This window comes from Citrus sinensis, chromosome 9, assembly GCF_022201045.2.
Source record: "Citrus sinensis cultivar Valencia sweet orange chromosome 9, DVS_A1.0, whole genome shotgun sequence".
NCBI classification, from domain to species: domain Eukaryota; kingdom Viridiplantae; phylum Streptophyta; class Magnoliopsida; order Sapindales; family Rutaceae; genus Citrus; species Citrus sinensis.
Genome location: NC_068564.1, coordinates 24,629,463 through 24,692,800, shown reverse-complemented (window position 1 = coordinate 24,692,800; position 63,338 = coordinate 24,629,463). Strand labels below are relative to the sequence as shown.

Sequence of the window (63,338 nt, the reverse complement as noted above, 5' to 3'; positions counted from 1 at the left end):
GATAAGTGATTGCGTAACCACAAGTTTAAATATGTAGTAAAACTTTTAATATTACATAGGATTTTTTTTTTATAATATTCAGGTAACTATTACCATGTGGAGTTAATTTTTAACACGAGATCCAAAAAATTTATAAATTAATTATTATAATAAGGAGTTTATTTTTTTTTATAATTGGCCCAACTTATGACTAAACCTTTTTTATGACTACATGAAAGTTATTCTTATATAAAATATCACTATACAAAAAATTTGCTATAAAGTTATCTACATTTGTATTTATATGTGGGATAAAACTGTGGTGCAACTGGTACCGTGCCACAATTACACCAAACCGTTGGAATTTCACCCATTCAAGTGGACTCCACTCATTTAAGTGGATCTAACGGCTGGTGCAACTGTGGCACGGTACCACAGTTGCATTGTAGCCTGATCCTTATATGTGACTAATATTCCAATAAATATACACAATTGGGTACTCAAACTTATTGAAACGAACATATTTTGACGCATTTATTATTTTAACTTAATAACTTAATTGACTTAATTTCAATAAGTTAAGTTATTAAGTTTGTTTTTTTTTCAACTTAATGAAAATTTTTAGTCATTAAGTATTAAGCTAATTTTTTAACTTTTTATCTTAGGTGGCATTTGTTTTTTTTTTGTTTTTGTCTAAAAAGTCTAGATGACATCATTTAAAGGAATTCTCCAAAATATTTATATCTAATTAATTTATTTTCATCCTTACCTAAATAAAAATTACTAATTGGCATTATTACTTATCTCCCTAACTTGTGATAACATAATAGTAGATCATTATTATTATTTTTATCTTTTTATATTGTTCAAATTAACATTATTTATATTTAAACTTTTTTTATGAAATATGAACATTTTCATAATATGCATCATAAGTTACAATAAAATTGATTAAAATGTTCTAGTTTGGAATATTAGAAGGTTGTATTTACTTGAAAATAATTTATGTTATGATAAAATATTATCTTATTTATATTCCTTGAAATATTTATTATTTATTTAACATTTAAAATTTGTAAGGGTGAAAATGTAAAAGTACTAGTCTTCTCTTTTTAATTTGAAGAAAACAGACAAACTTAATACTTATTAGCAGAGATTCAAAAAGAAAAAAAAAATTATTCAAAATGGGAATGAGAATGTGGTGGAATGCCATTGATGTGTTTACTTGACAAAATAAATGGGAATGAGGAATGTGAATAAGAATCAATTTACCAAAATATTCATAGTATTAAATAATGTAATTTTCATTAACTAGATACATCATACATGTATAAATATTATTATAGAAATGATATTAATTAAAAAATAAAATTAATAATAATAATAAATGTTAATAATGATAATATTAATAAAAATAATAATAACAATAATTAATAATAACTAAAATAATAAAGTTAATAAAATTTAATAATAATAATAATAATAATAATAATATATGACATTTAAAATAATAAAATTAATTGTGATTTGAACGAGAGTAATTTAGGAAATATGAAAAAATTAGAGGGATACAAAAGTAAACATGGGTTTCATTCTCATTCCCAATCCCCCATGAGAATGAGATTGTCATTCCTTATTCCCAAATTATGTGGGACCCACATATTTTATTTTCATTCTCAAATTATATTTTACCAAATAAACATGGGTTTTATTTTCATTCATTCATTTACATTTCCTGAACCCTCAAGTAAACACATCATCAGACTATTTAGCTTCAAGTTTATTTAGATTTCATTTAAAAAACCAAATACCACTCTTGTGTTAAGATTAAAATCTTAGTTTTAAAATATACTTTCACGCACAAGAATCTAGTAAAGTTTATATTTGTGAAGAATGGCGTTGAAACTACAAGGATTGTCAATTATAAATTGGAAAAACTAAATCAAACCTATATCAACTTAATTTTAATATAGTTAACGAAGATTGTTTTAAGGATGGAAATAATATTTAACTTAGATAGCATTTGTCTTTTTTTCTAAAATTTGAATGGGTTTAAATTTGGCTAAAGCCTGGATATGTCTGAATACATATATTTAAATGACATTTTCTTTTCTATTATCTGAACACAAGTGTTCGGTTGTTTGTTTTAAAAAAGAAAACATATAAAATATGATGTTTTCGCATTTATAGCCTCATAAATATTAACAATATTTATATTCATTGGTTAAACACATGACAAGTTATAAATAAATTATTTGATTAATAAAAAATTTGATAATGTTTACCTTAATAAAGCATGAAAAATGAAATATATATCTAACACATGTATTTTTTTCTATTAATATATGATGCTTAATGTTATTTTTAGTATATTATATTGATATTTTTTCTTATTAATTGCATAAACTAATCAAGAATTGTTAATTGTTTGAATTAAAATTAATGTATGAAATAAAATGCAAAATCTATTATAAAAATAGTAAATATTAATATGAAGAGATGGATCTATTATAAAACACACTCACTTATATTTAGATTATGTTTAAAATTCTCATTCACAAAAAAAAAAAGTTGAATGCACATATATAACAAAAAAAGGGGGAATAAATGAAAAAAAAAAGATAATTTATATAATAGGAAATAAATTTATTTAATAAGAGTATTAGTGAGAGAGAATATTAAAGTTCCATTTAGAAAGTTCTATTCAAATGATTTACTATTAAGATAAAAATAAGAATATTTTTTTTTTTTTCATTCAGACCTAAATATCTCATAATCGGACGTAAGTGACAGAAAATAAACAAAACAAAAACTCTAAATATTTGAAAATAATTAAAGTTTAGACTTTAGACAAAAAATAAACAATCTTTAGTAAGAAAATAAATGAAAGTGAGGTGAAAATTCAATAGTGATAAAATACCAAGGCTTTGAAAGCCATCAGTATTAATTTTATAGATCCAATTATTTATTCATTAAATCCCCTAAATTAGGATAACTAAGGTTAGACGTTCGGTTTGGTTTTTTTGAACCAAACCAGATTAAACTGATAGTGCGTTTACTTCATGGAATGAGAATGAGCTGTGGGAATGAGATTTTAATATTTACTTGGCAAAAATAAATGGGAATGAGAATGTGCTGGAATGTCATTGATATGTTTACTTGGCAAAATAAATGGGAATGAGGAATAAGAATGAGAATCAATTTACCAAAATACCCATAGTATTAATAATTAATAAAAATAATTAATTTATCATTATTAACAATATTATCATTATTGTTGTTATTATTACTATTATTGTTGTTATTATTACTATTATTGTTATTATTATTATTATTATTGATATTATCATTATTAACATTTATTATTATTATTATTATTATATTTTATTATTTTAGTTATTATTAATTTCTGTTAATGTTAGTTTTATTAATATTATCATTATTAACATTTATTATTATTATTAGTAAATTTTATTAACTTTATTATTTTAGTTATTATTACTTATTGTTAATATTATTTTTATTAATATTATCCTTATTAACATTTATTATTATTATTATTAAATTTTATTAACTTTGTTATTTTAGTTATTATTAATTACTGTTAATGTTATTTTTATTAATATTATCATTATTATCATTTATTATTATTATTATTATTATTATTAAATTTTATTATTTTAGTTACCATTAATTATTGTTATTATTATTTTTATTAATATTATCATTATTAACATTTATTATTATTATTATTAATTTTTATTAACTTTATTATTTTAGTTATTATTAATTATTGTTAATATTATTTTTATTAATATTAACATTATTAGCATTTATTATTATTATTAAATTTAATAAAATTTAATAATAATAATAATAAAGGTTAATAATGATAATATTAATAAAAATAATTAATAATAACTAAAATAATAAAGTTGATAAAATTTCATAATAACAATATTAATAATGATAATAATAATAATTATTATTATTAATGACATTTAAAATAATAAAATTAATTATGATTTGAATTAGGGTAATTTAAAAAATATGAAAAAATTAGAGGGATATAAAAGTAAACGTATATTCCATTCTTATTCCCTTATTTTCATTCACAACCCCCATGGGAATGAGATTCTCATTCCTTATTCCCAAATTGTGTGAGACCCACATATTTTATCCTCATTCCCAAATTATATTTTGTCAAATAAACATAAATTGTATTCTCATTTCTTCATTCTCATTCCTTATTTCATGAAGTAAACACGCCATGAAATTATTTGATTCGGTTCAATTTGGTTTAATACGAAAACACCGAACGATTTGGATTTGTATAAAGGGTAATTTTTGGATACCTCCCCTGAGGTTTGCCCTTGCTACACTTAGAGAGAATTAATGAATATATTGACATATAGCACCCCTGAACGTGTATAAGGGTTAGACTGCTGTTTGGTAGTTAAGGGTAGAAAAGTAATTACAAATATTTAAATTTTTCAAACGGTAAAGACTCTATTAATTGATTAAAGAAATCATTTGCACCTAGAATGCATAGTGACTGACTGAGCAAATCACTATGCACATTTCCAAGTCACTGAGCAAATCACCATATGCACATTTCCAAGTAATTGCATCAACTTTCTCTCAAGCTCAGTAAGTCACAACACAAGCCTAAGCCAGTCAGCATTAAAAACATTCCCTCTCGAGTCAACAATAGTGATATGTGCTGAACGTAGCAGACCAAGTCAAGAGTATCTGTTAGTGGATAAACTTTGAATAAGTTGGTAGCTGATATTTAGTTGCTATGCTTCCTTATTTTCTGCTTGTTAGTTCCCATTTCTTAGCCATAAATTGTGTAACTCAGTTGTACTGCAAGGTCTATAAATGGCCAAGGTTTTCATTAATAAAGGCAGCAAGTTATACAAGCAAATACTTTCTCCTCTAAACTACTTCTATCTGTTCCTGGTTGTATTAACTGGTATCAGAGACGGTTTCGATTATGGACACCCGTAGCAAAACCAATGCTGAATTTCGCAGTGAAGTTAACGAGATTCTAGCCCGTCACGAGTCTAGCTTCGATCAAGTTAATGCCATTTTACAAACCTTATTGACAGAGCTTCAATCTCTGCGAGTTTCTCGTAATTCAAACCATCCCAACACTGAAATCAATCCATTTGCTTCTGGAGAATCATCACACCAGCCAGCTCGTCCAGATACCCAACGTCCCAGCTCTTCCCTTGACCACAACCACCATAATCTCAAGCTCTCCTTCCCCAAGTTTGGCAGAGACGACCCCACAGGCTGGATTTACAAAGCGGAACAATATTTTGAGTTTAAGAACATTGCTTCAGATCAACAAGTGCAGCTTGCCTCTTTCCATCTTGAAGGCATTGCTTTACAATGGCACCGATGGCTATCCAAATTAAAAGGACCATTAGATTGGGAAGAATTCACACGAGCCTTGCTTCAACGATTTGGCCCAACAGATTATGAAGACCCTTCTGAAGCTCTAACTCGTTTAAAACAAACTTCAATTGTAGAGGCTTATCAAGAAGCTTTTGAACAATTGTCTCACCGTGTTGACGGGATACCTGACAAATTTTTAATGGGTTGTTTCATTGCAGGCCTAAAAGATAAAATTCGCTTGGATGTTAAAATCAAGCGCCCACGAACCTTGACAGACGCTATTGGTGTCGCTCGGCTGATCGAAGAACGAAATAACCTGCAAAAGAAAGCAAGCAGTTCATTCCGTCCTTCAACAACAACAGGAGTACAAAGGGCTGTACCGAACACTTCTACTGGTTTATTGGGTCCATTCCCCACTTCAAAAATAAACCAAAGTTCCAGCAACTCATCAATTCGCTTTCGACGCATCACGAACCAAGAAGCCCGTGAACGACGTGAGAAGAGACTTTGTTATTATTGCGATGAAAAATTCCTACCTGGTCACCGTTGCCAAAGTCCTCAATTATTCATGATTGAAGATTCCCCACAGCACGACTGTCTCGAGACTATAGAAGAAGTTAAACAAGACATCGGCGAGTCGATACCAGAGATCTCTTACCATGCAATTGCAGGCACTGAGCATCCGCAAACCATTCGCGTCTTGGGGAAATTGAAGAACAAAGATATCATGGTATTAGTTGATGGCAGAAGCACCCACAATTTCATAGATCAATATGTTATTTCCAAATTTGGATTACCAATGGTGCGAGACAAGAGGTTTCAAGTCATGGTTGCAAATCGAGAAAAGATTGAGTGTGCAGAACGATGCCTCAACCTCACCATCACCATACAGAACCATCCCATACAAGCCGACTTCTATGTATTACCAGTTTCGGCATGCCAGGCTGTGTTAGGAGTCGAATGGCTAGCAACATTGGGTCCCATCAAAACCGATTACAATAAATTGACGATGACTTTTACTCAACATGGGCAGACTCACACTTTTAGGGGTATGGGAAGACCTGAACTAACGGCCTTAAATGAAAAAGAATTATCTTATTTATATGGCACTGCTTTCTTTTTACAAGTCACTGCAGCAAATAAACCAAATTGTCCCCCAGAATATCCTGCTGACCTTAACCAACTCTTAACAGAATATAGCCATATCTTTGACCTTCCTATTGAATTACCACCCAAGAGACCCCATGACCATCGCATACCGTTACAACCAAATCAAGACCCAATAAGTGTTCGCCCATATAGATACCCATATTATCAAAAGGCTGAAATTGAAAAGATGGTAAGAGAATTCCTTGACTCTGGCATAATACGACCAAGTACCAGTCCTTTTTCATCTCCAGTATTGCTCGTTAAAAGAGCGGATGGGGGTTGGCGTTTTTGTGTAGATTATCGAGCATTAAACAATATTACTATCAAAGACAAGTATCCAATACCTGTCATCGATGAGCTTTTAGATGAATTGCATGGAGCTACATATTTTTCCAAATTAGACCTGAGATCAGGATATCATCAAGTACGTGTTCACGAAGCTGATATTCACAAGACATCATTCAGAACCCATAATGGCCATTACGAGTTTGTCGTCATGCCATTTGGCTTGACTAATGCACCTTCAACATTCCAAAGCCTGATGAATGATCTGTTACGCCCCTGTCTGCGAAAGTTTGCCCTCGTTTTTTTTAATGATATTTTGGTGTACAGCAAAACTTGGGCAGATCATATTTTCCATCTTAAAACTGTTCTGCAGATTTTATCTAATAACTCTTTGTTTGCAAAAAAATCCAAGTGTTGTTTTGGAGTTTTGCAGGTGGAGTATTTGGGCCATCTTATTTCCCTTGCAGGAGTCGCTGTTGATCCAAAGAAAATTCAAACCGTACTTGATTGGCCAATTCCATCATCGGCTAAAGCAGTAAGGGGCTTTCTTGGATTAGCGGGTTATTACCGTAAATTCATTCGAGACTTTGAGGGAATTGCAGCACCTTTAACTAGGCTATTAACAAAGGAAGGCTTTCATTGGACCTCCGAAGCAGAATCTGCCTTCACTCAATTGAAGCACGCATTAACATCTCCTTCTGTCCTTCGATTGCCGGACTTTTCACAGCCATTTGTTGTCGAGTGTGATGCTTGTGGAGTCGGTATTGGAGCTATCTTATCACAAAATGATAAGCCAATAGCATTTTTTAGTGAGGCACTCAAGTGTTCTATGTTGGCCTTGTCCACGTACGAGAAAGAGATGCTTGCAATCGTCAAGGCTATTCGCAAATGGCGTCCCTATTTGTTGGGTAAGCCTTTCATTGTTCGTACAGACCAAAAGAGCCTAAAATATTTAATGGAACAACGCATTACAACCCCGGCTCAGACACGATGGTTGCCAAAAATTCTTGGCTATGATTACACAATTCAATACAAAAAAGGATCAGAAAATCAAGGTGCCGATGCTCTATCACGATTAGCAGAGCTTGAGTTTTTAGCAATCTCTCTTCCTTTAGCCGATTGGTGGGCTACTCTGCAAAACGAGGTAGCACATGATCCTTTTTATAGTCAGTTGTCTAATTCAACTCAGCCACTTATTCAACGAGATGGAGTTTGGTACAAACATGGACAGCTTTATTTGAGTCTTGCTTCGTCACTTTTACAAGCTATTTTAAAGGAAGCACATTCATCACCAATGGGAGGACATTTTGGCTATCAAAAAACTCTTAGCTGACTTAAATCCAATTTTTATTGGCCTGGAATGCGTGCAGAGATCAAGAAATTCATAAGACATTGTGAAGTTTGTCAGCGATGTAAGGTAGACAATCTCCGGTCAGCAGGACTTCTTCAACCTTTATCGATTCCGGACAGAATCTGGACCTCAATTTCTATGGATTTCATAGATGGGCTCCCAACATCACAAGGATACATTGTCATCATGTTTGTCGTGGATCGTCTATCAAAATATGCACACTTCGTCGCTTTGAAACATCCATATACAGCTCTGACAGTGGCCAAGGTTTTTATGGCTCAAATTGTACGACTTCATAGGATACCAAGTTCCATCATTAGTGATAGAGACAAAGTTTTCTCAGTTCATTTTGGAAGGCTTTGTTTCAGTTACAAAGAACTAAGCTTTGTATGAGTTCTAGTTACCAGCCACAGACCGACGGACAAACGGAAGTCGTCAATTGGACCCTGGAGCAGTACCTCCGTTGCTTCACAAGTGAACAACCAAACAAATGGTTGGATTGGCTACCTTGGGCTGAGTATAACTATAATACCTCAGTACACACTTCTACCAAAATTTCTCCTTTCGAAGCTGTCTATGGCATACCCCCTCCAATGTTACTCTCCTATGTTCCTGGTACTACTCACATCCATGCTGTGGATGAGAGGTTAAGAGATCGTGACTCCATTCTCAAGGATCTCCGTCGTAATTTTGTGGTGGCTCAAAATAGGATGAAAACTCAAGCTGATCATCATCGCAGGGAAGTTGTTTTTACTGTTGGTGATTATGTCTATCTCAAGCTGCAACCTTATCGTCAAAAGTCTGTGGCTTTTCGCAGTTCTCTTAAGCTAGCCCCACGTTACTTTGGCCCTTATAGAATTCTCGAACGGATCGGTCCTGTGGCTTATAAATTGGCATTACCAGCAGGGTCCCAAATCCACAATGTGTTTCATGTCAGTCTTCTTAAAAAGTTCGTAGGGCATGTGCCCCCTGCTGTTATGGAATTACCCCCTGTATCTGAAGACACGTCCACTATACTACCTCAGCCTGAGTGTGTCCTTGATAAACGTATCATTCGTAAAGGAGCTTATCGACCCAAAACTGAGATTCTTGTTAAATAGGCTGGAGCCCCCATGGAGAATGCAACGTGGGAAGACCAACGACGTTTCTTAAAGTCTTATCCGAAGTTTATCCTTGCGGACAAGGATTGTCTAAGGGGGGATGAATGATATGTGCTGAACGTAGCAGACCAAGTCAAGAGTATCTGTTAGTGGATAAACTTTGAATAAGTTGGTAGCTGATATTTAGTTGCTATGCTTCCTTATTTTCTGCTTGTTAGTTCCCATTTCTTAGCCATAAATTGTGTAACTCAGTTGTACTGCAAGGTCTATAAATGGCCAAGGTTTTCATTAATAAAGGCAGCAAGTTATACAAGCAAATACTTTCTCCTCTAAACTACTTCTATATGTTCCTGGTTGTATTAAATAGCCGCCTCTACTTCTCTCTTTCACCAACCACACTGCCATATCCATTGCTTCACCCCCAAAACATCGCAAACCGGCCTTCTCAAAAAGCCAAATTCCTATAACTTTCACATAATAAGAGCTTCTTCTAACAACAAGCCATTTCAACAAAAAGACACCAACAAAGGTGGCGGCGGTGGCATCAACCTAAGGGACGAGGCACGTCGACGCAATGTTATCCACACCCACAAGTACATGCTATTCAATGCAGGGCCGTCATGTACCGAGTTGTTTTCTTTCGACGAGGTTGTGTGCAGGTCACAATCTGGGGGGCTTCTCGACATGCAGCACGACATGGGCGCTTTAAAGCACTATGATGGCGCTTACTGGAGGGTGCTATTCGATTCTCGAGTCAGGAAAACGATGTGGCCATTCGGATAAGGGGTTTGGTCAAAGAAAGAGTGGGTGCCGCCGGAGATTGATAGTGATGATATCGTGAGCGCTTTCAAAGGGAACTCGAATCTGTTCTGGGTTGAAAGATTTGGCAAAGAGTTTTTGCAAATGAATGATTTGTGGGTTAAGCACTGTGGGATTAGTCACAGGGGAAGTTTTAAGGATCTGGGCATGATTGTTTTGGTAAGTCAAGTGAATAGGTTAAAGGAAATGAACAAGCCGGCTATTGGGGTTGGTTGTGCTTCAACTGGTGACACTTCAGCTGCTTTGTCAGCTTATTGTGCCTCTATTGGCATCCCTTCTATTGTGTTTTTGCCTGCTAATAAAATTTCAATTGCCTAGTTAGTGCAACCTATAGCAAATGGTCACTACAAGAAAAATACTATATGACAACAGGCAAAGCTTGTTGTGGAAGGGGTTTCACGACGAGCACATGCATGTTGCGGTTCTTGCTGTAGCGAAAAGTAGGTAACTTTCAACTACGCGCAATTCATGTTGTTGAAAAATATATGAATGTTGTTAAATGTCTTATGACAACTTGTAGTGATTGTGGTTAAAAAGGTCATGTGCATCCAAATTTTTGACTACAAACTTGTGAATGTTGTCATAAACTATATAGCTACAAGCAACTAATTGTCGCCATTAATTTCAATTTTTTTTTTCAATAAACAACATATCTTGCATGTTGCCAATAATAATAATAATAATAATAATAAATATATATATATATATAATAACAATAATGATAATGATAATAATTATGATAATAATAATAATAATAATAATAATAATTATTATTATTATTACTTACTTACTTACTTACTTACTTACTACAACTACTACTACACTGCTGCCACCATATATAAAATGTATATGAACTAATTCAAATATTCGGCTTATTGTAATAAGATTTGATAAACATAGTAATGACCACACATCCCCGCTAAAAGTCACACAAATATTTTATTATTCATACAATTAATCCATAGAAATTTCCAACATCAGTATAATTTCCATCTAGCAAAACACCAAAAAAAAAAAAAATAATTACAACACATCAGTGGCAATTGCAATTCCATAAATATCAAATTCAAAAAATCATCTCCAACAAAAGCTTCTTCAGCTTGCAATTCCAGCAAAAACTTCTTCAAGGCATACATACACGCCAACAAAAACATCTTCTTCAAGGCATATGTACACGCTAACAAAAACATCTTCTTCAAGGCATAAACTCCTACAAAAAGGTTAACTAAATCAATTTTTATTTGCTGCATTTGAAAAATAATTATATATACATACCAAAGAGAATATTTGTATGCCTACATACCTTCTTTAAAACAATTTAATGCAACTTTTTGGCCAAGCAACAGTGCTTCCCAAAGCCTCAACTATTATATGAGCTTCATCTGTCACTTTATATAAAGTCACTTCATCCATACCATCAGATATTGATTCCACCCAAACTTTCCAACAATCTCTTCCAAGAGGCATGTGGTGAACTTTTGCCTTAGGGTCTGTTGAGGCAATCGTTCCTTCAGCCACTATTTCATCAACATCATCTGAATACCAATTCAATAAATAACATCTTGCATTTTCATAGTGGCCATTTTCTTGCATTGTACCGCTTCCTTGTTGTGACTATAAGCAAGACGAATATGGATTTACAACTTATAGGAGTGAGAAATAAAAGTTGGTTTAGCAAGTACTTTTTTTTTTCTTTTCAATGAAACATTCTTAATAAGTCTAAAAAAAGATAAAAAAGCATTACCTGAGGAGTACAAGCTTGAGAAGTTATAATATCATCAAAACCTTTGCTTGGATTATGTAAATGATTAGAATTCTCTTAAGTCTTAGAATGGATTTCAAATAACTAGTTACATGTATATATGCATTATCATATAGTCATTTACCTGTTGGTATTGTTTTAAAAGCGCAGCTGTCAAATGCTCATAATTCTTTTCAAGGACAGACATTCTTTCAGATTGAGCTTGCAGTTGGTTTTGAAGTTCTTTTACTTTTCCAGTAGATCGAATATGTGCTTCTAATTGAGTGGGAGTGGCTCCGAACCCCAATCCTCGAACTTGTCCACGCTTTTCAGGTCCAAATACTTTTGCAATAGCATCATTACGTATGTTGTTAGACCTTGCATTATCTTTTGAATGATGGCACTCTCTAACTTTTTCCTATGAGAAGGCAAAATAACATTATTAAAAACATACATATGAATAGTTATAACAAGAATACTTTGTATAGATATCTCCTACCAATGCTTTAGAAGCTGCTTCATTAACAGGTTGACCATTCTTTTTAAGATGGCCTTCAATCCAAACATCAACTCTAGTGATTTCAGATGGATTTGAACTCTTTTTTTTCTACAATTAAGAAAAATATGTAATTTAAAGTAAATCAAATAAGTCTAAAAAAATATTCGAATTAAATAAATTCATACCATGGTATGCTCCTTCCTAGCATAACCTAGTCGGCCCATTGAATGAACCACTTCCTGATTATTTCTCATTTCTTTAAACTTCTTAATTATTGCCTATCAATCAAACATTGAAATGTATAGTTTTAATAGATATGAACTTAATTTGAATACCATTATTGCAATGCAATGGACTAACTTACTTTAAATTCTGGAGACAACCTTTCTTTGACAAATTTAGCCCAATCTTCTTTGGAAGTTATATTTTTTGGCTTGATAAGAGCAAGTACACGTGCTTCATTATGCTCTTTGTTGGCTTGTTTGATCTTAGTTGTTAGCTCTGATTTGTATCGTCTCCAGCAATCACCCATCATTCTTAAAGCCAAGCGTTTACGAGACTCATCCACAACGAATTTTTCCTGTATAAATTATAAGAAAAATGCAAACAATAGCTGATATAATAAATCTCAAGATAAATGCTATATTTGTTAATAAAGATAATTATTGCATAATATCATATACCTGCACTAATGACCAAAGATCTTCTTTTAGCTTGTGGTCAACTGAAAGCCAATTTTTCATACAAACAGGCACATGTTCTCGTGTTATAACTCCAATAAAAGATGCATATTTATCAGAATTTACACCTACTGCCTGGCCACATTCGTTAAACTCAATGCTCAATGGTGGAGAACGATCTTGAATCATTCCAAGTTTGGTTGGACCTCTTTTCTTTTTTGCGCCTTTGTCATCAGATTGAGATATGTGCGCATTTTCTCTATTGCTAGTTGCTAATGGTCCATTCTCCTCTTGAATAGTTGCATTTTCTCCAAATTTATCTCGACTTCTTTTCTCACCTTGCCTAGAAGACTTTATATATAGCATAATTAATGTAGGAATAGACAAAAATAAAATGAGTATATGAAGATAAAAAATTATAATTCAAAGTTGAACAAAAAAAAAAAATTTACTTACTTCAGCATTGTCCATCTCTTTTACCCCCCTGCACAATTGTTAAATGCTGAACAAAATGTTTATATTATTATGACAAGAGATTAATGCCAATGACAAAGCTAGAGCTTTGTTTAGAAATAAACATATAAAAATAATCACGGAGAAATAAGCACATTAACATAATCGTTTAATTTAAGGAACCAATTAATAGATTCATGAAAACAAATAATTATAACAATAAACTATAATTCAAGAATACATAAATAATTAATATACTAAACTAGTCATCACACACTATATCCTCAACTCCTTCCCTTCTCAGAGGTTCGTCCTCATTATCATTTTCAGTTTCATGGCCACTTATGTCAATTGGTAGGCATATATTGTAATTACTCTCACTAGCCAATAATAAATCTTGGAACCCTCTTTGTGGTGCTTTCAATACTACATACCAATTTGATTTTTCAATATCCTCAGAATAAAATACTTGTTTAGCTTGTGAAGCTAAAATGAATGGATCATTTCCAAATTGGCTTTGTCCTTCGTGAAGGTTAACTAAAGTGAATCCTTCATCGACTTTAACACCATTAACTATATTAGCCCAATCACATTTGAAAATGGGGACCTGAAAAGTATTGTAGTCAAGCACTAATATATCCCTCAACACTCCATAATAAGTGACTTTCCCAACAACTTGTGTAGGGTCCCTTGCACTAGCTCTACAAATTGTATTTGCTTCAAGTGAAACACCACTATCTTGTCGAGACTTTTCAGCTTCCTTTGTATGAAATCGGAAGCCGTTAATAACATATCCAGAAAATGACATTGCTTGATTCCTTGGTCCTCTTGCAAGCCATGTTAAAGTTTTTGGCAAATTGGTTTGTCTCTGCTGCATTGTTATCTATTGAAAAAAAAAAAGGTTAAAAATTCAAAAACATAAGTATTGCATATTTGTAAAAGTAAAACTAACTTACTTACAAACCTTATTATTTAACCACGAGCTAAAACTATCCATATGCTTTTTCTGTAACATGGTTTCATTTCTCAAAAGTCGTTTATCCATACACTTCAATTCTTCCAAGTGTTCTCTAGTAAAAAAATGAACTGTAAGTTAATTTTCACACCTTTTAAACTTGAAAAACAACAATTACATATTGTCCTGAAGTCTTACTCTATATAAGGTTGGACCTCTGAGCTGTTAAATAAAATATATCGATGAGCAATATGTAACATCTCATCCGAAAGGCTAACAGACTTGCCTCTAGATATTGGACGCCCTCCTAATAATAAGTCATTCTCAGATTCTTCATTTCTCCCATGTTGAGTACCTATTTCGGCTGCCTGCTTTATATATTTGCTACAAACTGATGCATACTCTTCAGCAATGTACCGTTCAGCTATACATCCTTCGGGTCGTGCACGATTTTTTACATATCCTTTTAAAATTTTCATAAACCTGAGACATAACACATGTAAAATAAATTAATTATTTTTTCATTACTTATTGTTTTATTTTAAAAAAGCTGGTGGCAAGTAAAAACCTCTCAATTGGGTACATCCAGCGATATTGTACTGGTCCACATAGACGAGCTTCTCTTCCTAGGTGAATAGTTAAATGGATCATGATATCAAAGAACGAAGGTGGGAAGAATCTCTCTAACATGCACAATGTCTCAGTCACTTCTTCCTCCAATTGTTGTAATCTACTTCTATCTAAGACCGTGTTACACAATTCGTTAAAAAATGCACATAATCGAAAAATTGCTTTTCGTGGACCCTTCGGTAAAATTCCTCTTAAAGCTACAGGTATGAGTTGCTGCATTAGAACGTGGCAATCATGGGACTTGAGTCCAACCACCTTGCATTCATCTACTGAAATACATTTTGCTATATTTGAGCCATAGCCATCAGGTAGCTTTAAACTAGCAAGCCGTTTACAAAATATCAGTTTCTCTTTTTTAGAGAGCGTGTGTGATGCAGCAGGTAACTTCAGTACATTATTCTCCTTCTTAGGATGCAAATCCTTTCTAATATCCAAACGTTTCAGATCTAATCTTGAATTAAGACCATCTTTTGTTTTCCCTTTTATATTCAACAATGTACTCACTATGCTATCACATATGTTCTTCTCAATATGCATCACATCCAAGTTATGGCGCACCAGCAAATTCTATAAAAATTTAAAAAAAAAGTTAGCTATGATATTACATTTTAAAACCCATTATGCAAATATAGAATAATAGAAAGAAGATAAAAATAATATGATTAGTATAACATACCTTCCAATATGGCAAGTCAAAAAATATTGATTTCTTTTTCCATAATGATGAAGAATCCCTCTTCCTCTTTTTTCTTAATTTACCCCAATCATTCGCTAAGTTTTTAACTTCAGAATAAATGTCTTCACCAATGAATATCTTAGGTCTAGTGCCTTCTTCAATGACACCATCAAACCATGCTTGTTTCCTCCTAAATGAATGGTTAGAATGAAGAAATCGCCTATGACCCATGTATGCAAACTTTTTGCTATGTGACAGCCATTTCGAACAAGTATTTTGACGACAAACGGGACATGCCAATTTTCCCTTTGTAGACCAACCTGACAGATTTGCATAAGCTGGGAAATCATTAATGGTCCACATTAAAATTGTCCTTAAATTAAATGTGGATTCACTCAATGCATCATACACTTCAACTCCATTTATCCATAGCTCTTTCAAATCTTCTACAAGCGGTGCCAAATAAACATCTATGTCATTACCTGGTTGCTTTGGCCCTGGAATTAATAAACTTAACATTAAACTATCCTTGGACATGCATAACCATGGAGGCAAATTGTAGATGACTAAAATTACAGGCCAACAACTGTATCTTGTGCTAAGATCTTGGAAGGGATTAAAACCATCAGTAGCAAGGCCAAATCTAATGTTTTGGGAATCAGATGCAAAAGATGGCCACTTCTTGTTTATAATATCCCATGCAAGCGAATCCACTGGATGCCTCATTTTGCCATCTTGACTTTTATGAGTTTGATGCCACCTAAGTTGTTCTGCCATATCAGTTACACTAAACATCCTTTTAAGTCTTGGTATTATTGGGAAATAACGCAAAACTTTGGCAGGAACTCCTTGTTGAATCTTTTCAGTGCGCTCATTAACTTTCCAACGGGAAGCACCACATTTAGGGCACATATGTGCATTCCCTAACTCCTTTCTAAAAAGGCAACAATCATTTATGCAAGAATGTATTTTTTCATACCCAAGGTCAAAGGTCTTAAGTAGCTTTTTTGTTGAATACAATGACTCAGGAAGTGTGTTTTCTGATGGAAGAATATCACGAACAATTTGAAGAAGTTCATCAAAACCTTTATCAGATATACCATGGGTAACTTTATGCTTGAATAAGGAAACAGTTGCTGATATTTTTGTGTGCTTTGTACATCCATGATACAATGGAGTTTCAGCATCTTTGATAAGATTTGTGAACTCTACTTTGCTACTTTCATGTGTGTGCTCTGATACATTTGGCTCTTGAAAATAAACTTGATCTCTATACATCTGATATGTTTCTGTCATTTCAATATCACCATATTGCATTGACATTCCAGAATAAGTAGAATTTTCTCCATGAAGAACCCAAGTATTATAAGTAGGATCCATGCCTTTCATAACCAAGTGTTCATACACTAAATCAAAATGGTGGCGTTGTACATTCTTACAACGAATGCAGGGACATACTATTATATCTAGATTACCTGAATTTGCACGAGCACTATTAACAAAATCACGTGCTCCCTTTCTATATTCATCTGAATGTCTACAAAAAAATAATAATGAGAGTAATAACTTATTGGTTAATCTAAAGCTATAATTGTTCCTAAAACTATTCATTATTTTATTAAATAAACATGAAACCTTGAGAAGTAGACCCATCTTTTATCCATTTTGAATTACTAATGTTGGCAAGACCTGGTTGTGCAAAGGTGATTAGTTTGGACCATATAAAGATAAATATAAAGAAATAGGATCCATTTAGAGTATCCAATAGGTTAGTAAAAGTTAACAGAATAAGACTATGAACAAACATAAAATAGACAAAATAATATAACTGCAATAAATTTTTTAAAGCAAACATCAAAATAGAGAAATTTCATTTAGAATTTTAATTATACAGCAGAAAGCAATACCTCAAGTTTTGCTTCGCAGTCAAATTGTAAAAAGTCACTGTTGATATAGGAGACTATGTTCAATGGCGTTAATAGGAGTTACCTGTTTCATCATGTCAACAACACCAATAATAGATTAAAATTGTGCCACTCAATTAAAAGAAATCATTATCCATCTCACCAGTAATATTTACTAATTTAAATTAAAAATAAAATATAATCTCCAAAATCAGCTTTTCCGTGTAAATATTTTCAAAGAAGAAAATCATCTTTTGGTTTCAATGACCCACCACAAAAAAATTAATATTAGTTTGGTTTATGTCATAACATATGAACCCCACAAACAATAAAGAATTGTCCCACTTACCAAGCAATGAATTTGCAATGGGACCATCTGGAACGATTTTGAGTGGGAACATTAGTACAAAGCCCGAAATCTACTGAAAAGAATTAGTGGAAAGAGCAAACTATTAATTAAATGGAATTCGGAAAGTGAAACTGGACTTTATTAATGAAATTGAAAAGAAAAGTACCTGATAAACCAGATTCCTTGGGCACTTGTTATTACAATGACGATGAAGGGGCTTGATTTGCTTGAGTGGCAGAGAAAGAGTAAAGTGGCATTGTAAAGTGAACCCAGGTTTCATTAAGTCAATTACTTTTCTTTTCTTTTTTTTTGGTTTAGTCAATTTGTCTTTTTTTTTTTTTATCTTCCTTTTGCCGCGCTGTATAACTTATGCGCGCGCAATGGAATTTTTATTTATTGCACATTATTTTCTACTATTTTAGTTCTAAGAAATATAGTTAATGATATACTCAAAAAAAATTGTTATAATATTTTTATGAATAAATTTCATAAGCATCTATTTATGTCTAATTTATACCAACTTCATATTAAATTGAGTTAAAAAAAATTTAACAACAGACAACTAAATGTTGTTATTTAAATAATAATTTATGCAACAGACAATTCAATGTTGTCTTAAATAACTAATTACAACATGCAAAGTTTGAATGTTGTCATTACATATTCCTATATCGCAACAAATGATTGCTTGTTGTAATAAAGTTTAACTCAACAGTCACTCATTGTGTGTTGCTAAAATTTTATATTTGCCAACATGCAATTTGCGATTGTTGTTAAATTATAAATTTGACAACATTTCATACGTGCACGTTGTTAAAATGATGTTGCCTTATCCCTATTTTCTTGTAGTGGGTGCTTTCGTTTTGAGTCTTGATACTGATTTTGATGGCTGCATGCTGTTGATAAGGGAAGTTACTTGTGAGTTGTCTATTTATTTAGCTAATTCTTTGAATTGTTTGAGGTTAGAGGGACAAAAGACTGCTGCATGCAGTTGTCAGTTATTATACTAAGGAGTGAAGGGCATTAATGTACTTTCATCAATAAAACAAACGGCACTCTAACGCTTATACACGTTTAGGGATACTATATATCAATATATGCATACATTCTTTTTAAATATAATAAGGACAAACCTCAGGGGAGGTATCCAAAAATTACCCTTTGTATAAATCGATCAGTTTGTACTTTGTACTTAGTTCGGCTCCAAAACCGAATGGAATGCACAGCCGATCGGTTCATGCAATTAAACAAAAGAAGGGAAAACCGGCCCTAAGCTAAAACCGTAATTCCCTAAAACGGCAGCCCAGCACGGCAGCCGCAGGCCACCAGCAGCTCCTTCCTCTCTCACTCTCTTCGTCTTCTGTCACCATCTCACCCTCCGGTCTCAGCTGTTGCCGTCGCAGCCTCGTTCAGTCGTTACGATCGCGCCGGCCACCAGAGACAGTGAGTTGAGACTTCGTTTTTTATTTTCCCATTAATTTTGGGCCTGAATTAAATTAGTCAAATTAATTGAGTTGTGATTAATACTGCAATAATTTAATTTAATAAAATTTTCTTTTCTTTTTTCTTCCATTCGGTATTCATACTATTTCATATTATAGATTTGAGATTTTGCTGTAATTTGTTGAATTATCTTAAAGTGATGTCTTTAAATAGCTAAGCTCTGGATGTTTTGCAAAAGAGTTGGTTATTGTTAGTAAAATTGATGAATTAGTGCAGCTTCATAGTGTTAAGCTTTTAGGTTTTAGTGTATAATTGGATTAAAAAAGAAAGAGTTATTAATAGAACTGAAAATAAAGACTTCAAGCAATTGATTTGACTATTTTCTTTGAATCCTTAACTCAACTGGAGGATGTTGTTTCTTGTTAGTGAATGTTAAAAGCTTGTGTTGGATTGTGTATATATTGTTTTGAAACTTCATGCAGAGCTTTTGACACTTGACAATTGTTAGCCTGATGTCCCATTTTCTTCTCTCTGGTGTTTGTTTTCTTAGGCAGTAGCATAACTGCTGGATGTACTGTAATCAATCATTTTGAGTTTTGGCATATTTTGATTTGATGTTAGTGAAGAATAGTTGAGTTTAATTGCTGTTTCTTTTATATTTTTTAATCCCATATAAAAAGCTGAAACAAAGAAGGCTTTGGAAATAGCTATTGTTTGAACAGCAAATGATTAAATGACCCGACCTGAACTGAACTGAACCAAAATGTTTCAGTTCAGTTCAGTTCTGGTCCACCCCTTAAGAGTAACAATCTTGTAATCAATCCATTATTCCATTGTTTACTTAAAGATTTTATGTGAAATTTCTAAACAAATTCGTCTTCGCTTCAAGGGTATTAAGTATTAACATTAAGCATTTTATGTATCCAATTTTGAAAAATATAAAATGAGCTGATGATTTTAAAACTACTGAAATAAGCATAGATTTATTAAAACTATTCCTAGCTGCAAGAATATATGATACTGACGGTGAAAAGAGTTTCATTTGCTATAAATCATGTGAAACCAGAATTAAAAACATTAAAAGCATAAATCATTTATTAATAAAGAAAAATTGGAATTTGTTATATTAAAAGGACTTTATCCTAACCTTTGTAAAAGAAAGTTAGTTCATAATTAAATGAATAAAAACAATTAGAGAACTTACATAATTACCCATTGTTAACTACTTCTCTTTAATTTCTCACTCTTAATTCTGTACCTCTTAAATGAACAAGACACCTCTATTTATTGAGGATGGAGGATGAAAAGTACAAAAATATAATAATTGGACTCTAGCTTATAATAACTTGATCATGTTGTAAAATAGTTGTTAATCTTGAGTGATTTCCATGAAATTGTGACAAAGTTGGCTTGATTTGGATGAAGATGAGATGAATAGGTTAAATTTTGTTAAGAATTGGTTGGATGTAATTGACTAACATATTCTCACTGGAGGTTCACAACTAGAGACAGACAGAGTTTAAATTAAAGCACATAAACTGAGGCACAGATAGCTATCGAGCATCCATTTCTGAAAGTGTTAAGCAATTTCCTGAACAAACTCTAGCCTTCCCATTTGCCGGCAAAATTGTATTTTTGAGACCTCTTATACTTGAAAAAGCAGGCTGTCGGGGATGAGGTAAATTAATTGTCTTATTGGTAAGCATTGAGACAACTTCAAACATGGTTGGTCTATCTGCTGCATCCTCTTGAACACATAGAAGGCCCACATTGATGTATCTGTTTAGTATTAGATATGATGCTTCATTTTGCAATGTCGGATCTATCAGCTCCCAAGCTCTATCATCTTTCCACAAATCCCAAGCCTGAAGAAAAACAGAACATTTAAGTCCGTTTTTTGTTAGAAGAAATTAGAGGAGATGAGAGGAACAGAAAGGAGAAAGAAAGAGAGAAAATAAGGGAAAAAGAGAGCCAATCTCAATTTTTTGGTTTGACAAGGAAATCATCTCCTTTTCCCTTTCCTCTTTTCCTATCTTCTCCTTTCTTCATGTTTCTTAAAATCAAACATGCCATTACTGAATGAGTGTTTGAGTCATAATGGTTCGATTGAGATGTAGGGAATTCTTAAATTTTCCATTTCAAGGAATATAATGTATAATATAATGCCATTCATTTAGGATTAATACTAGATTCATCTTAATACATTCAAAGATTTCAAAAAAAAAACAAAATTGTGAAATCTTGTCACTTACATGGCCAAGAAGCGTAAGGGAATTAGTATTGGAGAAGTCTGTATTCCTCTTACTACTTAGTGTTTCCAAAAGCAATACTCCAAAGCTAAACACATCAGATTTGATAGAGAAGAGGCCTTGTTGAGCATATTCAGGCGACATATAACCACTGAAATTCGTTGTTTCATAAAAACTTTAACTATCTTAAAAGGATTTACGAATGCAGAAAAGCAAATGACATTAATAGTCTCAATAGTTGAAATTTACTTACTAAGTTCCAACAATCCTTTTTGTCTTTGATTGCAACTCATCACCACCAAAAATTCTGGCCATACCAAAATCTGATATTTTAGGGTTCATGTCCTTATCTAAAAGAATATTACTTGCCTTGAGATCTCTGTGAATAACTCTCAGTCTGGAATACTGATGAAGATATAAAAGCCCTTGGGCAATTCCTTCAATGATTCTAACACGTGTTCCCCATCCTAATAGATTCTCTTTGGTGGAATCTGTAACAACATCAAACCATTATGGTATAAAAAATCTTGTCCATCTTAAATGATACAGGTTGAAAGATGGTGAAAATATTCATTTTATGAATTATACAAATCACATACCAAAAAGGAAAAAATCCAAGCTTTTGTTAGGCATGTACTCATAGATCAAAATCTTTTCTTCTAGTTCTATACAGCAACCCAAGAGTCTAACAAGGTTCCTGTGTTGGAGCTTTGCTATAAGTTTTATCTCATTTTTAAACTCTTCCTGTCCTTGCCCTGATTGACTAGAGAGCCTCTTAACTGCTACTTCTTGTCCATTGAGTAGTCGCCCCTGCATTTGTAATTTCATCACTGATTCATACAAAAGTTTAAGTTCAATTAATACAGCTGAGATGAAAAGAAATCTACCTTGTAAACAGGACCAAAGCCACCTTCTCCTAGCTTATTCTCTGTAGAGAAGTTAGCCGTAGCTGCAGATACGCTTGCCAAGCTAAACATCGGAAACCAAGAATCCCTAGTCCTACTATTTGCAGCTTTATTTCCCTTGCACAATTCATTTGCTCTTGTCGCAATGCTCATATTTATGTCAAATTGTAACATATCTTGGCTTTTCTTTGTTTCTGTAAAACAACTTACAAAAATATTAGTATATATGATCTATCATATTAAGTTATTTACATATAGGTTCATAAACATAAGAAAACGGTTTCAAGAAGAGTCACCTATTTCTTTGAGTTTTCTCCTCTGACAAATTATGTAGGAAGCAGGTAAAAGTATTGCCGGAAGAACAAGAATTACTAATATCCATAGAAGTTTTTTTCCCCCTACATCCAAAAAAACACGTCATCACAAAAGTCACTGGAAAGAAAGCAAAGTCCAAACCGACGTCCCGTCCCACACCACCCCACCCACCCCCCCGCGCCGCGCGACAACAAACCAACCCCCCACCCCCACCACACCAAACCAAAAAAAAAAAGGGAGAGAGAGGCATGTACATTAGTTTGGATACATTTATTTCATGAAACTAGGAAGCTTAAACGCATTTTGATTCAACAAGGCTCGGCTTTTAAAATGAAGTACTTTAAAAAAGAAGGGAAAAATCTTGCACTATCAATTCTAATGATGAAATAATTGTACCTAGTTCAGAAGCCGGTACTCTTATGTAGATAGACTGTCCGTTGTTGCGGTCATCTGCCTTTCTGATATCAATCAGGTCCCCAAACCACATCAAACAGCCACTGCCTTCCCCTGTTACTTTAGAATTAGCATAAGCTCTACAAGTACAGTTCTTCAAGCACTCCGCCTCGCATTCCTTAACATTCATACTCTCATTTAGTGAAGCCTCTACAAAGTCGGGTAGTTTAACATCATCAAGCATTATAAACCTGTCTCCACTTTTGCAATCTGATGATTGACTTCTAACACATGTTCCAGGCCTTGTTTTGTTATGATGTGATTTGAGCTCGAATCCCTTCAAACACTCACAATGAGGTTTCTTGTCGAAGCTGCAAATACTATTAGCTCCGCAATGCCCATAAAATTGGCAAAAACGATCTGGGAGTGAGAAAAACGCTTCCCACGTCCTATTTCTCTCATTCCATATGAGATGCTGGATCTTACCTGATGGGTTGAGTTTTAACGTCATTATGACGGGACTGTTGTAGGAATCATACCTGTAATAAATCTCATCTTCATTATCCACCACGGTTGGTTTATAAAGATAGCTATAAGAAGGAATAGCTGCAAAGATAGCTCCATTCCATGGTCCAGAACAGAGTAATTTTACAGATCCATTGTATGTACATAATTTAGGTAACACATGAATGTCAAGTCTGTGAGTATAATTTCCGGGGGATGGATCATCATCACTTTTCCACGAAGTTTGATAACGTTCCAAACCAGTCTTTAAGTCCCAGCCCAACTTCATTCCCGCTAACAATGTATCTGATGGGTGGTCAAAGCTCTGCCACAGATAGTCTTCAGAACTATTACTGCTAAAATTATCCCTAACAACAAGGTTTCCAGTATCTAACAGCTGTGCCACTGGATTTTTCACTTCTCTAGACAAGTTTGAAGACCAGATAGTGCCATTTGTTTGGTTGAGAAGAACAAGTTTTCCACCGTTGCTGATGGTCAGTACAGCGTTTGAGTCGAAGATAGGACTGTTTCTGTTTGCAACCCACACAATTGTATCAGGGATCTGCTTGTACCATATTCCCAGATACCTGTACTTCGATTTTCCAGGAGAGAAAAATCCTAGCTCAAACCTCTGGGATGATGAAACTAACTTTTCTCCATCACGAATGAATCTTGAGGGGGTTATGTTATCAGCTGCTATTGACAACTTAATGCTTAAGATAAAGACACAAGAAATAAAATTGTACAACAAATGAAGGTTCTCCATTCAAAAAGATGTCCTGTGGTTGCATATTGGATTCATGAATTTTATGAGATTGGATTCATGGATTTTATGAAAAGGAAAAAAAAAAAAAAAGACTTGCAACGTGTAGCATAATTTCTATTTTTTGACCGCGTGGTGTGGAATTTTATTAGTTTGAATTTTTGAAGTATTTGAAAGTTTAAATGATACCTGTCACAATCATTGAATTTTGAAAAAAATAAAAATTTAAGCCGGTCAGTTCCAATCAATGAAACTGTGAGCATGCGTGAATTCATCTCATGGTCACCGATGTATTTGTGAAGTAAATGAACAGAGGCCAAGCAGATTGTTATCGAGCTTCAATCAATGAAACTGTGACAACATTCACTGAACAAGCTTCTGGCTTGCTTGTAGGCTCATTTGAATTTTTCAAATTTCTCACATACGAGAAAGCTGGTTGTTTCGGCGAAGGTAAAACAAGATGCTCATTGGTAAGCATTGAGACTACCTCTGACATGGTTGGCCTATCAGTTGCGTTCTCGTGAACGCAGAGAAGTGCCACATTAACGTATCTTGCCAACATGGGATATGAAGCTTCATTTTCCAATATTGGATCCATCAGGTCTAGAGCTCTGTTGTCTTTCCACAGGTCCCATGCCTGAAAGTACAGTACATGTGAATGTTAAAACGAAGGTCCATAGATGCATATGACTTCTCGACCTCGTGATATATGAAATGTTAACTTTCCCGATCCATTTATCAAAATATTTATGCAAATGAAATAAATGAATGGTTCTCATTGCATCATACTGTTCAAAGAAACAAAAATAAAAATGAAAAATTTTGTGACATACGTGTCCAAGAAGGTTAAGGGAGCCAGTATGGTAGAAGCCAGTGTTCTTTTTGCCACTCAAGATCTCCAGCAGCAATACCCCAAAGCTAAACACATCTGATTTGATTGAGAATAGGCCTTCCAGGGCATACTCAGGTGACATATAACCACTGGAATTCATCATTTCATAAAAAAAAAAAAATCCATTCTTCAGTTGAAAGTTGCAGGAACAACAAGCAAAAGATGTTTGTGAACAAATTTAAAATAGTTTTCAATAATATGTGTACTTACTAAGTTCCCACAATTCGGTTAGTATTTGCTTGTAACTCATCCCCACCAAACATTCTTGCCATTCCAAAATCAGATATTTTGGGTTTCATGTCGGTATCTAAGAGAATATTACTAGCCTTCAAATCTCTATGAATAATTCGTAGTCTAGAATACTGATGAAGATAAAGAAGCCCTTGAGCAATCCCTTCAATGATTTTAACACGTGTTTCCCAATACAATAAACGTTTTTTAGCTCGATCTGTAAGAATGAATAGAGGAAGACCACAAAAATTATACAAATTAGAGCAAGTTCCAGTGATAGTATTTGATGTGGTGAGAAGGATAGTGGACATATTTAATCTTACTGACTGCTAAATCACATACCGAAAAGGAATGAGTCCAAGCTTTTATTAGGCAGGTACTCATAGATCAAAATCTTTTCATCTTGATCTAAACAGCAACCCAAGAGTCTAACAAGGTTCCTGTGTTGCAGCTTAGCTATGAGCATTGTCTCATTTTTCAACTCTTCTAATCCCTGCCCCGACTTCTTTGAAAGCCTTTTCACTGCAACTTCTTGTCCATTTAGTAGTTCCCCCTGCAGTTGAACTTTTTAATGATTTCATGAATGTTTTACGTTGCACGTAACCGATGAAATGCACAAATCTTATCTTTTGAATTTAAATAAACTCTTCAAATTGGATGAGAAATATAAGATTGTTACCTTATAGACAGGTCCAAAGCCACCTTCTCCAAGCTTATTCTCGGCAGAAAAGTTATTTGTAGATGCAGATACACTGGCAAAGCTGAACAATGGCAACCAAGCATCCGTACTCTTACTTTTTCCAGCTCTCCCATCAGACAACTCATTCTTACTTGTCTCAGTGCTACTATTTATGTCAAATAGCAACATATCCTGGCTTGGTTCCCTCTCCTCTGCTTTTATAGGATATGACTTAAAATGAAAATGTACATTTTCATATACTAAATTCACACTGTAATGCATGAGAGAGTGATGGGAAACAAAGGCATACCTCTATATTTGAGTTTTCTCCTCCATCGAAGAAAGATGTAAGATGCAGTAAGAAGCAGAGGAACAACAATTACAGTTATCCACAGCAGTTCTTTATTTCCTAGATCAGAAATATACAAGTCATCAAAAGATCAAGTCACTGAAAAATCTAAGTGCTTGATATATATATATATATATAGAGAGAGAGAGAGAGAGAGAGATTATAACGTTACCTCCTGGTTTTGGAAGCTCTGATGCAGCAAGTTTGATAAATATATTTTCTCCCTCATTTTTTGAAAGTTGCTCAAGATCGTATAGCTTTCCATCCCACGAGGAACACACACCGCTGCTATTATAAGCATACGCAGTGCAAGCACAATTATTCAAGCAAGCCGATTTGCATTCCTCTATACCTGGAAGTTTCAATACTTTATCTGGCGAAGGAAGCTTCACATTATGCATCCTTAAGAACCTGTCTTCACGATCAGCAGAGTTATCCCCACACTGCAAGGCTGTTCTTCTCACACACTCAGACAGATTTTTATCTGAGCCTATAAAAAATCCCTGCAGACACTGACAGGATCCAGTAGCAGTGTTGCAGATGCTGAATGGACCGCAAGCGACACAGCTTGTTCTTGGTTGAGACCAGAAAATAAACCAAGCTTGTCTAGCTCCTAACCATGACATCTGTTCTACTTGTCCAGAAACATCTAAAATACATCTGCTGATAATTGAATCTTTTATAGAGTAGATGAAGTATGTCTCATTTTCATCAGTGTAAAGACTATAATTGAAGATATAGTTTAATGTCATTTCAGGCACCAAACTGAATATATAACCATCCCAAACCCCGCTTGTCCAAACAATTTGAGATCTTTTCATAAGGGAAAATGCATTTGATTTCCCTGGCTCCATTTTCAGCTCAGCATCCCCAACGCTAGGATCGTCTCTACTTTTCCATGATGTCAATGACCAAACTTTCCCAGTCTTTCTGCTATAACCGAGCTTCATTCCAGGCAGAAACGTATGTGAAGGGTAATCAAAGCTCTGCCACAATAAGCCAAGCTTCTCATTTCTTAAAACAAAATTTCCTGAATCTAAGAGAGTGGCAGTTGTGTTCTGGCTGCTTGATACATTTTCACTGACCCTATATGTAATTCTACCATCCTCAATCACAAGATTTCCTTCACTGCTAATAGTAAGTACAGGTGACGAACTAGTTAATGGTTGATCTCGATTGGCAACCCATACTACAGTCCTTTCTGGAATATTCTTGTACCATATTCCTACATAATAATTTCTCGACTGCCCTGGCCGAAAAAAGCCTAACTCAAAGAACTTACCTGAAGATACCAAAGTCTCTGAGCGTGTGATCACTTGTCCGACTGAAAGGCTATCAGTATCACTAACAGCATCAACCACCAGGGAGAACTGCATACTGAAAGCAGAGATAATCAGCAAGCAAATTGAAAAAGAAGCCATTGACAAGTTGTGTAGACACCTCACGGCACGTTTGGCAACCTAAACTAGATGGGTTTTCACTGGTATTTAATCCATGTTTGGAGCTGACAGTAGTCAAAAATATTACTTTCCACAGAGAATTTTCTTTAGACTTTTCAGAATACGAGCAAAGTAGTTGCTTGGAACCCATATTCTAAGAAGGCTCCATTTTCAAGTAAATATTCGTCCGACGTCCCAAATACCCCTTGAGCCGGCCCTGATAATGTTCATAACTCTCTATTTCTAGCAAAAGTAATAAACAAATATTGACCATACAATTTCTTGTCAAGTGTAAGAAACTGATAATTTGCTAGATAAACATTTTTATAATCCATTCATAAACATTTTTAATCCTATAGTTTTACGTGTTAGCATTAACAAGAAGCATTCCTTGTGGGATCCACGACAAGTGTTTTCCATTTCAAATATTTTTAATCCTATAGCTTTTCGAGTTAGCATTAACGAGAAATATTCCTTGTGGGATCCACGACTAGTGCGTTTTCTATTTTAAATCTTTTCGTTTTAGTCAAAATTTGAATTTTCCTTCACCGGTTTTTGATATCCAGATTTCAATTTGATTTTCCATACTTGAAGTTTCATGCATTTTTGTAACACCCCAAAATTCACGCAAGAAAAACTCATGAGAATTTTGGAATTAAGTCTTATAACATTTATCTTATAACTAATTCCAAATAAAGTCAATGTTCATGAACAAAACATATTCTCCAAAATAATAAATAAATCAATAATCCTCCATAATAAAATCTAACTCTAAACAATAGTCAAAGTAGCTACAATTAATCCATCTAGAAAATGTCAAAGTTTACAACTAACAAATCCTTTCCCCTAGACAGCCCACATCTCTAATATCAATCTGCAAAATGTTACAGACAAGGGGTGAGCCGTTAACTTGGTAAGCAAACTCATGTACAAGATTTGTAATACGAAAAAGTATATAATCATTATTATGAAGTACTATAAATTAAGAAAGCAGTAATCGTTTTATAATCATATGTAACTTATAATCAGTTAAGTCATAACGTAAAAATCATTTTCAATAAATAATCGAGTAAGAAATCTTTTATCAATAAAACTTTTCTTTCATTCAATTTGCTCATATCACATAGTATCACCAAAATCTTCAGTGACTTGGTCAATAGTTCAATATATCACTTGTACTCCCGGTGACCCTGTCAATAGTTCAATTAGGGTACTTTACCCCGCAATAATCGTCAATAGGTGCGCACAATACAGCTAGTTGTTCAATAATATCAATAACGGTAACTACAGACAATGAGCCAAAACATTTAAAACAATTTTTAGCTTTTCAATATCAATTATTCAATAATATTTCGATAAAACACTTATAACACATTAAACTGGCAAAGCTTTACAAATAGTTTAAAGGAAAACATTTTATAGAAAAACAAGTATTTATTTAAAACTAATTTAAGAAAAACATTTTAAAATAGCATCAAATCCATAACTTGCCAATCTATTTGAAGAACATTATTCTATTAATAAATATTTACATATATACTTATAATAAACATTATGCATGAATTCACTTATCTCGATCCAATGCAATCAACAATAACCCTAATCACATGAGCTCACTCTTGACCTTCAAGGAAAAATTCTTATCAATATCTTATTCAATTCTAACCTAGATAGGAAAACCAAAAATCCTTAAACCATGTACTCTTACTTAAGCACATCAGTTCACTAACTATACTAGACCATCATACAGGAGCTGATGTCTATCAAGCTATAAACATGTCGGAAAATCATAAATATCACAAAAAGCTACTGTAAACATGTTGGAATCCAATACAAAATTTAACAATATTAATTAAAGTTAATAATCATCTCTTAAAACTGATTTTCCACCAAAAACATCAAAACTGTCCAGTGACGATACATACAGAGGACTAATGACTCAAAAATTCATAACTTTAGTTATACTTATTCAAAAATAGTGATTCCAGTTTTAAAAATTAGAGGAAATAAAAAGGAATCAGAATCAAAATTTACAAAATATTTACTGATGAAAAACTAGCCTAACCGACCTAAATATCAGCCGTCGCAATTCTGGAATACAGTTTCCAGGATTGCGGCAGCCCAACTCTATGATTGTTAGTGATTTTTATATAAAGCCCAAAATTACGAAATTAAAAATAAAAGAAACTAGACATATATATGTGCAGTGATAAAAATTCCCAGAATTTTCAGAAGTCTTTTGGGTTATGAAATAAATTATAGAACTGTGAATTACTGCTGAAAATCAAAATTTTCCAGCATCAATGTTCCAAATTCAAAAAATCAAAACAATTTATATAAACGAGTTTGTGAACAATTAATATATGGATAGAAAGATAAAGATGTCTAGTTTAATAATCTGTAAAGTTTTATGCATGAAACTCGATTAAAATAGCAGTCATATGAAGTTCAATCTATACTATTCACAATTTCCAGGATATCATAACAGCACTACTTCCACTCAAACACACATAAATTAATACATGATCATACTTTTCACAATTTTATTAATACAACACATGCAGAATCATTCAATCAATCACATAAAAATCACAATCAAAATCAAAAGTTTAAAGGTTTATAAATTCTTTCCTACCTTCAAGACAAAATCCAAACTCAAGAACTCCTTTAATGGAGAATAGGAATACAATCAAAATCTTCCCTTTTTATTATTCAAAAATATGAATTCCCTCTTATGAGGCTGCTGTATTCTTTTCTTTATTAGCCTCTAGGTTTTGAAAAACAAAAAAAACGTAGATGAGGTTTTTATAGACCAAGCTTTTTTAAAACCCTTACCCATTAAGGAAACCTTTTTAAAAATAAGGTATTTAATAAATAAATAAATAAAAATAACGGGTATTACAATTTTTGTCCAGGTACTATGGCAAATGAAAGAGCTAAAGCCTTAATAACAGAAGGGGGAAAAATGGCATAGCCCTCTCTATAGATCTGATCATTTCTTAGAAAATTAGACATTTTGCTCAATCTTGGAGCCCTTTGATAATTCTTTTTTTTAAATAAGAGATCGTTAGATTCTGGATTTTTTGCCAACGTCAACTGGTGCATTTTTTGCATAGGATAATTAAGCAAAAGTGAACACCCTAATTAAGCAATATATACTAAGGTGTCTCAAATAAATATATGCAACCTTTTGTTAATAATCAAGAACCTGCGATTGAACATCTTAATTATGTAATATTAGGCTTAATATGGTATTGAGGTATTGTCACTTAAAAATTATAGTTGCTATTGAAAAACAAAAACTTAAGCTATATATTAAAAAATAATAATAATAGAGTGTGGTAAATATGATTTTTGAATAATAATTTTGACAAAAATAATGAAGATATTATAAATTTATCATCATATAGGGGTGGGTGGATAAAATCAACTTAACTTCCAAATTATAACAGTAAATATTTGCTAAACACTTTAATGTTTTAAGTTACAACTGTTTAACTACAATACCAAACTTAGCGTTAATGACAGACATACGTAAATAATCACAATATATTTGTGTCAGGATGACAACAACAAGTTTGTATCTATAAAACAAACCACAACATGTAAACGGGGGCGGATCCAGCTTATGACCAGTAGGGGCTTAAGCCCCCGTTGGGAAAAATAAATTTTTAAAATTAAAGAAAAATTTACTTGAGTTTTTAATTAGCCAAATTAAATTTATTAAAACAGCCTCGTTAAATCTATAAAAATAGTCCCCATCAACTTACAAGTAATTAGGATGTGTTTGACATATTAGATTAGACAATATTGTATTAATTAATGTAATATGTCCCACCATAATGCTACTTTTGGTGCATTAGGTAAATCCACATCCATGTCTGGTTTGCATTAGATTTATTTATTTTTTGTTTTTTATATTAATAAATTAAAAAAGCAATTATAATGTATTATTGATGAATATAGTAAATGTATCGAAATAATTTCACTGTCAACAAGAGACTACCGTTGTTGCCTCCTACCACTGCTACTGGCCTCTAGTGATCGATGTATTTTGTACTAAAATTTGGTATCATTAGAATCTTTATTTCTAGATCAACATGACGGTACAACTATTATCAGTAAAAGAGGTTCTGTTTTCCATAAATCTATAGTCAAATTCTTAGATAACTTTGACCACAGATCTAGCAAAAGGAAGCTTATTTTCTAGTGATAGTTATATCGTTGCATAGATTTGGTAATAAAGATTCAAATGATATAAAAATTTATTCAAAAGATACCAAAATACGGGGCTAGTGTTAAGGGTTGGTGGCAAAAGTCAATATTTTAATTACATACATACATACATACATACATACATACATACATATATATATAATTGGTATAAGTAATAATACAATATTAAATTACTTTTAATTCAAAAAATATTAACGTTTACTTACAATAATAATATAAAATATTATTATACATTATATAGTCCATGCTACACTAAGTATAGTACTGCATTACAAATTAGTGCAGTACATCCTAATGCAATACAGTTGTTAGACCAAATTAAGAATGACCCAAAGTCCACAAAAAATATAGGCCCAATACAAATATTTTAGATTAAATAACCTAGGCCCATTCTCTATAAGAATGGACTAGGTGCTTAGAATTTTAAGTAAAAAGCTGAAAGTGAGAGTTTTCGATAAAACACTAAAGACATGATTGTACAAAGAATGACCTAAGTTCATTCTTTACAAATAATGAGTTAAGTCCATTCTTTACAAAGAATGACTTAGGGCTACTCTTTACAAATAATGACCTAACTTCATTTTTTACAAAAAAACAATCTAGACATTTAAAGAATATTTCTATGTAAAATGTCCAAAGGACGAGTCTTCGACAAAGGGCCAAAAGATTGATTTTACAAAGAATGACGTAGGCCTACTCTCTACAAAGAATGATCTAGATCTATTCTCCACAAAGAATGACCTAGGTATATTCCTTAAAAAGAATGACCTAGGTACTTAAAGAATGTTTCTAAGTAAAACGCTTAAGGGTAAATCTTCTAAGGAAATGCTTACCAGCGAAGTTCTATGAAACCGCCCACGGGCGAATCATAATAAAAAGACTTAGGTCTATTCTTGTAAAAACTGACCTAAATCAAATTTTTAGAAAAATCTTCTAAGGAGAACAAATGCGAACGAAGTTCTATAAAATCATCTATGGGCGAATTATGATAAAAAGACATAAGTCCTTTCTCTAGTTACTTAGAATTAGTTTTCTAATGAAAGCACCTACGGGTGGGCTATGATAGAAAAGACTTAGCTCCATTCTTGTAAAGAATGACTTAAGTCCAACTCATGAAAAAATCTTCTATGAAGAACGCCTATAGACAAATTTCTATGAAACTGTCTATGGGAAAATTATGATAAAAGGACCTAGGTTCTTTTTTAGAAAAAAAATGACCTAGGTCCAATTACTTAGAATTAGTTTTCTAAGGAAAGTGCCCACAAGTAGGCTATGATAGAAAAGACTTAACTTCATTCTTGTAAAGAATGATCAAGATCCAATTCTTAAAAAGATCTTCTGAGGAGAACGCCTACGGACGAAGTTTTACAGAACCACCCATGGGGCGAATTATGGTGAAAGTCTGGAATACTTTAGGTGCTTAGGAAATATTCTAAGTAAAACATTAAAATGCAAATGATTGTCTAAAACGACTAATGGTATGTTTTAAATAAAATGTCCTATAGTTAGTGTAACAACCCAATTCCACTAACAAGTTACTATGGTGGAATTGAAGTGAAATTGCATTTAATCATTTTCATATCTAAAACCTTCAAAATAATATTCAACAACAAATGTTCTAAACCTCCAAAAGAAAATAAATAATCAAATAACATACCCTTAAATAAATATTATCGCAAAGGAATCTAAAATATTCATAGCTTGTTAATGTAACATTATTCCCCAAAAGAAACCAAGCTTTTATTCTTCCTCATAAGACCATAAGCTCAAATCATCTAACTCTATTTACAAAAATGTGGTAACGAGGGGTGAGCCGTCAACTCAGTAAGTAAATTCATTTGCAATACTAAAAAAATTAAAATATAATTGATTGAATTTCTTAAATATACATAATAATAATGGAAATTACCTTTGTAAATTATCATTTATCAAAAAGAAATCACAACATCATAAAGTCATTTAAATTCTTTAAACACAATAATAGCATTTTAAACACATAAAACATATTTAGCTAATGCCACATAGCATCACTTGTATACCCAATGACCTGGGCATATAACATCATTTAGGTCGTTGTACCCTGCGAGAATCATTAATATTAACATCATATATGCACAAAAACCGACTAGCCTTTCATAACGTAACATAACATCATTACGAACAATGAGCCAAATCATTTAAAACCATCCTTGAACTTTTAATCATTTGTAGGCTTCCATAAATTACATTTAAATAATTGATAATGATTTCGAAGCATTTGAACTAAAACAATTAATAAAGATTTTCATTTTTAAGACAATTTATAAAATAAGTTTTTAATAAAACAAGTTTTGTTATAAATAATTTTAAAGAATGATTTTACTTAACAAAATATTGTAACAGACTAAACAAATCAGTTTCATATGGTTTTCTTTAAACATATTGCATACCTTGAATTAAATGTAAATTAATAGTAAAATACATGTACTATGCATGAATTTACTTATCTCGATCCTTAGCAATAAAAAGAATAGTAATCTTAGCCACAAGCTCACTCTCGTCCTAAAACATCAATACACATCCTTATGACTATAACTACTCATTCTGACCTTGATATAAATCCAACATAATCAAGCCTAATCATAAATACTTAACTATCAAAGCTAGTCTAAACCTGACCGTCCTATACAAGCTGATTTCTACCAAGCTAATCATAAGTCAGAAAATTGTAAAATTAAGGAAAATAAACCATAAACATGTGTGGCATTTCACATAAAAATTCAAAAAATGAATAAAAGTCAGAAACATATTGCAAAAAATAATTTTACATGCAAATATCCACAATGTTCAATAGTGATAAAAACAGAGTTATTTAAATTAGAAAATTCGTAAAATATTTAATAAAACTCATAAAAATTAGACCACTTGATTTTACAATAGTAGAAACTTATAAGACAATATATCAAATTTCTAAAATTTTTAAAGATGTAAAACTATTTTAAACGAATTTATATTTAGAGACCAGCAAACCTATCCAGAAACTTTCAGGTTTGTGTTTTGCATTTCATAAATTCATAACTTAATGTTAACTTAATGAAAATTAGTCAAATAAACTTTAAATCCTAGAGGACTCATAATATTATATGAATATAATTTTTATAGGTCATTCTAAACCTTTTAACATCCTAAAATAATTTTGCCATCATCCATTGCAATTCTAGAAAGCAGTCTCCAGAATTGCAGTAGCCCAACATAACGATTTTTAATATTTTTTATACTTAACCAAAAATTATGAAATTAAAAATTTAGTAAGTAGACATAATTAGAATTAAATAAAAATTCAACATAATTTTTAGAGATCATTTGGATAGTCGGAAAAATCGGTGAAATCAGGCATGCTGCTGAAAATGGGAATTTTCCAGTACCACTGTTACAAATTTGAAAATTCACAACAAATTGATTACTTGGAATCTCTTTGTACAAAATACATAATTGAAAACCTTAGGATGTCTAATTTAATTTTATGAAACTTTCGTGCAGAAATCAAATAAAAAATAAATGAAAAATAGTAATCAAATCACATTGCTCATGCCTCATAATGCCTAGTAGCTAGTCGTTCATGATAAAGAGAACAATGCATGCATTCATCATCAAACCCATAAGATCGTATTAGAAAGCATTATTAAAGAAGGATAAATATCTCAAAATTTCTTTCAAACGTGCATAAAAGAAAGTCCTAGAATTATTTACTTTTATATGTTTGTTTAATTAAATAGTGTTAAACCGTAGGGAGATAAGAAGAGTTTAAGTTTTATAAAAACACATGCTTTTGTAAAATAAAATATATATTATACGACAAATATAGATAATCCCTTATAATTTATTTTAAAAAAATAAATATAAAGATTTATTCCTTGTCTCAAATAATGCTAATTAAAATAAATTTACACACAAAAGATAAAAATTAAATAGATAAGCATAATTAAATTCAAACAAACATGGAACGAGTGTTACTTCTCCCCCCCTTAAAAAAAAAAAATCGTCCTCGAAATTTAGTCATTACCTCAATCACCAAAGAGTTAAGGGTACTTCTTCCTTATCTCGAAATTTAGTATGTTACCTTAAGACTTGCTCCTTCTTGTCAACAATCTCCACTGGTTGTTCTTCGTAAGTCATATCCTTTGAGATTTGGATAGGTTAGTAATCCAATATGTGAAAATGATCAACAATGTACTTCCTGAACACTGACACACAAAACACATCGTGAAGCCTTGATAAGCTTAGAGCCAAGGCTACTCAATATGCAACTGTATCAATCCTCTCAAGAATATGAAAAGGCCCAATAAATTATGGGTTGAGTTTACCATTCTTCCCAAATCGAAAAACACCCTTCTAAGGTGAGACTTTCAAGAAGACATGGTCTCCAACTTGAAACTCCAGATCTTGTCTACACCGAGCAGCATAACTTTTCTCTCTGCTTTGAGCTATATGGAGATGCTTTTTGATCAGCTCAATCTTATTTGAAGTAATCTGAACCAACTTTGGCCCCAATAGCTTCCTCTTACTAATCTCATCCCAAAAAATGGACAATCTACACTTCCTTTTGTAAAGAGCTTTTAAAGGGTGCTATGCCAATGCTAGAGTGAAAGCTGTTATTGTAACCAAACTCTACCAAAGGCAAATGGTCTCTCGATCTACCTCCCAAATCCAGTACACAAGCTAGTAACATGTTCTTAATAATTTGGATAGTTCTTTCTAAGTGACCGTCTGTTTGAGGATAAAAGTTGTACTGAAATGTAACTTGGTACCAAAACTTTTATACAAGCTAGCCCAAAAATTTGTAGTGAATCGCGGATCTCTATCTGAAACAATAGACACAGGTACTCCATGCAATCTCACTATCTTTTCAATAAATAGCTTTACCAACTTGCAAAGTTTGTTAGTACTTATGATTGGTAAGAAATGAGTTGACTTAGTCAATCGATTAACGATAACCCAAATATAGTCACAACCCTCTTTAGAGCGAGACAATCCACTCACAAAATCCATGGTGATATGCTCCCCACTTCTATTCTGGAATAGAAAGCGATTGTAGAGCCCCTCTAGGTCTTTGGTGCTCAATCTTCCCCTACTGACACACCAAACATTTTTATACATACCCAGCAACATCATTTTTCATATTCCTCCACAAAAAAATTTGCTTCTCGATACATCTTAATGCTTCCTGGATGTACACTAAAAGTTGAGTCATGAGCCTCTCTTATCATCTCCTTATTTAACTTCTCATCAGTTGGTACACAAAGTTGTTGCCTTAACTATAAAACACCAGCATCAGCTACTCTAAACTCAGATCGACCACTTTTTATTTCCTCGACGATCTTTCTAAGTTCAGGATATTCCTTATGTGCTGATTCTGTCTATCAAGGTCTGTTGAACACTCAAGTGATATAAAACATCCGTCTCACCATATATAACCACTTCAATCCCCAGCTTTCTGAGGTCCTCCAGCGTATGGCCTTGAGTAGTAATCATATGTGCCAACCCACGAGATGACTTCTTACTTAGAGCATGGACCATTCACCTTACTAAAATGGTAATTGATCGAACAATCATAATCTTTCACCAGCTCTAACCATTTTTTTTGCCTTAAATTCTGCTCATTCTGAGTGAACAAATACTTCAAACTCTTGTGGTCTTTATATATCTCACAAGTCTCACTATATAAGTAATGTCTCCAGATCTTCAAGGTAAAAACTACTGCTAGCTCCAGATCATGGGTTGAATAATTTTGCTCATAACTCTTCAATTATCATAAAGTAGAAGAAACCATTTTACCATGTTGCATCAGCACACATCCTAACTCTTTTCTAGAAGTATCACTGTAAATAACATATCCACCACCACAAGATGGAATAGTCAAAATAGATGCAGAGACTAACTCATTCTTCAACTCTTGAAAGCTCTTCTTACATTCTTCATTCCATTCAAACTTTACATTCTTCCTGGTCAACTTAGTCAAAAGAACTACAAGATTGGAGAACTTATTCATGAATCTCCGATAGTATCTAGCTAAGCTCAAGAAACTCTAACCTCAGTAACATTAGTCTGTCTTGGCCATTTCACTATGGCCTCAACCTTAGCTGGATCAATTGATATAACATCCTTGAAAACTATATACCCAAGGAAAACCATACGGTCTAACCAAAATTCACATTTCTTAAACTTTGCATAAAGCTTCTTGTTTCAAAGTGTTTGAAAAGCCACCCTCAAATGCTCCTCATGCTCTTTCATAGTCTTAGAGTACACCAAAATGTCATCAACGAACACGACAACAAATCGATCAAGATATGGTTGAAATACTCTATTCATCAAGTCCATGAAGGCTGCAGGGGCATTTGTTAACCCAAAAGGCATTACCAGAAACTTATAATTGCCATACCAAGTATGAAAAGCAGTTATAGGTACATCATTATTTTTCACCTTAAGCTGATGGTACCCAAATTGTAAATCGATCTTGGATAATACTACTGCGCCCTGCAATTGGTCAAATAGATCATTAATACAAGGGAACATACATCTATTCTTGATGGTAACTAAGTTCAATTACCGGTAATCAATGCACAACCGTATAGACCCATTCTTCTTCTTCACAAACAACACTGAAGCACCCCAAAAAGACACACTAGGTCGAATTAAACCCTTATCAAGAAATTCTTGCAATTGGATCTTTAACTTTTTAATTTTAATTAGTGCCATCCTATATGGTGCTTTGGAAATGGGTGTTGTGCCAGGCAGTAAATCTATTGAGAATTCAATTTTTCGATTAAAAGGAAACCCATGCAAATCTTTTGGAAAAACATCTAAGAACTCTTTGACCATACGAATGTCACTAAGTGAAACTTCACCACTATTATCAACTGCCACAAAAGATAGGAAGGCCTCACATCCTTTAGTCAACATCTTCTGAGCTTTTAGAATATATATTAACACACTACTTCTGTTTCGTTTCCCTTGAAACTGAAACTCAGAATCTCTAAAAATATTAAACAACACTTCCTTAGAGAAATAATCAACATCAGTGTGACATGTCATCAACCAATTCATCCCCAAAATAACATCAAAGTCTTGCACCAGATTTGGTAATAGATCAACAATGAATTTTCTATCACCAAAACTAATTGGGCAAGTCTTATAAACCTGATTCATTATCATACTATCAGCCAACACTTACATGGCTGGCATACGATCACGAGCCATCTCACGAAGAGGGGGTTTGCCCTAATATCTCCTCGGTGAAAATTGCTCGTTCCCTCACCATCCTCTCGTGGGATATTAGCTATACTAGAGGCCGCTCTACTATCAATCTGAAGTTGGCCTCGGTTAGCATTATTTATACTTTTAGGAAGCATTTTCCTATTGGTCATCAAACATACACAATCAAAACCAATCGAACATTCACCTTCATTAATAGTATTACAGAAGTTCATATACAATTAACTCAATCATTTTCTTTTTAAGAAAAGATCAAACATTTAATAAACAAGCAAAATCATCAAACCATGCAATTATCGAATTTATCAACAAAGAAACACACTTTTTTTTTTCCGACATACCTAAAATCAGCTCTTTTTACTATCCAAAATAACCGCTAGAATTATCCCTAGAAGTGAACCACTTTAACCACATCATATTTATGTCTTACTCCTAAATTTTGTTCTGATATGTCTACGAAATCCTATCCTATTTTTGCTCTTATACCACAAATGTAACACCCCAATTCCATAACAAGGTACTACGATGAAATTGAAGTGAAATTGCATTTCATTATTCTAATCCAACAACAAATGTTCTAAACCTCCAAAAGAAAAAAATAATGAAATAACATATCCTTAAATAAATATCATCCTCAAGGAAGATAAAATATTCATAACTTATTAATGTAACATTATTCCCAAAAAGAAACCGAGCTCTTCTTCTTCCTCCTAAGACCATAAGCTCAAATCAATGATTGCTCTGTGGTGACGAAATAAATGAGTTAGACTTCTGTGAAAACTGTATTTTTCGTAAAGCACACAGGTCTAAATTTACAAAAGGGATGCATATGTCTAAACATTCTTTAAACTATGTGCATGCTGATCTTTGTGGGCCTGCACAATGCCATCTTTAAGTGGGGGGAGATACTTCATGTCAGTGATAAATGCTTACTCTAGGAATGTATGGATTTACATACTGAAAACCAAAGAACAAGCCTTGGAAAAGTTTAGGATTTAGAAGACTTTGGTGGAGACTCAATCTGGTTTCAGGGTGAAATGTTTGAGAACTGACAATAGACTTGAGTTCTGCAATAAAGAATTTAAGGAATATTGCCGGAAATAGGGAATTATGAGGCATAAAATGGTGAGATTCATCCCTCAGTAAAATGGCTTAGCTGAAAGGATGAATAGAACACTTGTTGATAAAACAAGATATTTGTTGATCAACTCTAAGCTTCCTAGGAGCTTTTCTGCAGAAGCTGTCTCGACAACATGTTATCTTATTAATAGGAGTCCATTTGCTGCAATTGGTTTCAAAACCTTTAAAGAGCTTTGGTTTGGAAAACCTGCAAGTTATGGACATCTCAGGATATTTGGATGTCCTACATATGTCCATATTAAACAAAGGAAGCTTGATGCAATGACTGTGAAGGGTTTGTTTGTTGGCTATCCAGATAGGATCAAAGGTTACAAAATCTGGTGTGGTAAAGTTTATATGTGTTTAATTAGAAGAGATGTTCAGTTTAATAAAGCTGCAATGATCAATAAGTCTGATCATGCTACTTCTAAGACCGATATCAGTGTAAATAAGACAAATAATGCTGAAACCATTGATCAAATTACAAAAAGTGAAGTTCTGCTATCTAGTATTCATGAAGAAGATATGCAACCATAGGTTGTTCAAGATGTTTCACATGCTACTGAAGGTGTTTCATAAGGGACATAAGTAACAGAAAGCGAAATATCATAAGCTACTGACTTGTAGGAATATCAATCAGCCAGAGATAAAAAAAAAGAGGTTTATCAGACCCTCAGCACGGTATGCATATGCAGATATAGTTGCATATGCATTAATGAATGCATAGGATATTTCAATTAAGGAACTTAATAGCTACACAAAAGCATTAAGTAGCAAGGACAACAATAATTAGATTAAAACAATTAGAGAAAAAATGGATTCTCTGGTAAGGAATCACACTTGGACATTGGTTCCTAATCCATAGAATAGAAAAATTGTCAACTGCAAGTGGATATGCAAGAAAAATGAGGGCATTCCAAGTGTTGAAGACTCAAGGTATAAGGTAAGATTGGTGGCAAAGGGTTTCACACAAAAAGAGAGGGTAGATTTTAATGAAATCTTCTCACCAGTTGTTAAACACAGCTCAATTAGAACCTTCCTTACTATGGTAGCCTTACTTGACTTAGAGCTTGAACAAATGAATGTAAAAACTGCCTTCTTACATGGAAATCTTGAAGAGAAGATATTAATGTCACAACCTTAAGGTTTTGAAGCATAGGGACATAAAGATTATGTGTGTCTTCTGCATAAATCTCTATATGGCTTGAAATAGTCTTCTAAACAGTAGTATAAGAGATTTGATCAGTTTATGATCTCTAATGCTACTTAAGGAGCAATATAATAGTTGTGTCTATTATGGAAACATAAACTCAGGTGGAGTTGTGTATCTTTTGTTGTATGTTGATGATATACTCATTGTAGGTGGGAGTTCTAGTGATATTGAAAGGCTTAAAAATCTACTTAAGGGTGAGTTTGAAACGAAAGACCTTTCTAATGCCAAAAGAATTCTTGGCATGGATATACATAAAGATAGGGTTGCTGGAACCTTATTTCTAAGCCAAGAAAGATATGTCAACAAGGTGTTAAATAAGTTTGGGATGCTGAATTCAAAACCAGTCTTGACACCTTTGGGAGGTCAATTCAAACTTTTTGATGAAATGTCTCCAAAATCAAAAATTGAGAAGCTTCAAATAGTCCAAATACCATATTCACAAGCTAATGGGAGCTTGATGAATGCTATGGTATGCACTAGAGCAAACATAATATATCCAATAAGTGTAGTTAGTAGATTCATGACCAACCCTAGTAAGACACATTAGGATGTTGTGAAGTGGATCATGAGGTATCTAAGGGGTACTTCTAATCATGGTCTGGTATATGGTAAATTTAAACAACAAGTCAAGGGCTATGTTGACTCTGATTTTACAGAGGATCTAGATAGGAGAAAGTCTATTTCAGGATATATATTTATGCTAAACAACTGCGTTGTAAATTGGAAAGCTACTGTACAACACATAGTAGCTTTATCATCTATAAAGGCTGAATTTATTGCAGCAACACGAGCTGTAAAAAAGTCAATATGGCTTAGAGGGTTGCTAAATGAACTTCTGTTGAAGTAAAAGACAGTTCAGATTTTTTGTGACAACCAGAGTGCAATTCAGCTCATCAAAAATCAGGTCTATCATGAGAGGACCAAACACATTGATGTAAAGTTGCACTTTATCAGGGATGAAGTTGTAAAAGGTTCTATTGTAGTAACAAATATTCATACAAATGTCAACCCTGCTGACATGTTGACAAAAGTAATCCCAACAACCAAATTTAAGTTTTGTGTAAATAGAATTGGTGTTGGCAATGGCTCTAGTTGCTAAGCTGTGTGCTTGAATGGTTTTTTTTTATATGTTCGTTACTGAAATGATCAATTGAATTAAGTTTGCAAGGTAGAGAGTGTGAGGTTATAAACTTCTGGTGTTTTGGGCTTAAATGCAAGATTTGAAGAGTTCCTGGGGCCTTATGCAGACTGACTTCAGTTGGAGGGGTCTTATTGTAATTTTATGTTGATGTGGCAAAGCTCGTTGAGAATTCATTATGTATCTTCCCAGAGATATCAGTATAAAAGGCGCTGATGATTAGCTCCTGGTTTTAGATCGATTTCTTCTTCATTTCTTGCTTATTTTGTTTAAGACTTGGTTCTTTATTATCCTGGTAATTTCCTTCGCATAATCCAACTTGTATCTCAATTGTTGTGATCAATAGAGAGCAATTTGTTTTCCTTCATTAAATTGGGTGCTTGAAACAGTGCCCAATATTCTCTTCTTGAAATTGGTTTTCTGTCTTGTTAATTTAATTCGATTCTTTCAAGTTTAATTCATCAAATTCTTCACGAATTAAAGTATGTAGCCATTAAAGATTCAATATCTTCTTTATCGTATTTGAGTTGGGACGTATGTTAATTTTTATTTTTGAAGACTTGAAGGAAAATAAATTTTTATGGTTTTGGTCGATAAAATGACTCATCATATTTTATGGGTCAATTTTATTCCTCTAGTTGTAAAGCCTAAAGTCAAATCGATATTGGCAAATGCTAATTGGTGAGAGACAAACATTAAAAATACATTCGCAATTTTACATTACGAAAACAAATATCAAGCCAACTAGCGAGGTGAAGAAGAATAAGAACAGTGAGAATTGGAAGAAAAAAAGTGATGGGGGTCAGTAAGGTTATTTTATCAAATATTATTTTGATAATTAACAGAGGGTGTAAATGTAGGAATATCTATTAGCCAGACATAGAGAAAGGAGGTTTATTAGACCTTCAGCAAGGTATGAATATGCAGACATAGTTGCATATGCATTAATGAGTGCAAAGGGTAATTCAATTGAGAAACCTAATAGCTACACAAAAGCATTAAGTAGCAAGGACAACAATAATTAGATTAAAACAATTAGAGAAAAAATGGATTCTCTGGTAAGGAATCACACTTGGACATTGGTTCCTAATCCATAGAATAGAAAAATTGTCAGCTGCAAGTGGATATGCAAGAAAAATGAGGGCATTCCAAGTGTTGAAGACTCAAGGTATAAGGTAAGATTGGTGGCAAAGGGTTTCACACAAAAAGAGAGGGTAGATTTTAATGAAATCTTCTCACCAGTTGTTAAACACAGCTCAATTAGAACCTTCCTTACTATGGTAGCCTTACTTGACTTAGAGCTTGAACAAATGAATGTAAAAACTGCCTTCTTACATGGAAATCTTGAAGAGAAGATATTAATGTCACAACCTTAAGGTTTTGAAGCATAGGGACATAAAGATTATGTGTGTCTTCTGCATAAATCTCTATATGGCTTGAAATAGTCTTCTAAACAGTAGTATAAGAGATTTGATCAGTTTATGATCTCTAATGCTACTTAAGGAGCAATATAATAGTTGTGTCTATTATGGAAACATAAACTCAGGTGGAGTTATGTATCTTTTGTTGTATGTTGATGATATACTCATTGTAGGTGGGAGTTCTAGTGATATTGAAAGGCTTAAAAATCTACTTAAGGGTGAGTTTGAAACGAAAGACCTTTCTAATGCCAAAAGAATTCTTGGCATGGATATACATAAAGATAGGGTTGCTGGAACCTTATTTCTAAGCCAAGAAAGATATGTCAACAAGGTGTTAAATAAGTTTGAGATGCTGAATTCAAAACCAGTCTTGACACCTTTGGGAGGTCAATTCAAACTTTTTGATGAAATGTCTCTAAAATCATAAATTGAGAAGCTTCAAATAGTCCAAATACCATATTCACAAGTTGTTGGGAGCTTGATGAATGCTATGGTATGTACCAGAGCAGACATAATATATCTAGTAAGTGTAGTTAGTAGATTCATGACCAACCCTAGTAAGGCACATTGGGATGCTGTGAAGTGGATCATGAGGTATCTGAGGGGTACTTCTAATCATGGTCTGGTGTATGGTAAATCTAAACAAGAAGTCGGTGAAGTCAAAGGCTATGTTGACTCTGATTTTGTAGAGGATCTAGATAGGAGAAAGTTTATTTCAAGATATCTGTTTATGCTGAACAACTGCCATGTAAATTAGAAAGCTACTGTACAACACATAGTAGCTTTATCATCTACAGAGGCTGAATTTATTGCAGCAACAAGAGCTGTAAAGGAGTCAATATGGTATAGAGCGTTGCTAAATGAACTTTTGTTAAAGCAAAAGGCAGTTCAGATATTTTGTGACAACCATAGTGCAATTCAGCTCATAAAAAATCAAGTCTATCATGAGAGGACCAAACACATTGATGTGAAGCTACACTTTATCAGGGATGAAGTTGGAAAAGGTTCTATTGTAGTAACAAAGATTTATACAGATGGCAACCCTGCTGACATGTTGACAAAAGTAATCCCAACAGGCAAATTTAAGTTTTGCTTAAATAGAATTGGTGTTGGCAATAACTCTAGTTGCTAAGCTGTGTGCTTGAAGGGTTTTTTTTTTTTTTTTTTTATGTTGCTTTACTAAAATGATCAATTGAATTACGTCTGCAAGGTGGAGAGTGTAAGGTTATAAGCTTCTGGTGTTTTGGGCATAAATACAAGATTTGAAGAGTTCGTATGCAGTCTGACTTCATTGTGTATCTTCTCAGATATATTAGTATAAAAGGCACTGATGATTAGCTCCTGGTTTCAGATCGATTTCTTCTTCATTTCTTGCTTATTTTGTTTAAGACTTGGTTCTTTATGATCCTTGTAATTTCCTTCGCATAATCCAACTTGTATCTCGATTGTTGTGATTAATAAAGAGTAATTTTTTTCTCCTTCATTAAAATGGGTGCTTGAAACAGTGCTCAATATTCTCTTCTTGAAATTGGTTTTTTGTCTTGTTAATTTGATTCGATTCTTTCAGGTTTAATTCATTAAATTCTTCACGAATTAAAATATGTAGCCATTAAAGATTCAACATCTTCTTTATGGTATTTGAGTTGGGACATATGTTAATTTTTATTTTTGAAGACTTGAAGGAAAATAATTTTTATGGTTTTCATGGTCGATAAAAAGACTCTTCATATTTCATGGGTCAATTTTATTCCTCCAGTTGTAAAGCCTAAAATCAAATTAATATTGGCAATTGCTAATTGGTAGGAGACAAACATTAAGAATACATTCGCAATTTTACATTACAAAAACAAATATCAAGCCAACTAGTGAGGTGCAGAAGAATAAGAACAATGAGAATTGGAAGAAAAAAAGCGATGGGGGTTTGTAAGGTAATTTTATCAAATATAATTTTGATAATTAAAAATTTTATTAAAAAGAGGGCGTAAAGATAAAATTAATAGGATTGAATAGCCCCATCCTATCACAAATTCTAATGAAACCCCATTTCATTCTAAAAATATCCTTATAATGTTTTTGTCACCAATTATTCATCAACAGTTCTTTCAAGCCATGATCTATTTCATCTTTGTTTTCAAAATGTGGCAAACTTGTAGAACCATCAAAATAACATTTTAAGATGTGTTTACTTACTGGAGTGGAAGTAAGAAGTTTGAAATCCTTCTGCTCCAGTGTTTACATATTTATTTAAAGGTGGAAGTGAGAATTCCACTCTGTAAGTCCCACCCACTTTTCAAGTGAGGAATGAGATTTCCACGCCCATGGGGAGATAGGAGTAAGAATCTACTCGCACATATTTTTTTCTTAACCCTTCCCTCTATATATAACATAATTATATTTATTAAAATAAAATAATGTTATATTTATTTAAATAATATTATTATATTATTTAATAATATTACATTTATTAAATATTATTATTTACATTACTTCTAACTTAAAATTACTTAAAAATAATATTATTATATTCACAGAGAATTAATAATATTACTATATAATATCTTTATTTGAAAATATAATATTATTATATTTATTTAATATTAATAATTGACAATAATAAATAATAATAAGTAGTTTATTCTAAGAAAATATTAATTTTTGTACTATATTATTAATAATAATGTTTCATTTGTGTTGCATTTATCAATAATTTTTAACTCACATAATTGAAATTAAAATTAATAAACAATTTATGATTTACATAATTAAGAATATTAATAATTATTATTAACTTATATGATTAAAATTAATAATAAAGTCAATAGTTTATTTTAGAAGTAGTTTTTATTCACTTTGTAATTAAAAACTATAATTCTTTAGATAAGGGTAAAGGTATAATTTAAAATAATTCAGTCATAATATAAGATAAAGTAAACACATAAATGAGATTCTGATTCCTATTTCATACTCCCATTCAGTATAAGTAAACAACTTACTCACACTCCTACTCCACATTCTCAATCCCAAGATTCTCACTCCTTAAAATTCTCAATCTAATCCAAAAAGTAAACTCTACCTTATATTTAATGATTTTTGTCTAAGAAATATAGATATTAATCTCTTTTTTTTTTATACTTTTTTGTCAAAACCAAATTCTAGCCAACATAAAAAAAAATGAAATTAATTGTTTTTTATTGGATGGATCCCCTCGATTCTATGATATTTTTGCCTATAATTGCAAGAAATTAATGTAAAATTTTCAAATAACAAAGCAAACAAACAACAAAAATTTTAAGTAAACAGGGGTTTAGGATGCGGTGAGTGTCAAACAGTATGACTGAGATGATTACTTATTCCTTTGATAATTTCAAAAGAAATAAAATCGTAATTTAGAAAAAAAAATTAAAGAGTTGTTAAAAGATAAAAAAACGGAGTGCCCGTAGCTCCACTAAAATAATAATAATAAAAATAATCAAAAGCCCAAATGGCAAAGCCCTTGTGCTTAGCAAGTAAATATATTCAGGCTCTTTTGACAAGAAGCTTTGATTGGTCTGATTGGGCCGACCGAACTGCTCCAATAGAATTAAAGGAGGGATTTTCTTACCCATGGGATAGACTCTTCCGCCAACCAATGATCTATGAACAGTGAACACTTGGCCGGAGGCCTTGACCAATGACATCCAAGATTGAAGTATTTGTCCGCTCTGACTTTCTAGAAGTCTAATATTGCTGCATAGTTGAACGTGAAGGATATCTTTCTTTAGGGACAAAACTACGTTACAGAATCTGTAAGCTACAGACTGCAGCATCAGCCGTTGGATGTGGTTGGATGTGGAGTGAGAAACTAAACAAAAGAAAATCGGATGGTGGGATGACGGGAGATGTTTGTTACAGAATCTGTAACATAGACAGGTCCCTTTCTTTAGTTGCATTTACATATCATTTCGAAATAGAGATAAAATTTACTCTGTTTCTTTACTGTAAAAGACAAACGTTGACCATACAATTTTTCTTCTCCACGATAATTGCTGGTGGCTAATTAATTATCCATGGTCCCAGATTTCATTTTGTTGGGAAGGATTTTTAATTCCTTCAAGCCTCCCCATTTGAATGCAACTCGATCAGGACACTCGAGACTTTTAGTTTCAAAGTTTTGGTCAGCAAACGGAACTTAGAAAACGAAAGTCTTGGTGTGGGGTAGGCTTACTATCGAACCCGACATTTGATAGGTAGAGCTAGAGTTGTCAATTTAAGGACTTGGGTCGGGCTTTTTCAAGTCCAGGACCAGGCCCATATCTTATTTAAAAAGTCCAGGCCCTCTCAAAGCTCATCTAAATTGAGCGGGCTTTGGGCGGGCTGGGCCTTGATGGGCCTGGATCGGGCCTGAACTTTTACGAAATTTTAAAATTTTTTAATAAAAATATAATTTTTTAAAACATAATTATCCAATACATAATACTACAATAGTCTAAAAACATAATAGTTAATAGTTAATACAGGCCGAGAAAAATAATATGAATATGGAAATTAAACGCTCTGCAATTATAATATAAACACTCTGTAAAAATAACAGCATGATCCAAATTTAAACCCTCTGCAAAAATAACTTTGACAGAACAAATGCAAAGTTGCAAACTCTTATTTTGCTTTCAACGAAAATTGAACTTATCCAAATTTAGATGAACTCTCATTATCTAATCAATTCTGTCATTACAAAATTTAGAACAACAAGCAGATCAAAAAAAGCAGCCTCCAGGCCTCCATCAAATTGAGAGCAAAACGAATTCCTAAATTAGAGACTAAACAAACTAAAGATAAAAAAAGCAAACAAAGATGGAAAGAGAATAAACCTTGAATTTTAGAGAATCGCGCGGCTGTGCTGGTGGGTGGGAGGAATCGCGCGGCTGTGCTGGTGGGTGGGAGGCGCTGCTGGACACACGGGAGATGCTGTTGCTGCCTTGCTGGGTGGCTGGACGGTGGGTGGCTGATGGTTGATGCTGGCTGGACGCTGCTGGAATCTGGAGATGCTCGCTGCTGTTGGCTGCCGGCGGTGAGAACAGTGAGTGAGAACGGAGAGGTGAGTGAGAAGTGAGGGAACGAGGGATTTTCGATTTAGGGATTTTGTCACAGTTGAAATTGAATATTATAAATTGTTTTCCTAGTTACACTTACAAGTTACAGACTCACGGTCACGGGAATGACTAATGAGGGATTTTTAATTGTTTTGTTTTAGTTTTTTTATTTCAATTTTATGATATATTAATATATTATACAATTTTTTTTTTAAAAAGTATATATATATTATTTATTATAAAGTCCGGGCTTAAGCCCGGGCTTTTCAGTTAGGCCCTTGACTGAGCCCATATGTTATGGGCTTTGTTAATTATGAGCCCTTATCCATAATTTCAAGCCGCGGGCCGAGCTTAAAACCCGCAGGCCTGGGCCAGCCCAGGCTTTTCTGCCGACCCTAAGTAGAGCGACCTCGTGATAGGATTGGGGGATCCATCAAACTTGTAAAAATGTCCTGATTATTAAAGTGTATCATTTTAACATGTCTAAATGAACAATATAATAACTAAAAAAGATAGCGAAAGCAAGACAATGATACTTTATTGATTGCTAAAATACGTTCAATTAAAAAGTAGATAAAAATCACGATAAGATTATACGACGTCCAGACATCTTTATGATGATAAATTCAAGAAAAATACAAAATAAATAATTTTATTAAATAAGATAATCAACAAACTCTTTGAAATTACAACATATTTAATAAAATATTTCTTACGTACTCGAATAAAACTCATAATCTTATCCCACATCTTTTTCCAATTTGAGGGCCACCAAAACATAGTTGAGAATTCACATGGCTCGAATGAGTAGTAGGAGTTTGAGGTTGCAGTAATTCCCATCCTTTAAAAGAAACCAATATGCTGATATTTAGAATAATTGAAAAAAAAAAAAAAAGCTGGCAAATTTTGTATGTGCCTTCCGAATAACTTACAAGTTACAAGTGCTTTCAACATCAATATCGGTCAAGCGTGACGTGAATTAAAACCTGGATCCAAAACGACAGCGTATCAACCTTATATGTGTTTAAATTAGTCATATGCAACTCGCGTGACTCCATGATTCAATTCGCAAGCATCAACACATGTTCATTTGAAGCGTTTTGGTGGCTGATTAAGTGAGACTCGTGAGAAGCTTAAGCAGAGGTCGTTAAAACCGTTATGATACGTGGCAGCAATCTGTGCATTCTGGGTTTATAAGTCGCAGCTGATTCCGATTTAAAAGCTGGTCGTTGGGAGGGTTTTGGGCTCATGTGTAAAGCGCTATAGAGAGATATTGTAGAGAGAGAAACTTGTATTTTTGTTCTCTGTAATCAATTCTAAGAAACCTTGTAATTCTCCATTGAATTAATTAAGAAGCTGATCGAGTTCTTCCCCGTGGATACAGGTCACTGAGAAGTGGGTGACCTTGTAATATTGTGCGTCTCCGTTTGATCTTTGGCTTGTATTGCAGTTCATTTGATTCTTGTGCGTTGATATAAGTTCTTGATAGATTGAGTCCATTGATTTCAATGATCCCATTCAGATTCACATTAGTTTGCATCTTAATTGATCTCTGTCAAGATCTTGGGCAGTAGTTAAAATTGTTTAGTTATTTTGGCATTCTGGTTACTACAAAATTGTTTAGTTATTTTGTTTAGTTAGTTAAAATTGTTTAGTTATGTGGTCCCTGAATAATCATTTGTGTCAAGTTCTCTTTCCGTGTTCAGTACTTGACGTATATTTAAAAATTGCATGAGGCAATTGGTTTTGTGAATTACTGAAATTTGTCACAAATCTATAATAAATTGACTAATGATGTCACTTATTCCAGATGAACAATATAAAATGTTTCTCTTTGAACTGATATAGCTACTGAATGATTGTCTGCTGTATTGAACATTAGATTATTTACCGTCAAATGCCAAATAAATAAATAAATAGAGAAGGGAAATATGCCTTCAAAGGTAGCATTTAATGAGCCATTTAGAGTGATCAGCAGAATAGATATGCTGCCGTAAACATGCAGAATTATATTGCATTATACAGTTCCTCACTTGCTTTAGAAAGTTTAAAACTGGAGAAAATAGAGAAATCAAACAAAGAAGCAAAATAATCGATGCTGCCCAGATAGATGACTATCGAGGATAGATTAATGAAACAGTTACATCATTCACAGAATGAAACTGGGACGTTCCACTACTGGAATGAGATGAATTATTCATGTTTTTACTGTTTGTAAAAGCAGGTTCTTTGGGAGAAGGTAAATTAAGATGCTCACTCTCAATCATCGAGATAACATCCGACATGATTGGTCTATCAGCTGCATTCTCTTGAACGCAGAGAAGAGCCACGTTTATGTATCTAATCAGCATTGGCAATGATACTTCATCTTGCTTTATTACTGGATCCATCAATTCATGAGCTCTGTCATCTTTCCAGAAGCCCCAAGCCTGAAAAGAAATGTCCACGATCAATATTAGTTTAATTTACAGAAGCAATTTTTGACATTTCCAATTTATATTTTACACATTAAAGATGGAACATAAGTGAAATAATTTGTCACTTACATATCCAAGAAGGTTAGAGGAATCACTATTGTAGACGCCAGTGTTCTTCTTGCTACTCAATGTTTCCAACATTAATACTCCAAAACTAAACACGTCTGATTTGATGGAGTACAGGCCTTCCAGGGCATACTCAGGTGACATGTAACCACTAAATTTCCATTGTTTCAATTAATATTGAGTGATCTAAGAAAACAGGACAAGCAAACATCATTTTTCAGGAATGGAGTTTTACTTACTAAGTTCCAACAATCCGTTTAGTATTTCCCTCCAACTCATCACCACCAAATATTCCTGCCATGCCAAAATCTGATATTTTGGGGTTCATGTCACTATCTAAGAGAATATTACTTGCTTTAAGATCTCTGTGAATAATTCTTAGTCTAGAATACTGATGAAGATATAATAGCCCTTGAGCAATTCCTTCAATGATTCTAACGCGTGCTTGCCAACCTAACAGGCGCTTTTTCTTTGGATCTGTTGCAATGCCAAAATGAATACTGATCAGCGTAAATGATAACAAGTTAAAAACATGGAGATAATAAAATTCGACAGAGCACTGGAAAGTAGTGGAAATACTTAAATCTTGTGAATGATAAGTCACATACCGAAAAGGAAAACATCCAAGCTTTTGTTAGGCATGTACTCATAGATTAAAATGTTTTCGCCTTGTTCTATACAGCAACCAAAGAGTCTGACAAGGTGTCTGTAATGGAGTTTTGCTATAATCATTATCTCATTTTAACGGCAACTTCTTGTCCATTAAGTAGTCGACCCTGCATTTTTTTATTTTGTTAATGTTTTACAGCAGCAGCACTTCATTAAGGACATTTGAGGTAGCAACAATTCTACCTTGTAAACAGGGCCAAAGCCACCTTCTCCAAGCTTACATTGCGTAGAAAAGTTTTCTGTAGCAGCAGATACACTGGCCAAGCTGAATAATGGCAACCAAGAATCCTTGCTCTTATCATTTCCTTCTCCATCTGCTTCACAGAGTTCATTTGTTCTTGTTGTAATGCTCATATTTATGTCAAATGCTAACAGATCCTGGTTTGTCTCCATATTCTCTGTTTCGGTAAGACAACAACTTTTAAAATTGTAAGTATACATGGTTTATCACATGCCTTATCACATGAAAATATCATTGAGTGATATGAAGGGAAAAAATTTACCTTTCTCTTTGTGTTTTCTCCTCCTTCGCCGAAATATGTAAAAAGAAGGAAGAAGTACCAAAGGAAGAACAAGTATTACAATTATCCAGAGTAGCTTCTTGTTTCCTACATCCAGAAACATACATGTTATCAAAGAAATCGAACGAATTACAAATAAACATGTTATCAAGCTGAGCCAAATAACTTAATAACTTAAGCCACTTCTGACCTATGTTGGTTTCTTTGTTTGTTAGCTTTGTTCATCTGTTCTTTAACTAATTAATTCCGTATACTCTTGGCTCAGCTTTTAGGATGAAGCCTTACTATGACAAACAATTGGAGAAGTTTTGCTAGATCAACTTCCATATTGAAAAAGTTGATTCCAGAATGCAAAAACTGTACCTTGATCTGGAGCGGGCACTCGTATGTAGACAGACTGTCCGGTCAAGTTGCTAATTGGCTTTCTGAGATCAATCAGATCCCCAAACCACATTAAACACCCACTGCCTCCTCCTGTTAGTTTGGAATTGGCATAAGCTCTACAGGAACAGTTCTTCAAGCACTCAGCCTGACATTGGTTCAAATTCATACTGTCATTTAGGGAAACCTCTAGCAAATCAGGCGCTTTAAAGTCATCAAGCTTTATAAACTGGTCTCCACTTTTGCAATCTGAAGATCTCTCACATTTTATGGGCCAAGTCTGGTTGTCTTGTGATTTGAGTTTGAATCCCTTCAAACACTGACAAATAGGTGTCTGGTCGAGGCTGCAAATATTGTTTGGACCACAATGCCCATAATTAAGACAAAATTCATCTGGAACTGAGAAATAGGTGTCCCAGGCGGTGCTCCTCTCGTTCCATATCAGACTCGTGAGCAGACCCGAGGCGTTGACTTTTAAGATCATTATGTTTGGACTGTTGAAGGACTCATACCTGACAGAAATTTCATCTTTATTTTCCACAAAAACTTTATCATAAAGAAAGTTTGAATTTGGAACAGCCACAAAGGCAGCTCCATTCCATTGTCCGGTACAGGAATATTTTGCAGAACCATTGAACGTACATAATTTAGGCGACACCTGAATGTCAAGTCCGAAGGTAAACTTCCCAGGGGATGGATCGTCAGCACTTTCCCATGATGATAAATATCGTTTCAGACCAGTCTTCAAGTCCCAGCCCAACTTCATGTCTGGTAACAGAGTGTCTGTTAAGTAGTCGAAGCTCTGCCACAAGTAGCTTTCAGTAGTATGACTGCTGGAGTTATCCGTAATAACGAGGTTTCCATTATCTAAGAGTCTTGCCACTGGATTTTTCACTTGTCTAGATACGTTTGTAGACCAGATAGTGCCGTTTGTTTGGTTGAGAAGAACGAGATTTCCATTGTTGCCAATGGTTAATACTGCGTTATGATCGGAGATAGGACTATTTCTATTGGCAACCCATAAAACCGTATCAGGAATCTTCTGGTACCATAGTCCCACGTACCTGTTCTTTGATTTTCCAGGGGAGAAAAAGCCTAGCTCAAACCTTTGAGAAGATGAAACTAATTTCTCGCCGTCACGGATGAATGATGCTGGGGTTAGTGTGTCAGCTGCTAATGAAACCTTTATGCCCAACAAGAAGATCAAAGAACGAAAGATGTTGAAGCATGGACGATTCTCCATTCATTAAACAGAGAAGAAAAATCTCTAATAATTGTTTTGAGATCGGGTTCATTTCAATTTATGAAAACCAAAAGTCTCGGTCAACTGTGAAACAGAGAAGTCTGTTTCTTGACCTCAATTCTCATGATGTTAACTTTTGAAGTCTTGTAAACTTTCCAAAACGCTAAGTATGGGTGGAAAAATACGTTTGTGTTTAAAATGGAGAGCGTTTCCGAACTGGCGAAAAAGGACCCTCCTCCTTTGGAGGATGACCGGTCTACCAAAAAGGCAAAGTTTAGGGTTGAAGGAGACGATGAGGATAATCCTCCAATGGTATCCTTCAAAGACAAGTTGATGGAAACACATGGCACTATGGAGGAGGATCTCATGGGGAAGGAGGATGATCTGGTGTTTGACTTGGAGGATGTAGTGATAGAAACGGAAGGACATCTGCCTTCGATCTCATTCTCACAGAAAGTTCATGCACAGCTCGTGAAACCGTGGAGGACAGCTGTGGTTATCAAGCTTCTCGGAAGAACGATTGGCTACAAGGTCTTGTGCAACCGTTTGGAGTCCTTATGGAGCGGATCCCAGGGTTTTACAGTGATTGACCTTGGGAATGATTTTTTCTTGGTTAAGTTTAAAACGGAGGATGATGCCCAATATGCTCTCACACAAGGACCTTGGTCTATATTGGGGCACTACTTGACTGTTCAACAATGGTCTCCTAGGTTTGATTGCTCTACGGAAACCATTGATTCAGTTGTTGCATGGATCCGTCTTCCAGGAATGCCTCTCCATTACTACCACAAGAGAATTCTTCGAATGCTCGGGCAAGTAATTGGGAAGGTTATAAAAATTGATTACAACACCGAGTCTGCGTGCAGAGGCAAATTTGCTCGCATAGCGGTGGAGTTGGATTTGGCTAAACCTCTTTGTTCCCAGTTTTTGCTTGATGGCAAATTTCAGAAGGTTGAATATGAAAATCTCCCCCTGATTTGTTATGAATGTGGTAAATATGGTCACTTAAGTATTACATGCCCGGAAAGAACAAACAACGAGGAAGATAGTCATGGGGTTGTGAATGTGCAAGCTGAGTCTACGATCAGCCCTAGGGCGGCTCCACCACCCAAGACAGATAGATCAGGTAACCCTAAGTTTGGACCGTGGATGATGGTATCTCGAAAAGGAAAAGTTAAGAGCTATAAGGAAAGAGAAATCATTAAGGAGTCAAGTCAAAACCAAAATGGGAGGTTTGATGGAGGTTCGCAAACGAGGATATGATGGAAAGGGGCACAAAGTCAACTGAGGAAACCCATGTGCTTGATTTACCAATAAAGGGGCCAGCTAGCAAAATTTAACAACATGCCAAAGTAATTAGTAAATTACCAAATAAAAAGCATCCACGTCCCACCAATAGAACTACCACAGTTGCACTATTTCTTAAGCCTTCATCACGTGTTGGAAAAAGCATGAAGCCCAAACTATCCAAATCTTTTATAACAGAACCTTCCACGTCAAACTCCATGCACACTTACCGCCCCCTACGTGAATATAAAGTAGCCATGCCCAAACCTTTTAACAAAACCAATGCCTCCACAACCCTTGACCCTACAAAGCATTCTGTTGTGACCCTGGAGCAGATACCTAGCAGCAGTACTCAAAATGTTTTTGCAACTACTCCCAACCCTTTATTCCTTGGTCAAGGTGGAATATATGAGAAGCTTGATGGTCAACCTATGGGGGATCCTGCGGACATGAAAGCATGGGATATGGATAATTTGACGGATGATCCAGAAGATAGTGACTACGTAGGAGATAGCGGAGATGAGGAATCAGAGGATTCGGAGTTTGCGGGATCCTTAGAAGATGAACCTCAGCTGGCTTTAGAACACCAGGACTTTGTGCCTGAGGTGTAAGGGATTTTTCTCCATATTTTTTCATTATTTTTAATGTTGTTCTCTATTATGTTTTGGAATTGTCAGGGAGTTTCATCAAAGGGATTTCGTTGAACTTTCAAGGGCTTTGTTAAGAATTATAATCCCACTATGGTTGCAATTTTGGAGCCCAGAGTAAGTAGAATCAGGGCTGATAATTTTATCAGGAGTAGTGGCTTTGCAAGATCTCACAGAGTGGAAGCTGTGGGTTTTTCGGGAGGAATCTGGCTTCTTTGGAAAGAGGAGTTTGCTGTGGAGGTTACAGTGAACCATCGTCAGTTTATTCACTTTCGGGTTTCTGACAATGGTGGAATTATTTCTTCAATCACGGCCGTTTATGCCAGCCCAATTCCTTCCATGAGGAAGCATAACACAGGAGTGTTTGAAATATTTGGTAATCAAGTTATACCAAGTGCAGCTCAAGTTCTTACATTAATCAAGTGAGCAGAATTTCTGTGCAGAAGGGGCATCTTTGGGAATTAAACTGTACTGCATGAGATCGAATTAATTTTCGAGCCATACATCATTGGAAAGATATTTCTGTTAGCTTTCCAATGAATTTTACTAATCTAAATTTGGAGTTTTTTACAGTAAGTTATGATCAGTTAAGTGCAGACTGTTCAGTTTTGAGTCAAGAAGAATATTTCGGGACTTAGATTTTTTTTAATGTTCTTTGTTGTATTTTAAGCATACTAATGTTTTATTAATGTCTAGCTTTAATGTTGGTCTTTAAAGTCAAGTTATTTGAAGGGTTTCTTTGTAGTAAATCTATGCTTGGAGGATTATTCCAAGAAAGTTATTTAAGCTTATGTAGTTGTAACAAAAGGGAAGAGATTAATTTTGGAAATTGAATGAACTTTGAGCTATTATCAAACTCTGTATCTCTTTGGTGGATTCCATTGAGTGGTGAGTGTTTTAAGCTCTGTATGCGTAGCTTAACAACTTTAGGTGGTGAATATTTTTCTGTATCTTTTTGTTGTTTGCTGTGGTGGTGAGCTTGTGATTTCTTGAGTGTATGACGTTGTGCTTTCTCATCTATTGTGTCCGGTGTCAAATTTGGTATCAGAGCATTGGGTTCTGAAAATTTATGGCTCAACGACGTCGGCGTAATGCAAGAGTTGCAGAGCCTCCTGTTTGTGAGAGGGACTTGGGTGATATAGAAAGGGATGATCTTAGAAGACAAGTAGAACATCTTCAGCAACGATTACAACACCTTGAAGGAACTCGAGAAGCTGCTCCTAATGGTAGTTCGGAAGAAGAAGGCTCAATCAATGACGGGGTAGATTATAATCCCTTCCATCAGGAACAAAGCTCCAATAGTGAATTTTCTTCTCGTTCTCGAATTCATAGGCGTCGCGATTCTTATCAGCCTTTCGACTTCAAGGTCGAAATTCCTGAATTTGAAGAAAGAATGCAACCAGAAGAGTTTGTTGATTGGCTTAATACTTTTGAATGTATTTTTGAATACAGAGATGTGCCTGAAGATCGCAAAGTGAAACTCATTGCCATTAAACTTAAAAAGTATGCTTCTTTATGGTGGGAAAATCTTAAGAGGCAAAGGGAACGAGAGGGACGGAGGAAAATTGTTACTTGGGAGAAAATGAAAAAAGAGCTAAAGAGAAAGTTTTTGCCCGATAACTACAGGCAAGATATCTACCTTAAGTTCCACAACTTCAGGCAAAAGGAATTGTCAGTGGAAGACTATACAGCAGAGTTCAACAACCTAATGATGAAGTGTGATTTGGTCGAGGCTGCAAATACTGTTTGGACCACAATGCCCATAATTAAGACAAAATTCATCTGGAACTGAGAAATAGGTGTCCCAGGCGGTGCTCCTCTCGTTCCATATCAGACTCGTGAGCAGACCCGAGGCGTTGACTTTTAAGATCATTATGTTTGGACTGTTGAAGGACTCATACCTGACAGAAATTTCATCTTTATTTTCCACAAAAACTTTATCATAAAGAAAGTTTGAATTTGGAACAGCCACAAAGGCAGCTCCATTCCATTGTCCGGTACAGGAATATTTTGCAGAACCATTGAACGTACATAATTTAGGCGACACCTGAATGTCAAGTCCGAAGGTAAACTTCCCAGGGGATGGATCGTCAGCACTTTCCCATGATGATAAATATCGTTTCAGACCAGTCTTCAAGTCCCAGCCCAACTTCATGTCTGGTAACAGAGTGTCTGTTAAGTAGTCGAAGCTCTGCCACAAGTAGCTTTCAGTAGTATGACTGCTGGAGTTATCCGTAATAACGAGGTTTCCATTATCTAAGAGTTTTGCCACTGGATTTTTCACTTGGCTAGATACGTTTGTAGACCAGATGGTGCCGTTTGTTTGGTTAAGAAGAACGAGATTTCCATTGTTGCTAATGGTTAATACTGCGTTATGATCGGAGATAGGACTATTTCTATTGGCAACCCAGAAAACCGTATCAGGGATCTTCTGGTACCATAGTCCCACGTACCTGTTCTTTGATTTGCCAGGGGAGAAAAAGCCTAGCTCAAACCTTTGAGCAGATGAAACTAACTTCTCGCCATCACGGATGAATGATGCTGGAGTTAGTGTATCAGCTGCTAATGAAACCTTTCTGCTCAACAAGAAGATCAAAGAACGAAAGATGTTGAAGCATGGACGATTCTCCATTCATAAAGCAGAGAAGAAAAATCTCTAATAATTGTTTTGTGATTGGGTTCATTTCAATTTATGAAAACAAAAGTCTCAGTCAACTGTGAAACAAACAAGTCTGTTTCTTGACCTCAATTCCCATGATTTTAACTTTTGAAGTCTTGTAAACTTTCCAAAACGCGTAAGTATGGGTGGAAAAACACGTTTGTGTTTAATGCGAAATGATAAATTATTGCCAAATTTTCTATTTCTGTCCTTGTCGTTAGCAATCTTATATGTTAGTTTGAAATTTTCAAATATGAAATTTTGAAATACTTTATCATTCGATTATTGACTTTACAGGGAAAGGATATTCGAGCCTTTCGTTCAGTTCCTATAGCTAGTCTAATGATCTCCCATGAATTTTGTTTTTCATGTAGTTGCTGACATAATCTCCCCATCAGCATTCCTGATAATAGCCCCCAAGCTTGCAATCTTTTTCAATATTAATTTCAGGACGTTGATGCAGCCTTCTGAGGGCTTATCTCACAATTCTTCCCAAAAAATAAACAAATTTAATATTTAAGTCTAAGCTAATAAAAATTGATTTAAAGCACCTACTACACTAAAACTACTCTATAATTATAATATAGGGACCAAATTAATTTTATCACTGAGATTATAACTTAAAAAAGTGTAGTTATAAGATTATTGTTTTATCTTAGTTATCCTTAGTATAAATAATACAGAGATAAAATATATAATACACTAATGGTTAAAAAATAGAGCTTGTCACATTCATTATATAGACAAGGACAAAAGAAATAGACGTAATTCTAAAGGCTGATTAAAATTGACAGATAAAAGTTAACACTTATTCTTCATTGCAAAAGACTAATACTGATCGAAATGATTTCTAACAGGTTCTAACAAAAATTAGGATAGCACAACCAATAAAAATAAACAATCCCATATTGTTAGTTGTTGGAACATATTCTATTCGTTGGAGTGATATTATACTTGTCATTGTTCTTGAAGACGTCTGCACAAATTAATAGGTTGATAAAACCACCTTACGACAAAAATAGATGACAACCAAAGCAACTCTATTAAGTGAGATTTAGAACAATAAAAGGAAAATATAAAAGAAAAGATTTTATTGAATATGAAATTTAATTTAGGGTCAGTTAACTAACGATTTTACTTTCAAAATAATTGCTTTTAATTATGCTATAAAAATAATCGGCTGTGAATAGTTTCAAAAATAATAGTTTCAAAATAAATGTTTTAATTTATTTTTAAAATTGCTGAATAGTTTTGAAAACAATATTATGTGTATGGTAAATTTTACAATTGAACAACTGTAAAAATATAAATAACCAAAATAGGCATAACGTTGATTGTAATCTATTTATACATTTATAAATATGTATATATAATATTTTTATATTTTGAATATATAACAATAGATAACTATAACAAATTTTTATTTTATTACTTTTAATTTTTATATTGTTACCTCAATATATAATTGGTAATAGTAATAACCTAATAATCTCTTTAAATTTTATAATTCAATTTCCTAATCAAATAAGAATAATTTTACATTTATTTTAGATATTATAGTATATGTGAGGATATATATGAAATGAAATTAAGTATAAAAATGATTTTAAGAATTAGATTTCAAAAGGCTATTTGTTTCTTATCTTTTAAAATCTACTCTAGGATGGAATAAATTTATCAAAAGTGATTTAAAAAAAAAATTACCAAACATCAAAATTAATTTTTAACTTTTTAAAATTATTTTTGAGACTTAAAAAATAATCTTAAAAGTCGCTAACTCTCTTGGGGATTACAGCCTTTATACCCTATTATTTCTTATCCTAGCAAGTACTATTTATTCTGTACTTAAATAAGACACATCTAACTAAGAGAGTTAAAAAGGGTGGGGAAAAAACTCAAAGATCACTTCTTGTCCTGCATCATTTTTCAATTTGAGGGCCACCACAATATAATTCTGAATGGGGGTGGGTTTATTGTCCAGCATTGCTCCTATCCTTTAAAACGAACCAATGATTGTGCTGATAATAATAATAAAAGGAGAAGAATAAGCTGCCAAATTCAATTTAGAGCCAATAAATTTTTGAGTACTTACAACAACAAATAAGCTTTCACTTCGAAATCACTAATTTGAGAACTTGAAATACGTAATGCTACGAGGCAGAGGGAAAGAAATGTTCCTAAAGACGGTCTCAAGTAAGGGGAGTGGGCATTCGGGAAAAGAAGATTGAAAAAAAAAAGGCCAGTCTGGAACCACAAACGCCGTGTTTGTCAGGTAATTGGAGAGGACTAGACTAAAATCAATCGGGCCTAAATTCTCTTCATCTCCCAGGTCTCAGCTCATCTCACATCATTTCATCTTGTCACAAATCCCTCCCAAGTTGTCATCTAATCCTTGTTAATTTATCATGTTCTCGACGGTGGCTTCATTTCCAGCAGCAATGAAACAATTTACAGAAATTACAAATTTTAGATCACAATATTCCTTTTTGTAAAGATCTAAGGCAAATAGGCAACCTTACTCCTAGTAGTTAAAGTTTAGATTTTCCCCCCGTCTTCCCAGCCTTCATATTTTTTTGGTCTCAAAATTGGTGTGTTTCATTTTGAAATTCAAGCTCTACTAGACCATCCCACCAACTCAACATAAAACCTGATATAAGTTTTTCTCCATCAGTACTTTGGGCATATGCTAGAAAACATGTCTGATGTGTACGGCACAGAAAAGTTATCAGAAAACGAGAGAAAATATTTCTCAATACCCTTCTACAATAAGTTCTTATAAATAAAAACCATTGGACGAGCTCAATATCACATTCATTGTAATAACCAACACCAATTTAAGAAATGGTGTAGCAAAATGAAAATTTTAAATATACTACATCATTTATACAAAAGTAGTCCAATAAACAACAAGGTTGTTAATCAAATCATTATGCACGGCACATAATTATAACATACAACAATCACTAAACTAACAAAAAAAATTTTAAAATTATCATTTAACTAATTAAATTTTTAAAAATAACAAAATCCACTATTAAAGTGGGCGATGGACCCATCGCCCAGTACAAGTGACGCATGTTCTTTTTATTATTATTATTATTATTTCTTGTTTCTTCTTCAATTGCTATTCTTCTCTATAATAATTAAGGTAGGAAGTTTTACGAGATTTTAGGATTTTCTTATTTTAGTCTTTTTTTTTGTTATTTTCCATTTCAAGTAGCATCTTATTAGGTATGTTTAATAATTCTAGTATAATTGTGATTTATTATTTTTCTTGTTTGAGTTAACTTTGGAAGTAGGTTTATCCTATGACAAATAGGGAGATCTTGTCATTGTTTTAGTATAATTACAATGTTATTTAATTTTTTCATAAAGTGATATCAAAGTCTCAATGAGCCGTTTGGGTTAAAATGAGATCTAATCATATTTTAATTAGAGTGTAACCTAATTGCGTTGGCTTGGGTGTTTCTAAAATGATATCTAGTGTTCATTTATACTATCAATTTGCTTCTACTACCTCACTGCAAAGAAAATTGATAGAGTAAGAATTCTTTAAAGTTTCATGAAAGATTGATAAAAAAGACTATAAGTTCGAGTTGCAAGATGATTTACTCCTGCACTACAATTTTCACCCTCCGAACTGTTTCAAAAGTTGTTAAGAGAGTGAGAATGATGTAAGATGTTTTTAGAAGATTTTAGTAGAGATGTTCAATTTAATAAAGCTTATAAGTGAAGCTTATAGGTGTTTAATTAGTAGAGACGTTCAATTTAATAAAGCTGCAATGATCAATAAGTCTAATCATGCT

The 63,338-nt window shown here is 33.6% G+C and overlaps 3 protein-coding genes and 2 pseudogenes across 3 annotated transcripts; 1 reads left to right on the top strand and 4 right to left on the bottom strand.

Moving 5' to 3' along the window:
- Positions 1-13,721: 13,721 nt before the first annotated feature.
- LOC102625722 (uncharacterized) lies at positions 13,722-17,384 on the bottom strand. The gene is made up of 7 exons (XM_052434109.1): positions 17,356-17,384; positions 17,196-17,257; positions 15,829-17,102; positions 14,983-15,611; positions 14,613-14,897; positions 14,424-14,529; positions 13,722-14,342 (listed from the first exon to the last, which is right to left on the bottom strand). The coding sequence occupies exons 1-7, from the start codon at positions 17,382-17,384 to the stop codon at positions 13,722-13,724; spliced, it is 3,006 nt and encodes a 1,001-aa protein (XP_052290069.1).
- Positions 17,385-20,668: 3,284 nt separating this feature from the next.
- LOC102625442 (receptor-like serine/threonine-protein kinase SD1-6) lies at positions 20,669-30,913 on the bottom strand (annotated as a pseudogene).
- Positions 30,914-51,664: 20,751 nt separating this feature from the next.
- On the bottom strand, positions 51,665-56,175 carry LOC102624876 (receptor-like serine/threonine-protein kinase SD1-8; annotated as a pseudogene).
- Positions 55,138-56,202, top strand: LOC107176551 (uncharacterized). Its single transcript, XM_015529296.2, has one exon. It carries the CDS (start codon positions 55,138-55,140, stop codon positions 56,200-56,202), a length of 1,065 nt encoding a protein of 354 aa, XP_015384782.2.
- Positions 56,203-57,822: 1,620 nt separating this feature from the next.
- On the bottom strand, positions 57,823-59,720 carry LOC102624597 (S-locus-specific glycoprotein S13-like). Its single transcript, XM_052434174.1, has 2 exons — positions 58,905-59,720; positions 57,823-58,774 (listed from the first exon to the last, which is right to left on the bottom strand). The coding sequence occupies exons 1-2, from the start codon at positions 59,503-59,505 to the stop codon at positions 58,746-58,748; spliced, it is 630 nt and encodes a 209-aa protein (XP_052290134.1). The 5' UTR covers positions 59,506-59,720; the 3' UTR covers positions 57,823-58,745.
- Between the last annotated feature and the right edge of the window lie 3,618 nt (positions 59,721-63,338).

Coding starts and splice junctions, on each gene's coding strand:
- LOC107176551 (XM_015529296.2), top strand. CDS start 55,138: ATGGAGAGCGTTTCCGAACTGGCGAAAAAGGACCCTCCTCCTTTGGAG.
- LOC102624597 (XM_052434174.1), bottom strand. CDS start 59,505: ATGGAGAATCGTCCATGCTTCAACATCTTTCGTTCTTTGATCTTCTTG. Junction 58,775..58,904: donor TCAGGTGTCGCCTAAATTAT/GTACGTTCAATG, acceptor AATTTCTGTCAG/GTATGAGTCCTTCAACAGTC.
- LOC102625722 (XM_052434109.1), bottom strand. CDS start 17,384: ATGGATAAAAGATGGGTCTACTTCTCAAG. Junction 17,258..17,355: donor AGATGGGTCTACTTCTCAAG/GTTTCATGTTTA, acceptor ATTTTTTTGTAG/ACATTCAGATGAATATAGAA. Junction 14,343..14,423: donor GCTCGTGGTTAAATAATAAG/GTTTGTAAGTAA, acceptor TTTTTTCAATAG/ATAACAATGCAGCAGAGACA.